Genomic DNA, 72,089 nt, shown 5'->3' with positions numbered 1-72,089 from the left:
AGAAGTTACTCTAGTAACTTTTTCTATTTAATTTTTTTATTTGCCGTACTGTTTTATTATAATCATAAGTTGCCACAATTTTTATTTTTTATTTAGTAAGAATAACGGTTTCATGGCAGCTATGTAACTAATAGCTTGCAACTTTATTGCTTCTGCAGAGTCTAATTATTTAGGCATATAACAACATTGTTAAATTTGTACTCTTACTTCTCTATTTCTTAAATAGCAATCTTTGGTCATTCTTGATTCAATTTCTGTTTGTACTTGAATTTTTTACATGCAGTTTTTATTTATGTTTTGACTGTTCTGATTTACCAAACTCCATACGCTTCATACTCAGATTGCTTCTAAAATGTTATTTGTAAGATAAGCTTGTTTACATTTTTGAACTTTCCCAGAAATCTCTGCATTTAATTATTAATTGTGTATCTTGCATTATAAAATGGCTATATAAATAAATTGACTGAATTGTATTAAATATTATTGTGTCTTGTTATACTTAAGCATAAGACATATTATAGAACCATTAAACATTCTTCTCCAATTATTTTATATACATACATAAATATTCAGCTGTTCCATTTTTGGGTGAGCAATGTTTCTTCAGAACCCCACAGTCTCCAGGAACTGAGCTAGACTTGACCGTCTCTGTTCTAAAGATATAACTGGGTATCATCAGCATATTGATAATAACCAATTTCTGAACTTCTAGTGTTTTAATGTAGAAGTTAAACAAGAGGGGAAAAGGTGTTGAACTATGTGACACTCCTCAAAAGGGGGGGGGGCAAACTTCCCATCAACACTAATTAGAACCAGCCACAAAGTAAGAAAGAGAACCACCATAAAACAGTGCTCAAATTTCCAACCCCCATGGCTGGTCCAGAAGAATGCAGTATCAAAAGCTGTTGATAAACCAAACAGCACAAGGATGAATGCAACACATCTGCCTCAGCTCTGCCTAAATCATCAACAAGCATGACCAATTCTGTGCCCATACTGAATTCCAGTCTGTGCGTATTTTTTATTTATCTGTTTGTTTATTCAATTTATATGACCACCCACCTCAAATTTATGATTCTGGTGGCTAAGCATTGTTTAAAACATACCATAAAAACTTAAAAAACAAAAAACAACAACAATATACATAATCTGCAGCTGGGTTAAAAAAACAGCATTTGTCATTAGTGACAAATGGGAGTGAGTCTAATCTCTGGAACAGGGGTCACCAACCTTTCGGACCTCAGGGACCACTAAATTCATAATTTTAAATCCTGCGGACCACTAATATGATCTGTCTAATGACCGGCCGGGTGTGCGTGTCTAGGTGGTCATGTGACTGGGTGGGCATGGCCAACTCAATGTCACTCATTTAGGGGTGCCTCGCCGGCCTCTACTTGCCCCTCACCTCCCAGCCCCTCTTCGCCTGCTCGATTAGGTGTCTTAGGGCCCCAACAGGAAGCAGCTACCATGAGAAAGAGTTGGCAAAACAGCTCAGTTCAAATTGGACCTGGCTGAGAAAGAGGCTCAGCAGACGCACCTCACTGAGGACTAGGATCATAGGCTTTCCAAGCAGAGGGAAGACCTGCGGGAGTGCAAGGCCAGGTACTGGCACCTGGAAGCTCAGCAGGGTGAGGGGGGTCAGCTAGTTTCAGGCCATGATGCAGTTCTACTGGAACAAGGCCCACCGGCTCTTCACCACCAGTGGCGCTTCCCTCCAGCCTTCGCCCTACATCAGGAGGCTGAAGTAGACCCCAAGTTGGAGTTTCTGTCCCCCTTCAACCCACAGAAAAGGACCCCAAAGGGGGAGACTCTCCGCAACAACTCAAACGTTCATTACACGTATCCGTCCCAGGGGCCATAGTTTGAGAACCCCGATTAAGTGCAATATAAAAAATGCAAATAATTTTTCCACGGACCACCAAAATGTTCCATGGACCACCAGTTAGTGACTGCTGCTCTGGAAGACTTCCAAAGGATTAGTGCAATAATAGAAAAGGCTCTCTTCCTAGAGAGATCTTCCTTATAGATGAGATTGGAAGCATGCTTCTTCTGCTGGACCTAATGGGAAGGTTGATGTAATGGGTAAGAGGCAGATCCTTCAAATTCCTCATGCTATGTCATGAAGGGTTTTATCAATTACAATCAGCACCATGAATTGAGCCTAAAGCATACTGGCAACTCATGGAACTTGTGAAGCAGAGGTATGGCATACAGTGGTGGGTTGTTACCGGTTCGCCCTGGTTCGGGTGAACCAGTAGTAGCGGTCATCAAATGCCCTCTGCACATGCGCAGAAGCTTCTGAGCATGCACAGAAATGGCATGCATGTGAGGGGACCAGTAGCAAAGGTAAGTGAAACTCACCACTGATGGCATATATTGACTGAGGAGCACACTCACATCACTGCATTCTGTTCCAGCTTCCAGACCCAGATGCAGAGATCAACTTTAAGACTATTCAATGTCATTTCAATCCCAGGTCTGAATCCTGATTATAACAACACAAATAATCAGTTTCCATCAGGATTTTCTGGAGCTGCTGCATGACCACTTTCTCCATGCTGTTCCCCAAAAGGGAAAGATTGTAAACTGGACAGAAATTGTCCAGTGCAGTAAAATCCAGCAATAGCTTCTTGAGTTAGGGATGAACCACTCTCTTTTTAAGAGACAGTGAAATGACCCTGTCTCTTAATGAAATATTCACTAAAGGTAGGACCCCAGCACATGTTAACTCCTAGGACGCCTTAGGAAATTGAGAAGGACAGGGCCACAGATCTAATACATAGGTGGTTAAGCTAACAGTTGTGATAATTGTATATGTCAGGATCAGCAGGATCTCTAGACCGGGGTGTCAAACTTGCGACTTGTGGGCCAGATGTGTCATGCACTGGTCACGCCCACGTCTGGTTTAGCATAGGGGAAAAAAGTCATGATACATCACATGAAGCCACCATGATGACACAGGTTTGACACCCCTGCTCTAGACTATAACAGTACCAGTTATACCTGCCAGGCTGGCACTCTTATCAATGAGAAGAGACTGAATGAATGAGAAATACTTTATTAGTAATCAACCTGGCATTTAAAGCTGCAGCTGAAACCCAGGACTTCTGAAGATTCAATAACAAAGCACTGAGGGTGAAAAGTGACAGACAGATTTCTTTCAGGATGCAGGCCAATTATTATATGGGGATTATTAGAATGTAATACCCATTTCTGCTATCCAGATAGGGTTGCCAGCCTTTCTGGCAATATGGCAACCAGGCCAGTGTGGAAAAACTCAAACTGAGATTCAGGCTATGGAATGAGCTATGGTTGTATAAAAAGAGAGGTGCTGATAGAATTATGGAAAAAGGGACTAGCTATAACAAAGAAAAAAGAAAGAAAGAAATTGAGTTTTAAGAAACTGATCCAGGAACATTTTTCTCTCTCTTTAATAGAAGTGATGGAAAAGCAACTCATGAATAAACAAACTGCAGAAACTGAGCAGAAAATATTTTATTCTCTACTAAAGTTGGAAAAGGGCAAACATAGGAATGCAAGGCAGTAAGGTTGGCAGGGAATAGTTACTCCAAATTGCTTGCTATTGTTGAGTCCAACAAGGAGTTCTTAAGGATTTTTCTACTAATCTTGACAGCCATGTTTTCACCTCTCATGGGTATATGTATATATGTATGCAGGTTTTGGTATGTTCGGGTCTTTTCCCGTGTTGAGAGTATCTTGGTGACATTTTGACAAGGTCTCACTCATCATCTTCAGGCTGGTGTCTTCGGCTTCGTGCTTCTCGAGCAAAAGTGGTTGGAGCTGCCGTCTCTCTATAAATACTGGTGGGGAGGTGGGGAGTGTTGCTGTGAGCGGGTTGGTTGGCTGTGTGGTTGCATCTTGATTGGTAGATGGAGTGGGTGTTTGCAGATTGGTTGATTGTTTCGTAGCATCCTGTGTGGGTGTGGTCCTGGTCTTTTGTTCCTGAGCTTTGGTGTTGTGGCCTCTGAAGTTCTGTGATGTGATGTCTTGAGCAGATGGCTGTGATTCAGCATCCCGGGCCCTGGTTTGGCTCCGAATCCGAGGTCCTGTCATGTATTCCTGGTGTGTGTCAGCCTGCTTTATGTGGGGATTGGAGGGGGGGCGCAGCAGCCAGTGGTGTCAGCATGGTCTGGCTTCTGGATGGTGGTTGTGTTTTGTCTGTGGGATGGGTTTGGGTTTGAATCTGGTGAGGATGATTGGTGGTGACGTTGTGTGTTGTCCTCGGTCTGGGGTCAATTTTCATGGCTGGGACTCGTTTGTTGACCAAGGCTGGTTTCCAGATGTCTGGTAGGCGGGAGGTGTCATCCCGTTTGTTCATATTGTGGGAGTGTTTCTCTATTTCAATGGCTTCCATAATTATTCTCTTGTTATAGTGTTCAGTTTTGGAGATTAATTTGGTTCCTTCAAAATCAATTTTGTGTCCTGTGGTTTTAAGGTGCTGGAAAAGGGAGGAGGTTTTTTCTTCTTTTCTGACTGCATTTTTCTGTTCTGCGATGCGTGCATTTATTCTCCTATTAGTTTGTCCAATGTATGTGGCTGGTCAGATTTTGCATGGTATTTCATAGACTCCTTGGTTTTCTAGATGGATCTTGTCTTTGGGGTTTCTTAAGATGTTGGCTATTTTTTGGTCTGTGCAGAAGGCTGTCTTGATGTTGTGTTTGTGGAGAATTTTGCTGATTTTATCTGTGTCTCCCAGGGAGACCTTGGGCGGTGTCTCCCAGGAAAAGACCCGAAAATGCCAAGACCTACATACCTATACCCGTGAAAACCTACGAAAACAAATATTATATATATATATATATATAATCTTTTTCACCTTTTATTATTTTTATAAATAACTCAAGGTGATGAATGTATCTAATACATTCCAATCTCCTATTTTCCCCACAACAACAGCTTTGTGAAACGAATGGGGCTGAAAGAGAGAGACCAAAAGAAAATGAGTAGATAATTCATTTCTGGATAAGTTTCTGTTAGGATTCAGGCTTGGGTATAGCTCTCAGATGGCTTTTTTCATATTTGCTGGTGACATAAGATAGTAGCAATGCATTGAATTGGCACATTGATTTCAGAAAGCTTCAATACAAATGATCAATGTATCTTCTTGGACTGGTTCAAAGGGTTGAAGTGGAAGATAAAATGTTACTTTGATTATGGATTCATTTGGGGTTGGTTTTATGTAGCAGGGGAAGAGATCTAACCCTAAGTTCCTACTGTGCACAGGATGATGCATAGGATGCATAAGGCTCTCCTTTTTCCCTGCTCCTCTTTATCTTCTACAGGAAGCTTTTAGTTGATATTACTGTATCAGATGTATGAGATGAAGTATCATCTATATGCTGATAATATCCCGTTATACACCTGTACCTTCTATTCTTCAAGGTTCTTTCTCAATGCCTGGAGGCCATGGGATCTCTATGGGGAAAATCAGGGTCTAGTTCAACTCTGGCAAGACTGAATGGCTCTTGGTTTTGAGACTCACTGTTATGGGGACTTATCATGTTTGGTTTTGAATGGGTAGACCTTTGTGAAGCTTTTTGTTGCATGGTATTGGTGCCTGTTCCTAAACAAGAAGGTCAAGCATGGTTGCTCATGTGTTGGTCATATCCATTTTGAATTACTACAAAGCATAGGGCAGCCCCTGAAAAACAGTCAGAAGCTACAGTTGACGTAGAAGGTAATGTGCTGGGAGTTATTGACCTATCTCAATATTCCCATGTTACATCTCTACTTCATGAACTGCACTGCCTCCAAATCAGCTTCTGGGTGCAGTTCAGGGTTATGGTTACCACTGATAAAGCCCTTTATGCAGTGGTGAAATTCAGCCAGTTCTATCTGGCTTGGGCAAACCAGTTGCGCCAGCGGTGGGAGGCTCCACCCACCCGCCCCCATTTTTGAGTTTTAAATTTGTTTTTATTGTTGTTGCTTTTAATGAATATGAACTGCTCCGAATTAGACATGAGTTGTTTATACATTCATATAAATTGAATGAATGAATGAATGAATGATGAATTGGCAGATGGAGACTCAGTTTAGGATTAGAGTTAAATAGAGACAGAGTGAAAAAAACTGTTCCACTAGACTGCAAACCTAACTGTTATGGGTACTCAACAAAAAAGGAATGGCTGAGTTAGTGTGGTTCTTTTGTACTACGTAGTACATTTTTAAAAACGACTTTAAAACCACGTCCTTGTAAAAGAACTATTCAATTCAGTAGCTTTGTTTACAGGATATGAATTTAACCTTTGTTGTTATTCAACAATTATTAGCAATGAATTTCTTACTGTATCACAATCAAAGAGGAGATCTATTAGTATCTTCCTAATGGATACTCCTTGGTGCTAAAGTGTAAAGAAGTTGTGGAACTTCACTGGAAGATCAGCTCTTAATCTCAGGACAAGACTCCGATTTAACAGAGAGGCAATAGTAGGCAGCACAAATTTATAATAAACCTTATTTAAAGTTGCATCACTTCTTTTATGACAACTAATTCAAATATTAATAAAATGGTTTAAAGTATTTCACTCTTTCGTAGTATCAATCCTATGTGGTTAAAATATTTTTATTTGTATTCAATAACAAGATTATGCGTAAGGGATTTCTCAAGATTGTCTTTATATAAAGCTTCAGTATTCAAAATGAAAAAGTGATAAGTGCTGTTTAGTAATCTTGTTTGGCAATGAGATTTAATTTTGGATCCTGTCTCAGGACTTATCAGCAAGTTGTACTTCTCAAATATATGATTACTCAATGTTTCTGTTTTCATGTAAAGCATAGAGGAAAAGCAATTATTTCCATCAGTCATATTGACACTGCAATCTAACTATTTGTTCCTTCCATTTTCTTTCCCCAGAGACACATTATGTTATTCAAAAATACCACTTTTATGCTGAAGACAAATCAGTATTATACAGAGATACTGTATCTCTATTTTTCAGAGGACTCTATTCGATAGGCCTTTACATTTGAGGTTATTTTCCCCCTGAATGTTGACTTTGTTCTTAACATGAGACATTGACTTCCAGTATATTTTGTACTTTCCCCCTCCCCATCCTTCAGAATGGTTACAGGATCTGAATAGATACTTAATTTCAAACAACAATAGACCAATTACTGATTGTGTTTTCTTAATCTATTTATATATTTTGCCAGTTATGGTTGTTTGTTTCCTAACTTGATGTGAAAAATGAGCTGAGTTTTTAACTGAACAGGATGATGTTGTCTTTGATCACACATAGACTTTGTATTAATGAATAGAATAGAATAGAATAGAATAGAATAGAATAGAATAGAATAGAATAGAATAGAATAGAATAGAATAGAATTCTTTATTGGTCAAGTGTGATTGGACACACAAGAAATTTGTCTTAGGTGTATATGCTCTCAGTGTACATAAGGAGAATAAAATACATTCATCAAGAATAGAAAGATACAACACTTAGTGATAGTCAAGGTTACTAATAGGCTAATAATTGTACTAGAAAACAAATAAAAACAATATAATTGAAAGATAAAAGCAACATGGTTATAGTAATAAGTGGGAAGAGATAGATACTAGTAAGGAAGAGAATAATAATAATAGTAACATAGTCTTAGTAAATTATTTGACAGTGTTGTGGGAATTAGTTGTTAAGCAGAGTAATGGGTTCGGGGGAAAAACGTCCTTGTGTCTAGTTGTTTTAGTGTGCAGTGCCCTATAGCGTCGTTTTGAGGGTAGAAGCTGAAACAATTTATGTCCAGGATGTGAGGGGTCTGTAGATTATTTTCACAGCCCTTTTCCAATCATTTCACAATTTATAATTGTATTATATCTCCTTTGACATATTTATCTCCTTTGAAATATTTCTTGATAATTGCATTAAATAATTCACATATTAATTGCCTTTCAATACTTTTTGGGGGAATCTCAGAGTTCAATAATTATGAAGTGCAAATACACCAGCAACTAAAACAGAAACTGAGTGAATCAAAGAACTATCACATATAAAAGGCCTTAATAATAGTCACCCATAGTGAATCACTACCTTGACATGGTTGTGGGGTTTTCATGCTCTGAGAAAAATGTGAACTATGCCAGAGGTTCAACCATACTGGATAGATCTCATCAGAGGAGCCAGCTGAAGAATATTTCCCATAAACAGTATAGTGAAGTATAGAAACCCATACCAGATAGGTTGTTAGATTTCCTGGACTTCTAGTGACAAATGGTCTACAGGACTCAAGACTGTTGGATGAGCAACCAGGGTCATCAGCTGCAGAACTACTGGAAGAGAAGTTGCTTACATGTCACAAATATACAAGGACTGGAAAAAAAAGAGACAAAGAAATAATGGTTGCAAAAGGCAGTTTACTTGGAACAGCTTACATGCTGTGATGATATCTTTAATATTATTAAAGAAAATATCTTATCTCAACTCCCTGGGAAGGCTTGATAGGTCGACAAAAATGACTACATTTTTAGATGCTACCTTAATAATTATTATGTTTTGTTTTGAATTTAAATTATTAATTTTCCACTTATTAAGTGTGTGTATGCATGTGTGTATGTATATACAGTACATATACATACACTCATATATATTATAGAAAAGGAAATACACAGACACACATATATATATTATAAAAGGAAAATTGGAGATAGGCTGATCAATAGCATTGATTGTAGTATCAATTCTGGATCATTTCAGGAGATTAAGCATGGGAGATTAAGCATGGGAGATAAACACTGGGTCCCGCCCCCTTGGAGTTGGTTCCAGACAATGAGAGTAGGAAGGGTTGCTCAGGGCTCCCCCTATCTTCTGCTTCTATTGAAGACCTATGTGAAGGCACAGGTAAAGCCAGAAGTGCTGAATAAAGAGGTCCTTACCAATGGAAATTCTACCTTTGAAGAGCATTTAGAAGCTGCAGCAGGTCAAGAATCTGGGCAGTTTTCAGTGTTTCATGATTTGCACATATAACACCATTACTCCAAGAGCTTCATTGCCTTTCAGTCAGCTTCCAGGTTCAATTCAAGGTGCTAGTTATCACTTACTGTATACACGCAATGTACTGATTATTGTAACTTCTGTTTTAAATTACTTGTGGTTGTTTTGCTGTTCTTTTGGTCTTAATTTAATATTGGCTGCCCAGAGTTGAAGCAGTAAGAGGAGCAGCAGCATAATTTGTTTAATAAATAGAAAATAATTATTCTCCACATCCCAAAGTAGTCACAGCTGTCCTGCTGATGGTGAATATGCTCTCAAGTTCTGTTATGGGAAGCAGATGTTTAAACTTCTCAGCTCCGTTAATCATGCAGTCTATAAAAATGTCTCCTAACAACTCACAATCCCAACTCCCATGTTAATATAATCACAATAGCCTACAGTTTATTGCTAAATCTAAATTCCCTAACTCCACTGGAAGCAAGGACACATTCCGACTTTCTATCTATTTAGAGTCATTTCATTTTCCCTTGTATCATTAGCACTACCTTCTTTCATGCTCACTACCATCCCTTCTTTATTAACTAATTAAAACAGATTCTATATACGATTAGATGTATAGTATGCCTGTAATTCTGTTTTGTTTTTTGGGATTGGGGCCTTTCTAATGGCTCGCACTTTGCTCTCAGTTGGGTGGATGCCTTCCTTATCTATCCGGTAACCCAAGAATTCTACAGATTCAACTCCTATCTGGCATTTGTTGAGTTTAACCTTAAGCCCCGCAGACCTGAAAATGCCCAAAACCTTCCATAATTTGACCCCTGATTCTTCCAAGTTTTCTGCTGATACCAGTACATCATCGAAATATGGAACTACTCCCGGTAGACCTTGTAGGAGTCGTTCCATTAAGTTTTGGAATAACCCGGGGGCTACACTAACTCCGAACTGAAGTCGAGTGCATTTAAAAGCACCCCGATGTGTGACAATCGTCTGCGCTTTGGCCGTTTCGCCTTCAACTGGTAATTGTTGGTAGGCTTGGGCCAGATCGAGTTTGGCAAAAACCTGTCCCTGTCCTAACGAGTACAACAGATGTTGCACTACGGGAACGGGGTAAGCACTCTTTTGCAATGCTTTGTTAAGCGTTGCCTTATAGTCAGCACAAATCCGGACTGATCCGTCCGATTTGTCTGGGGTCACTATGGTGTCTCCCATTTTGCATGGTCGACGGGGACTAGTATTCCCTGGCTTACTAATTTGTCTAGTTCCCTGTCAATCTTGGGTTTTAGGGCGAACGGGACCCTCCTAGCTTTTAATCTAATGGGAGCCACCTGGGGGTTCAAATTGAATGAAATGGGGGTCCCCACGTACTTGCCCAGGCAGTCCTGGAAAACGTCCTCGAACTCCCTCAACAGTTCGTCCTTCAGGTTGACTCCGCTTCTGTGAAACCCGGTTACTTCCATGCCCAAGGCTCTGAACCAGTCCAGACCTAGCAAACTGGGCAGGTTTCCATCTACGATGGTGATCGGCAGGGTTTTCTTGAATTGTCCATATTTCACTCTGACGGACGTGACCCCTCGAACAGGGATTCGGTTCCACCTGGTAGTCTTGCACTCTCAGCTTTTGGGGTTGCAGCTGGCGTTTCGCGACGTCTGGTAGGTCCCTTGCGATTGTGTCCCAAGACATAATCGTGATTGATGAGCCGGTATCCACCTCCATTTTACACTGCACTCCTTCGATGTGTGTCTTGGTGAATATTTTCTTCTCTAGCCGTGTCGATGCGTGTCGATTGTAAAATTATCAGGAGGGAAATTCTTATTTGAGGCTTTTTCAGACCAAGAAATGTGGGCAGAAAAATTGTTATTAAAGTATGATGAAAACGTGACAGAAAACAGGATCAATTTCTACCACCTTCATAAACTTTATTTTTCTTTTCTCTCCTGCAAGTGCAAAATCCACTTTTTGGGATCAACCGTAATGTAGCACTTTAGCCACCAGAGGTCAGCCTAAATACACTAAGTAGAAAGGATAAATAACTAGGGCAAGGATAGATGAAATGGTTCATTTCAATTTTGTTCAGCTTCCTGTTTTTCTACCTTGTTTTAGAACTGTTTGGGTCTATTTTTGAATCAGTTTGTGGTTTCTCTTACAATATCTGTGTGAAAATCCATATTTGTAATTAAAAATTAAAATGGTATCAGCTTTTCTTAATATATCAATTTTTACTTAGCTGTGTCCCTTTATAATACACTTCGGAATCATTTTTTTTTTGCTTTCTATAATTTAGATTCTGCAGTTACAGGAGAAGATAATAATGCCTGTATATAAGGAAAACTACATTAAATAGTTCTTGTAAACAGAGTTTTTGAGATAAGCTATTATAAAAGATAGTTAAGTAATGCAAAAAATGAACTTTGGAAGAAAAATTTGTGGCTCAGGATTGAATGCTGATATTTAATTACTGGATTTGTGATTCGTCTATCCCACACCGATGTAAACAAAAATGCAGTAATCCAGAATCAAATGGAAATCACTTTGAGGCAAATATGAATGCAATCTCCCTTATTCAGTGATGCTTTTCCTGTGGCAGCAGTTCATTTTTCAAGAGTCATTCACAGCTAATAATGGTGGGGACATTTTTCATGTTTGTTGATAAAAGGATTTTAAAATACAGTTTAGGTTTCCACCCCAAATATCTATGTTCTTTTCTTCTCAATTTTTGAGGATTTCTTGGTAACATTTCACTCTGACAAATAGGGTAGATGCAACATTCTTTGCTAATTCTATGATCCTTCTTGTTTATAAGCATGCTATTTGTCTAGAGAAAAAGAGTTCCTGGCTGCCAGCTGAAGGGTTCAGATTCTAAGACAAAATACTTTTGTTTTAATACATAAAATGCTGCATTTCAGTAATAGAAAAACCTGTAACTGAATAACTTAGTGAGCAGATGCTAGAATCTTCCTTATCTAACTAAAATAAAACTTTATTCTACTCCAGAAGGTGGCAGTGCTAGCTAACAGATTGACATAAATAAAATTCATGGCATAGTTTAGCAACAAATCAATTATCCTTGTATACATTATTAATATACAAACCAGTTACTATATCTTCAGAAAGACAAACCTTTAGAATAGTTCTATGCCAATGTATGTAAAGATAAAATAAAGAATATAGTGGAACTATTTCCAGCTACATGTGTGTAGCTGTGCATACTTACAACTATGAAATTAATTTTACGGTTATGTAAAGTCAAATCTTTCCATGATTAATATTTTAATATATGAGGAAGCAAAAGGGAGGTTATTTGTGGTATAATATTATATACATTTACTCAAGGGTAGGATTTACCAAGAGAGATGGATAAAATTGCAAATTTATCATATATTTCACATTAAAAGTTAAACAAATACAAAATGAATATGATCTATATCTTCAAGAATATACACATTGAGACAAATATTTGAAAATTAAATAATATCTGAGGCATTCATTGGCAGGAATTGAAGGGATCAATGACAAAATCATAATCATACCATCGAGATATAAGCTCCGCCCCTTGATTACACAATCACATTTGAAACAGGCAGAATTTACACTGAGAAAGTGCAGCACTGTTTTGATAATGAGACCCTGCAAATATCTCTGACAAACATTTGTCAGAAATTGTCTTCTTTTCAGTGAAATTATATTTGAATAACTTGCTCTGGAAGACTACAACCTAAGTTAGCTGTGTGTTATTATGTTTTGGCCTAATGAAGCTTATGTAGTTTTCAAACAGGAAAAGATAAAATGTCTCTAAGTTTATTTTTGGATTCTTATAACTCCTGTCATAGTTAGATCACAGACAAAGGCATCATTTAATTAAAATTTTAAAAGGACTTGAATGAAGTAATCATTGTAGACAAATAACTCCTTTGAGAAGCACTATCCTCCATGATGAGAAGTGAAATATCATGTCCTTTAAAAATACTTAAATATTGGTTTAAACATAAATAGAAACAATGAAAAATTTTCATAATGGAACTTCATCTTGGAACGTTAGGTGTAAGAAATTTGATTAATTTCTTTAAAAAGTTACTCTAATGTAACATGCTTGTCTATTTAGACAGAAGATACACAGAGTGAAGACACATGTATGAAGCCATCAATAGAAAAAATATGGAAGGTCTAAGGTTAGTGAATTACTTTGGTGAAAGGCATGGCTGTATAAATCTGAACAAACAGTGTTATAGAAATTTGAAAACAAATTTAATCAAAGGTAGGATTAAAGCAAATAAGCTTATACTTCTTAGCTTAGAGAAGATAGATGGATGAATGGGTGGGTGGATGAATAGATATAAAGATAGATTTTGGATACTGTTTCAAAATTTATTTCCTTGTACCAAGAGAACAGCAGTTCCCAGAATGGTTTTAATTCTTTCTTTCAACCATCTTCAAGTCTCAGTTTCAGGGTCTGCCATGGAACACAAAGCCGAAAAGACATTTATAGGAAAATACTGACCCCATACAGTTTAGAGCACTGTAATTTAGTCTAACCTGAGACATTGCAAATGCTGAGGTGAAAGTTGGCTCCAGAAGTAATTGATTTCTTTACACTGAGTTGTGGATACACTGCTTCTGTATTCAATTCAACATTAACTATATGAAATGAGTTATATGATGGTTAGGGTGAGGAACAACTGCTCATTTGAGCTTTGCTTTATTGCGCTCCTTTTACAATATAACCCTGTTATTTTCTTACAAGGCTTTACAGCTGAAATCTGTACTGTACTGTAAACACATAAACAGGGCAAACATTACTTGCTGGATTGTGACCTCTATTTCTGTAGCAACAAACTTACCAAAACTATTTCCAGAGTAATATATTAAAACTCTTACTGAATCCCAGTCTCACTCACTCAAATAATAACTATCCCTAGAGTAGAAATTCATTCAGAATAGTTTTTGATTCACCCTAGGCCAGAAATTGCAAGTTAATTATATTCTATTTAGTCTATTATATTCTAGACACCTGTAAATTTCAGGAGACCGCTATAGAGTATCTTTTTGGTAGCTGGGTCACTATTTAAATTTGTTAAATAAATGAATTTATAAATTAAATGCACTTATCTAATATATATCTAAGATTTTTAAATACATACTGTGGCCATAAAAAGAAGGAAGCAGTTCTCATCTTGATAAGTCTATTTCACTTCATGTCTCATTTATTTTGTAATGTCCCTATATATTACTTACTTATAATTAAAATTTGGTAACCTTTTAATATGCCTACAATAAATATTCAGTAATGTACATTAAATATGTTTGAGTATGTATTGGCATCAAAAATCTGGAACACACTGTTTAACTGAAGAAAACATATGATAGCAAGTAAGTAAATAACTAAATAATAACCTAAATAAATGGAGTTTTACACAGAACCACAATCAAATTGATATTAATACAAAGTAAAAGAAAAAGCTGTTGCTTGCGAAGGATTAAAATAAAATTAAAGCGCACAACTAAAAACATCGAAGCAATACCAACCCCACTTTTTTTTTTTTTTTTTTTTTTAAAAGAGTTTTTATTGGTCAAAAAAGATTTATGCAAATACATATCAGGTATGGTAAATTTTCATTTTTCTTATACATGATAAGAATTTTACTCAAAATTTTAAACACATACAACAGCCATATGGCAAGCAGGTGATACGAAGTAGCTAAGTTTCAATCTTACATACACAATAAGGAAGGGTCAAGAATAATCAGAATATCATACGAAAGAGAATAAGGAAAACCAACACAATACCAAATATCTTTGTCACTTCCTAGTTTTGGATCTCAGAACTCTGGGTTCAGCCTGACCCAACTCCAGGGCCGCAACAGCGGCAGCCGCCTCCGCCCCATGGTCTATAACCTCCCCTTCTTCAATTCCTGGGTCATCTAAATCCAGGAGGGCTTTGTGTTCCTCCACGAGGCCGCAGCCTCCGCAATTGTACTAATTTTTTCGTAATGCCCTCCCGGAAAATCATCAATCCCTCTGGCATCAGCCATCTGAAGCCCACTCCTTCTGGTACAATTTGCTTGATAAAAGTAATATTTCTTTCTCATTTCACGTACCTGTCTGGGAATCTGCCTCAGAATGGCTATCTCCTGCCCCTATAAGTCAGTGCCCCACTCCTATGTTTTCTAAGAATTTCATCTCTCGTCTCTCTTTTCACAAATTTGACATGAACCTCTCTAGGAACTGCATGCGTGCGTGCATATTGTGAATTAACTCTATAAACTCGATCCACATCCCAATTCATAAAATCAACACCTCTCCCAAGAAATTCTCCCAACAGTTTAGTCACAACATCTCTCAAGTCTTCTTGGTCCACTTCTTCCAAATTTTGAAACCTAAGGAAATAAGACATTTTATCCATCTGTAGTCCAAGCACAGCATTGCTTGTCGTCTCCCCTCTTTTCTGCACTGCCCGCATCTCACCCTCCAGACCTTCCACTTTCTGCTTATTTTCTGCTGAGACTTGTTGAGTATCCTTTAAATCCTTTTGGATAGTCACAATTTCTGCTCTTATTTCATCCAGTTTCTTGTCCATATTAGATAACTTTTCCAGAATTCTCTCCATTTCTCCAGCAGTTGGTCTCTGACCTTTTGCCATTTAAAAAAAAAATTTTCAAAATCCTCAGGCAAGCACAGTATCCTTATAATTTCCTCCGGATCCACCAGGGGGCACTCACAGGAGCAACGAGTCCAGAGTACAGTTAATCAACCAGGAAGCCGAAGGGAAGTGATGTCATCAAGATTCTCATAGTGAAGGCGGAAGCTGGGCGCCACCATTGTTCCCCAGAGGAGGGGGCCTCAAACCCTCCCTCCTAAATTTCTCCATCACCTCTTCTCTCCAGAGCTCCACAAAACCGTAATCTTGTTATTTTAAGTTCTCCTCTCTCCAAAGTGATTCGTACTCCTTCCAGTCGCAGGGGAGAAAACCCCCGCACTCGGAGTACTCCACCACGTTGCCGATATTCCCTTCCTTCTTCATTCCTCAATTCTTCTCCGTTCCTGTTCACCACCAGGCTGCTGCAATTATAAATCCAAAGCCCGGTGTCACGGGCACAGCGGCCCAGGCGACGACCAAAGTAATGGCGCGCCTGTGGCCTCGAAGAGCCGCGCCAGCATCGGTCCCCCAGTCCTGTATATCGGCTGGGAGACCCGAGCCGTCAGGTGTCCCGACCACCTGGCCCCTAAGGGCCTCGGCGGCGGCCGGATTCGGACACTGGAGGCAGGAGAAGCCTTCCAGACGTCCGTTGCCACCGGACACCGGAAGTCGTCTCCCACCAACCCCACTTTTTATCTGATACCAAAGGACCTCAAAGTAAAAAAAAAATTAAGTAATGGAAACTCTTACTTTAGTATATTACTTTAGCTCTTCTTTAATGAAGTTTCTATAACTCCATGAAAAAAGAGAGGAAGGAAGGAAGATAATTAAACTGTCTACTCTTTAACTGGTATTTTCCTTCACATATTAATAAATATTTTATTAGCATCAGTTATGTCATTTACGAATACTTTATTGATGTTATTTGTATGCATCTGCTTGTGCCATCACAAAATCATGATGAAATATACTATATAATTTATTTTCAAATTACAACATACAGAGAGGACATATTCCATGGTTTAACATACACTCTAACTCCATGTTGAGCACATTTAAATGGGAAAGAAAGATAATAGTCTTTTTAATAAACCAGTTGGCATCATTGTTAATAAAGTAATGGCAATTGGTAGAAAAAAAAGCACACCCTAAACATAATAGTTTAGGGTGTGCTTTTTTTTTTTCTACCAAAAAAAAAAATTTTCATAATGGAACTTCATCTTGAACGTTAGGTGTAAGAAATTTGATTAATTTCTTTAAAAGTTACTCTAATGTAACATGCTTGTCTATTTAGACAGAAGATACACAGAGTGAAGACACATGTATGAAGCCATCAATAGAAAAATATGGAAGGTCTAAGGTTAGTGAATTACTTTGGTGAAAGGCATGGCTGTATAAATCTGAACAAACAGTGTTATAGAAATTTTGAAAACAAATTTAATCAAAGGTAGGATTAAAATAAAATTAAAGCACAACTAAAACATCAAGCAATACCAACCCCACTTTTTATCTGATACCAAAGGACCTCAAAGTAAAAAAAAAATTAAGTAATGGAAACTCTTACTTTAGTATATTACTTTAGCTCTTCTTTAATGAAGTTTCTATAACTCCATGAAAAAAGAGAGGAAGGAAGGAAGATAATTAAACTGTCTACTCTTTAACTGGTATTTTCCTTCACATATTAATAAATATTTTATTAGCATCAGTTATGTCATTTACGAATACTTTATTGATGTTATTTGTATGCATCTGCTTGTGCCATCACAAAATCATGATGAAATATACTATATAATTTATTTTCAAATTACAACATACAGAGAGGACATATTCCATGGTTTAACATACACTCTAACTCCATGTTGAGCACATTTAAATGGGAAAGAAAGATAATAGTCTTTTTAATAAACCAGTTGGCATCATTGTTAATAAAGTAATGGCAATTGGTAGAAAAAAAAGCACACCCTAAACATAATAGTTTAGTGTGCTTTTCTACCAAAAAAAAAAATTTTCATAATGGAACTTCATCTTGGAACGTTAGGTGTAAGAAATTTGATTAATTTCTTTAAAAAGTTACTCTAATGTAACATGCTTGTCTATTTAGACAGAAGATACACAGAGTGAAGACACATGTATGAAGCCATCAATAGAAAAAATATGGAAGGTCTAAGGTTAGTGAATTACTTTGGTGAAAGGCATGGCTGTATAAATCTGAACAAACAGTGTTATAGAAATTTGAAAACAAATTTAATCAAAGGTAGGATTAAAGCAAATAAGCTTATACTTCTTAGCTTAGAGAAGATAGATGGATGAATGGGTGGGTGGATGAATAGATATAAAGATAGATTTTGGATACTGTTTCAAAATTTATTTCCTTGTACCAAGAGAACAGCAGTTCCCAGAATGGTTTTAATTCTTTCTTTCAACCATCTTCAAGTCTCAGTTTCAGGGTCTGCCATGGAACACAAAGCCGAAAAGACATTTATAGGAAAATACTGACCCCATACAGTTTAGGGCACTGTAATTTAGTCTAACCTGAGACATTGCAAATGCTGAGGTGAAAGTTGGCTCCAGAAGTAATTGATTTCTTTACACTGAGTTGTGGATACACTGCTTCTGTATTCAATTCAACATTAACTATATGAAATGAGTTATATGATGGTTAGGGTGAGGAACAACTGCTCATTTGAGCTTTGCTTTATTGCGCTCCTTTTACAATATAACCCTGTTATTTTCTTACAAGGCTTTACAGCTGAAATCTGTACTGTACTGTAAACACATAAACAGGGCAAACATTACTTGCTGGATTGTGACCTCTATTTCTGTAGCAACAAACTTACCAAAACTATTTCCAGAGTAATATATTAAAACTCTTACTGAATCCCAGTCTCACTCACTCAAATAATAACTATCCCTAGAGTAGAAATTCATTCAGAATAGTTTTGATTCACCCTAGGCCAGAAATTGCAAGTTAATTATATTCTATTTAGTCTATTATATTCTAGACACCTGTAAATTTCAGGAGACCGCTATAGAGTATCTTTTGGTAGCTGGGTCACTATTTAAATTTGTTAATAAATGAATTTATAAATTAAATGCACTTATCTAATATATATCTAAGATTTTTAAATACATACTGTGGCCATAAAAAGAAGGAAGCAGTTCTCATCTTGATAAGTCTATTTCACTTCATGTCTCATTTATTTTGTAATGTCCCTATATATTACTTACTTATAATTAAAATTTGGTAACCTTTTAATATGCCTACAATAAATATTCAGTAATGTACATTAAATATGTTTGAGTATGTATTGGCATCAAAAATCTGGAATACACTGTTTAACTGAAGAAAACATATGATAGCAAGTAAGTAAATAACTAAATAATAACCTAAATAAATGGAGTTTTACACAGAACCACAATCAAATTGATATTAATACAAAGTAAAAGAAAAAGCTGTTGCTTGCGAAGGATTAAAATAAAATTAAAGCGCACAACTAAAAACATCGAAGCAATACCAACCCCACTTTTTATCTGATACCAAAGGACCTCAAAGTAAAAAAAAAATTAAGTAATGGAAACTCTTACTTTAGTATATTACTTTAGCTCTTCTTTAATGAAGTTTCTATAACTCCATGAAAAAAGAGAGGAAGGAAGGAAGATAATTAAACTGTCTACTCTTTAACTGGTATTTTCCTTCACATATTAATAAATATTTTATTAGCATCAGTTATGTCATTTACGAATACTTTATTAATGTTATTTGTATGCATCTGCTTGTGCCATCACAAAATCATGATGAAATATACTATATAATTTATTTTCAAATTACAACATACAGAGAGGACATATTCCATGGTTTAACATACACTCTAACTCCATGTTGAGCACATTTAAATGGGAAAGAAAGATAATAGTCTTTTTAATAAACCAGTTGGCATCATTGTTAATAAAGTAATGGCAATTGGTAGAAAAAAAAGCACACCCTAAACATAATAGTTTAGGGTGTGCTTTTTTTTTTTCTACCAAAAAAAAAACAAAAACCACACCAGTGTTCCGTGCACCTTTGGCATTGAGTCATGCCGGTCACATGACCACGGAGACGTCTTCGGACAGCACTGGCTCTTTGGCTTTGAAACGGAAATGAGCACCGCCCCCTAGAGTCGGGAACGACTAGCACGTATGTGCGAGAAGAACTTTTATCTTTTTAAACATAATAGTAGGGGACAAACATAAAACTCTCATAAATTAAATATCTAGGAACAACACTATTGCTGAAGATGAAAAAAATGGATGAAGAGATCAACATGCAATGCAATAAGGCTAACCAACTATTGGGACAGCTAGCCCCACTCCTACAACACACAGCAGTACCAATGAGCACAAAGATTATCTCATACAAAGCATATTCACCCCTCACCCTATGTTACCAGCACCAAACATGGATGCTTGCAATAAAGCATAAGGGAAGTTAGTCACCGTGGAAATGAGATGTTTGAGGAAAACTGCTGGAGTGACCAGAAAGATAAAATAAAAAATGAGATCATAAGAGAAAGAATTGGAATCGAACCAATCTTAAATTACATTCAAAGACAGCAAGTGAAGTGATTTGTTCACCTGGAGAGAATGTCTTAGAATTCTATACCCTACAAAAAGAGGAGAAGGCCAAAGAACATGAGGAAGACCCAGAAGAAGCTGGAAAGACAACATCAAAGACACACTACAACAGGCTCAAACAACAACTTGTGGCCACCAGAAGTGCAAGAACCAAAACTTCGTATCTCCCTTAACACTTGAAGTGGTAAAAGAAGAAGTTAAGAAGAAGAAGACATCATTGCATTTATGACCATTCATGTAACTGTATCCAGTTGCAAAATATCAATAGTCAGTTCTGCTTGAAACAGAGTATTACAGTTTAATTACTGCTATTAGTAATTAAAAAATACAGACAAGAATAGAGAATATTACACCTGTCCTAGATCATCCTGTTCATTGGTTTCTGAAGCAATCAATGATCTTAGGAATTATTTAGTAATAACATAATGGAAAAATTACAAAGCGAACAATTTGTTGTCATTGTAAATAAGATATTGAAGAGTGGTTAATCAAATTAAATGAATGTCAATGATCAGGTTTATTATCAACACATTTTATGGATGTTGTTTGTTTTTGTTTTGCAGGGTTTTTGTTTGTTTTTGTTTTGCTGTTGTTCCCAACCAGGTGTTTGTAGAATGCTCACCTATAGAAGACAGAGTCATATCACCATCCCTCAATAGTTCACTTTATTTGGGCATATTGCCTCCAATCCAAAGGTAATATTGAGCTTTTAAAAATAATTATTTTTGTCAGATTTGAGGTTCATGAATTATTTTATTATTTTATTTATTTATTTTATTCGATTTTTATACCACCCTTCTCCCGAAGGACTCAGGGCGGTGTACAGCCGAGTAAAAAATCCACGATATACATATTAAAACAAGATTAAAACAAACATATTACAGGGTGGCTGAAATTTAAAACAATTTAACAAACCTTAAAATATAAATAACCCCAATTAAAATTTAAGCCAGTCCCGCTTGAATAAATAGGTGCGTTTTCAGCTCACGGCGAAAAGTCCGAAGAGCAGGCACTTGACGTAAACCAGGGGGAAGTTCATTCCAGAGCGTAGGAGCTCCAACAGAGAAGGCCCTGCCCCTAGGGGCCGCCAGCCGACATTGTTTGGCGGATGGCACCCTGAGAAGGCCCTCTCTGTGTGAGCGTACGGTCGGTGGGAGACATAAGGTAACAGCAGGCGGTCCCGTAAGTACCTGGGCCCTAAGCCATGGAGCGCTTTAAAGGTGGTAACCAAAATCTTAAAGCGCACCCGAAAGACCACAGGGAGCCAGTGCAAACTGCGCAGGAGTGGTGTTACATGGGAGCAACGAGTTGCTCCCACTATTACCCGCGCAGCTGCATTCTGGACTAGCTGTAGCCTCCGGGTGCACTTCAAGGGCAGCCCCATGTAGAGAGCATTGCAATAATCCAAACAGGATGTGACAAGAGCATGAGTGACCGTGCATAAGGCATCCCGGTCAAGGAAGGGGCGCAACTGGCGAACCAAGCGTACTTGGTGAAAGGCCCTCTTGGAGACGGCCGCCAAATGATCGTCAAACAACAGCCGCCCATCCAAGAGGACACCCAAGTTGCGCACCCTTTCCATTGGGGCCAATAACTTGCCCACTACAGTCAGCCGTGGCTGCAGCTGACTGTACCGGGGTGCCAGCATCCACAGCCACTCTGTCTTGGAGGGATTGAGCTTGAGTCTGTTTCTCCCCATCCAGACCCGTACGGCTTCCAGACACCGGGATAGCACTTCGACAGCTTCATTGGGGTCGTCCGGGGTGGAAAAGTACAGCTGCGTATCATCAGCGTACAGATGATAACTCACCCCGAAACCACTGATGACCTCACCCAGCGGCTTCATATAGATGTTGAACAGGAGGGGCGAGAGAATTGACCCCTGAGGCACCCCACAAGTAAGGCGCCTCGCAGTCAACCTCTGCCCCCCTGTCAACACCGTCTGTGACCGGTCGGAGAGATAGGAGGAGAACCACCGATAAACGGTGCCTCCCACTCCCAAACTCTCCAACCGGTGCAGCAAGATACCATGGTCGATGGTATCGAAAGCCGCTGAGAGGTCTAATAGGACCAGGGCAGAGGAACAACCCCTATCTCTGGCCCTCCAGAGGTCATCCACCAACGCGACCAAAGCTGTCTCTGTACTATGTCCGGACCGGAAGCCGGACTGGAACGGGTCTAGATAGACGCCTTCATCCAGGTACCGGGGAAGCTGCCATGCAACCACACTCTCTACAACCTTCGCCACAAAGCGAAGGTTGGAGACTGGACGGTAATTTCCCAAAATAGCTGGGTCCAGGGAAGGCTTCTTGAGGAGGGGTCTCACCACCACCTCTTTCAAGGCAGCGGGGAAAACCCCTTCCAACAATGAAGCATTTATAATTCCCCGGAGCCAGCCTCGTGTCACTTCCTGAGTAGCCAGCACCAGCCAGGAAGGACACGGGTCCAGTAAAAATGTGGTTGCATGTAACCTCCCCAGTAACCTGTCCACGTCCTCGAGAGCCACAGACTCAAACTCATCCCAAACAACCTCAACAAGACGTGCCTCCGTCATCCCACTTGGATCATCGCAATTTTGGTCTAAACTATCCCGAAGCTGAACGATTTTATCGTATAGATAACCGTTAAACTCCTCAGCACGTCCCTGTAAGGGGTCATCCCGCCCCTCCTGGTGAAGGAGGGAGCGAGTCACCCGAAACAGGGCAGCCGGGCGGTTATCTGCCGATGCAATGAGAGTGGAAACGTAAGAACGTTTCGCCTCCCTCATTGCCACTAGGTAGGTCTTAGTAAAAGATCTCACTAGTGTCCGATCAGCCTCGGAACGGCTAGACCTCCAGGTACTCTCTAGGCGTCTTCTCCGGCGTTTCATCTCCCTCAGCTCCTCAGAGAACCAAGGAGCCAATTGAGATCTATGCCAGGTCAGAGGCCGCAAAGGCACGACACGGTCCAAAGCCCCAGCCGTGGCCTGTTCCCAGGCTGCAACTAGTTCTTCAGTCGTGCCGTGGGCAAGATCCTCAGGGAATGGCCGAAGCTCCGTCCGGAACCTCTCAGGGTCCATCAGGCACCTGGGACGGAACCAACGCATTGGCTCCGTCTCCCTGCGGTGGTGAGCGGCGGTCCGAAAGTCCAGGCGAAGGAGAAAATGATCTGACCATGACACCGGTTCCGTCACTAAATCTCCTAATTCCAGATCATTAATCCACTGTCCAGAGATAAAAATCAGATTTAGTGTGCCACCCCCCGTGTGTGTAGGGCCATCAGTTACTTGAATCAGGTCCATGGCCGTCATGGAAGCCTGGAACTCCTGAGCTACCGTTGATGACAAGCCAGCTGATGGCAAGTTGAAATCCCCCATGACCAAAAGTCTGGGAATCTCAACTGCCACCCCGGCAAGCACCTCCAGCAGCTCAGGTAGGGCTGTAGTCACGCAGCAAGGAGCCAGGTACGCAATCAACAGACCCATCTGATTCCTATGGCCCCACTTCACAAGGAGGGATTCACAACCAGCTATCTGAGGCACAGTGGACTCCCTCGGCTCTAGGCTTTCTTTAATCACAACCGCAATCTCATTTAAATATATCAGAGTCAGTAGCCATTAATACACTTTATAATACTTAATTTCATAGATTAATGATGGGAAGTATTTCTTTCTATCTATTTTTAATCTTTCAGTCAGTTTCACTGGATGATCCTAGTTTCTAGCATTTCAAGAGAGAAATAAAAAACTCTTGATGCTTGCTTTCTGTATTCCCTGCATGATTTCATGCCTTCAGTCAAGTCTTGACTGTCTTTTCCCAAACTAAAGCTAACACATTTTAGCCTTTTCTTGAAGGTAATATATTTGTATCACCTGATAACACAGGTTACCCTCTTTATCCAGCTTTATTAGACCTTTCTTTAATGTGGTAACAAGAAATGTACACAATATTCCATTTGTAGTCATATCATAGCTATAGGCATTCACTGTGACACTTTTATTAATCCTTTTCTTAAAAGTTCATAGCAGGGAATGAACTTTGTTTTTTTTTACATCTGTGACACACTGAATTAACACTTTCATTGAGCAAGCCACTATGAACCCAATATCTTTTTTGATGTTACACCAATCCATCAATGATTATGTGAAATTAAAGGTTCCCCTTCCCCATCTATTTCTCCTAATATTTCTCACTTTGTACTTATTTAAATTAAATTGCATTTGCCATTTGGTTAACCATTCATCCAGTTCAGGAGATAATTTTTCTGAGATTTTTACAATCATTTTTATTTTTTACTATTCTGAATTTGATGTCATCCATGGACTTGGTTAGCTCATTACTTATGTAGAAGTAAAGATTTCTGAACGAACTGAAAACCATTGTTTATAAAACCAATATTGAAGATAATTCACTTCTTAGACTTGATTCCCAATTCTAAAGCCAATGTTTTAAAACCTGAACTTGAATTTACCTGGAATACTTGAAGGCTCTTAGTATTGCCAGTATTTGCCTTTAAATGCTTTTTTTCCCTATTGCAATCACCATTGGTTAATTGATTAAGTAGTGGATGGCATAGTTCTAGGTGCATTTAGCATTGGGGCAGATATTGTCATCCACTCACTGGAGAAGACCCTAATGCAGGGAAAGATTGAGGGCAAAAAAAGAATGGGACAACAGAGAATGAGGTGGCTGGATGGAGTCACTGAAGCGATAGGTGTGAGCCTCTGGACTCCAGAGGGTGATAGAGGATAGGAAGGCCTCGAGGAACGTTGTCCATGGGGTTGCGATGGGTCAGACACGACTTCACAACTAGCAACAACATTGTCATTCACTGTTATTCTGTTAAGGAATCGAATCCTCTAATGTTTTCTATTATGTTATATCATATATTATACATAATTATAAGTTGGAAGAGTCCATTTAGACCATCAGATTCAACCCCTCTCCAAGTTCAGAAATCCAAATTCAAGCATCCAAATTCAAGCAACATCCCTTGCTGTCTAGTTTCTGCTTGAATGTATCTAATGAAAAGGAGTCCACCATCTTTTTGGACAATTGATTCCACTGTTGAACTGCTCTGATTATAAGGAAGTTTTTGCCAACATTCAGTATGAACCTGCTTTCAGTAACTTAAATCCATTATTCCATGTTCTGAAATCTGTAATAAAAAATAACAAAGCCTGATATTCTTCTAAGTGACATCCCTTGTGTTCGAAGAATATTATCATCTTCTCTCATAACTATCATCTACCTTCTATCATATTTTAAGGCCTTGAGAAGATAAATCCTCTATCTTCTCATATCCTCCAATTTTTCTTCATAAGATGTAATTTCTGGCCCTTCTTGGTCGTCCTTCTCTCAACCTTTTTTAATTTGTCTGAATCCTTTTTAACGTTTGGCACCCAGAATTGGAGATGCAGTCTTGCCAAAGCAGAAATAGAGTGGAACCATTGCTTCCAGTAATTTGGAAATTATACTTTTCTTGATAGAGCTCAAATTATATTTTTCTTTTTTCTATCATATAATCCTGTAGGTTCATATTCAGTTTGCAATCAATTTCTGTTCTAAGATCTATTTCACAAGTACAATTATGAAGTCAAGTATCCTTCAACTTATATCTATGCGTTTGATTTTTGCTCACTTTGTTAGATATTATCCTGTTACTTTCATTCCATTTCACCAATCTATCAAGATTGTTTTAATTTTACTTAGGTTATTAATTTCATGTCATCTGGAGATTTGATAGACATTTCCTCCACCTCATTATCCAGATTTAATTTTATCTTTTAAGATACAGGTTTTATGTCATCTGCAAATTTGATAGACATTTTCTTCACTTCATTATCCAGATCGTTAAAGTGTTGAAGATGTTAAAGAACTGATTTCCACTTTTCTCCAAACTGATAAGCAACCTTTTAAAGCTTGAACAAATTTATCAACTGCTAAGATGAAGAGCAATGAGGTAGGGACTGACTCCCCATTACATTTCTGTTCTCATGGAATTTAGAAAATAATACATTTGTAATCTCTTATATAACGTGTATATCTTTGATTCTCTCTGTGGTCTTATAATTGTACTTTGCTCAGAAAAGCAGTCATAACAGCAAGCAAATGTTCTGCTCTGATTGTCATATATTCATCATAACTTTGTCTTGGCAATCCATTTTAGCATTTTACATAGGATATTCAAACAAGGTTTTCATTACAAAAATCATTTTTTTTTTCTATTTGCAATATTTTACATGAATTCTAGGCATCATGGTAGTCAATCCATGTTTTCCTTCTGCTATTTTTAATTTTTACTTTTACTTTTCAATTTTTACATATGTATGGAGAAAAAGTTTTTTGTTTTTATCAATAAGTTGGTAGGGACCTTGGAAGTCTTCTAGTCCAACCCCCTGTCAAGCAGGAAACTCAGTCTATACCAATGCAGATAAATGATTGTCCAATTTCTTCTTAAAAATTCCAGTGTTGAAGCACTGACAACATCTGGAGGTTATGGAGTTTGCTAGATAGTGGAAAGGTATGAAGGAATTATAAAAAACGGTTAAAAAAAGGTGTCTCTATTTCTTTCAGATCTGTTTCCAGCTAGCAAATATATTTCTTGAAATACTGTATTATTTTACATGGCATTGGGACATCCCATTAGCAAGATACATTCTACATTCATGAGTAGAGACCTGTAGAATCCATTTCAAATAAATATTCCAGAGTTGTTGTCCCTAACTATAGGATTTCATATACCTTTTGATTGATATATTTCCATTTTAAAAAAAATCCCTATAACACTTGCTGTTAATAAATTGGTAGTATTGCAGCATATTTCTTTTAAATTTAATGAACATTTCTTTTTTTAGTAAGATTTTATAGGATTTGTTGCATAATGGATGAATTATCTAGATGAAGATTTCTGGAGGAGCAGTAAAGGGAAGAATTTCATGAAATGTTCCTTATGTATTGGAATTTTGTACATTGTTTTGTTGCTTACAGCTTACAACTAATTCTTTGTCTTTAGATGTAACTAAGGCATATTTTTAATTTTTTTTCCTAATCTAGTTCCAGACAATTCCATAAGGGGTTATCAATAGATGATATGTAATGTCTCAACTATTCAGACTTGATTATATTAAAATGATGAAACGAAATCAAATGTTGGTAAAATACATTATCCTTATGCTAATAACTTTCCTTAAAAAGCTGGAAGATACCACAGGGCCTCTGTGGAGTGGTGCAAGTTTTTCTACCATGTTATAAATTACAAATATTTTATTCCATTTCTTTGTGCTTTAACATAGGGGGTGGGCAGTCCTTAGGGGACTGGGTCCTGATTTAGTAATGCTTACTATAAACTAGCTGAGATTAATGGGACCTAATTTAATGTAATTTAAACCAACTTCCCCCATTATTTTTAGAACATTACACTGTAAATAATGTATATGATTGATCCAATTTATAGGAAAGAGTGGTGTAGCCGCATATTGTGCTAAGTCATAATGTGGTTTATTTGGCTTTATCTTACTACATTTTATGAGTATGGTCATTTTAATGTATGTGAAACCAGTAACTTAGCCAATAAATAATTGCTAAAAATAAAAAGCAATTTGTACAATTTATGAATTTTGCTTTATTTACAAGTATCTTTTTACCCTAAACTAAGCATAATCTTAGTGATTCCCCTTTTCTCTGGCACTGCCATAAGGCAAGATGCAAAATCCATAATACCTTTTGATATTACATAAATTGTTTCTCATAATTTAACCACTTGTTGAAACTGGAGTACAAATATTTGATTCAAAATCACATAAGAAAGTTAGATAATATGAAAACATCAAAAAGCTCTAAAGATTCTCAGACATTATTCCAATGTTTTTAAAGGGATTAATGAGATAAATGTGAATGGACAGTTGCAAAATCTATGTGGTTAGATGAGTCCATGAAGACACATGGAAGTAATAAATGCAAGCATCAATAAAGCTTCGTATTGTTAATGCCAGAAAAAAAGTTATTTATTTCCTGTATATTTAAAATTATTGCAGTTATCCTACAAACATAGCAATTTCAAAACTCATTAATTTGAAAAAAAATAACATCATATTCAATCATTCTTGTTCCATGTATTACACAATAATTCCTTGTCCTTGCCTTCACTTTCTCAGTGCAATGATCTATATGTTTTACTTCTGGAAGACAGCTGCAGATGAAAGAAAAGTGAATTTAATGTCCAAGGAGTGTGGTATGCTTATGACTTGGATTATTGAAATTAAATGAAGACCTAAGAAGGGAGAGAGTTTATTTGTCACATAATTGAAAAATTATTATTACTGCGAGTTTTGTCAGGTTTTTTTTACAAAGGAAAATGATCAATGCAGCTAATATAACATATGATATATAATTTCCTCGTGTTTCATGGCAAGAAGGATTTTGTTTCTTCAATTCTTGCAGACTTCTCTTTCTATAAAAAGAATTCATATGGTTTTTTTCTATCCCTAGTTTCATAGGGCTCTATCATTATGGTTACTTGTTTTTAGATATTTTTAGCAAAAGCAATTTTTGCTACATTATAAGCTACAATTCAAAGGACAGTGCTGCATTTTTACATTTTTCAAACAACTTCATGTGATAAAGGTTGAAATGACATGTGAAAACTTTATTGCTGAAAGTGAAGGTAAATGCATGAGTAGTAGCATACACCTTCTAGAACAGATTCACTGTCCCTGTAAATGCAAGCTTATCAGGTTTGTCAGATTTGTACCTAAATATTATACATTATTTAATATGTTATACTGAAATTGACAGGAAGCAGCAACAGCCTTTGCGGCATATTATATTACAGAGTCAAAGAAAATGAAGATTTCATTTAGCAAAAGGGTATTTTATTTCTGTTTAAAACTTCTAATAATAAAACATTTCAAATAGGACAACAACACTAAAGATGTCTTAAATCATCAAGCAGTTCAATTTGAAATAAAAATGAGGCGACCATCATGTGAAAGTGAGATGCTGTCCCCTCTCCATGTGAGCTGCCTAAAATGTCATTATAAGAAAACATTCACAGCAAGTTGAATTGACCATGAGTGGTGACAAGGAGAAATATCAGGCAGAAACCTGTGGCCTAGCAAATGAAATTATACATATTTATTGACCATATGTCAGAGATGATATGGTTAGCAGCAGGAACGGATAAATAAAAATAAGGTAGCATGGATAGATTTATTTTTTTAATGTCACATTATGGAATTCACTGTCTTTCTCCGAAAATAAGACCAGGTCTTATATTTCTGGGGGCTCCAAAATAAGTACTACGGCTTATTTTCAGGGAACATGAATTCAGGGTGATTAGCCCGGCTGGGTGCTCTGACCCCTGGTGTGCACACAAGAGGCAGCAAGCATACGGGGACTGACAGTATCTGGCAGCAGCTGCAGCCCAGTGGTCCCTTGGTTGGTGCATTCTGGGGCTGTGCAGTTCACACAGCAGGTAGATTGATTCCCTGTCCAAGCAGCATCCGGAGATAAAGGTGTGGAGTTGAGTGGGGGGAAGCAGACAATCCGGATACTGCATGTGCTACAGGAAAGCCGAGAGTCGGTGGGCCAGAATGGGAGGCTTGTCATCCTGCAGTGGAACTGGCAGCGGACAGAGGCAGAAGCACGGGTCAGAAAGCAGGCAATCCCTGCCTTCTGGAGGAGGCAAAGATGAAGGCAAAGGCACAGGGCAAAGGCAGGCAATCCGGATGTGCTCTGCAGGCCGCAGTAAAGCCAAGAGACATGGAGCAGGCAGGCTCCCATAGCTGCTTATCTGCTCCACTGACTCTTGGCTTTCCTGTGGTTGCCCAGCGTGTCTAGATCGCCTGCCTTCTCCCTGTGCATTTACCTCCATCTACTGCCAGAGCCGCCATGCCAAGACAAGCCTCCTGCAGCCACCTGCCGCTCTGGCCCACTAACTCTCAGCTTTCCCACAGTCCACTTGGTGCATCCAGATCATGTGCCTTCCCCCGCCTCCGCCTCTGCCTCCTGCTTGGACAGGTAATCAACTCACCTATCCTATGCTGGCTGCGGCTGCTGCCATAAATTGTTAGTATGTGCACACTAGCCACCTCCTGTGTTAGTCTTGCACATCCCCTTCACTAGGGCTTATTTTCGGGGTAGGTCTTATTTTTGGAGAAACACACACACACACACACACACACACGAAGAAAAAAAGAGAGAAAGGTGAGTACTCACAGATATATACAAATACATATATGTGACTAAATGCATACATACACATACTGTTTAATGATTGTATATATAAATAAAACATAAAATAAAATTATGTTCTGTACTTGAATTGAGTAGGTTGCTTAAGTGAGGCTAAAAAACAGATTTCCAATTTAATCTCCCCCCAGACTTTAAACTCCTGCTGGAATAGCCTACATGTTGCCCACCTACATTATTGACAGTTTTCTTCTTCTTCTTCTTCTTCTTCTTCTTCTTCTTCTTATTATTATTATTATTATTATTATTATTATTATTATTATTATTATTATTATTATTATTATTATTATTATTATTATTATTCAGGAGGTTAGTTTGATTGACAATACATATCTGAGCTTCAGATCAAACTTTTCCAGCAAGTCACAATATCTGTTCAAGAATTGTAAGTACTAAATATTATCACCCACTGACATTTCTTAAGAATATTTCTATTGGAGGCTAGCCCTTAGGAAAATTCACTTATCTAATATATGAAGCTGTTACAAATTGCTAGATATGTTTTTAGTAAATCAGATTCAGTGCAATGGTTTCCAGAATGGGAAGGGGAGGCAAAAAAGTCAGCATTTTACCATCTGCTTTCAGACAGAGAATTTCTCTTTCAATTACATCAGAATCCAATTTTAGAATAAAGTACTGAAATATCTCCCTGCTAGGACTTTCTAATCCCCTTAATAACTGAAATTCTCTTTGTGGATTACAAAGGTACTTCAAATATTAATAATTCTAAAAACATTTTAATAGAAAAATATGGAAGATCTTGAAAAGATTGAAATAGTATTATTTCACAGATAAGATATAAATCACCTGAATCACAAGATGGGCAATAAGTAAACAAACAAATAAAAAATTAACAATCTACTACAAGGACAAAATAGGTGGGGTACAGAAGAATAAAAAATGCTTTAGAAAAGAGAATCTGCCTGATGTAGAAGGCATATAATATAATCAGGTTTCTAGCTTGGCAGGAACATCTATTGAAGGGTCTCCAAAGGTGACCAAACAAGGCAAGCAAATGAATTAGGGAGGAGCCATTCATTCCTTGATATTTACACCTTGACATGGCATCACAGTTTCTGCCCCTATTTTAGATTCTTCAAGATTTATCAGCCTTGAAGATGTCATCTACCTGCACCCAGTTGCTGGCAGAAGTTAGTTTTGGTCTCTTTAGAAGAAAATCAGTGTGAATCAGACATGAAATAAGGAATGATTTTTTCCTGTAAGTTTGATCATCATCTGCGCATTTATTCCCGTGTTTTAGAATATGAATTGAAATAATATACTAGAGTCGTACACCTACCAAACTTAGATGTTTTTAGTTTTCCCTCTTGGTTATTTATAGTCTTCCATTTGCTTAGGAATTCTGAGAGTAGGATTCTGAAATCCTATGCAATTGTCCAGAAGATTCTAATTATGTTGAATCCATGTTGTGGTTGTGTCTAAATTTTGGAACTGTTGTGAAGAATATCCACTGTACAACTTTACTAATGGCTTTTGGAAAGTTGATGAAATCTTCTTTTTTAGTATAAATTACTGTTGCTGTTTTTTAATCAAAACTATTTTCATGACATAAACAATTTAAATAAAAATTAATTCACTCTGCCCAGTTGCGGTCTCTCTTTATTCATGTATAAAGTAAGGTGATACTGGTAGAGTTGATGAAACAGAATATTATGCAGGAGACAAAATCTGAATTCCATTCAGGAGTAGAAGAAAGGTTACCTATCTGAATTGATTGGTCACACCCAGACTTCTTTCTTCCTGATCAACAGGACCAATATTGCAGATGCAATCAGAAATAGCATTCTTTTTTTACATATCCATGTGCAATATTTGTTAAAAAGGATGGGGTTTCAATCTTTCACTTGTGCCTGCTACTTAGACTGCTACTTGTTGATTACCCTCTGAAGATGTCCTTGAGAAGAATAATACCATTTATTTGTTACAGTTCAGTTCTTAGTTTCCCCAAGATGCAATTTAAACCTCTTATCTATGTCTTGATCTGTGTATAACTACTCAGGAACCAACAGAGCACCAAAATAAATAACATAATATACTCATTACATGTGTTTACAATAAAATAAATAAAATGATGTATTGCATGTATCAAAACATGATCAATGCTTTATTTAAATATACTAAATGTATTACTTAGTTTACATTTATTTAAATAGTGAAATACTGCTATTCTAAGCAAGTAGCTTCTAAGTTTTATTAATAACATGCAGATTAAATTATTTATAACTAAATCCCTTTCATATTAATGAGATTAAATTAGTTGTTATGACTAATTTTCTCATTAGTTTAAGTGGTGTTTCTCATGAGTAATTTTAGTCTGAATGCCATGCTATAAAACAGTAAGAACCATTTTGAAATGTAGCATTGAAATAAAGCAGCACAACTGGATGATAATAAAATCTTTAAGAATATATACAGATGGCAGATTAAATTACATTTGTCTTTTCCGCTAATGGCCCTTATCTTCCAAGGCCAAAAAGAAGCAAATTACATTCTTTTTAATTTGGAATGGAATGCTAATTTTAATGCTAAATAACATGTGGCATCACTAATCCAGTCTGCCCAGACTTGTGATCAAATGCAGGTAAATCTGGGCTTTTAGGGGGAAAAGAGGAAGTGAAATCATATCCTCATTGCCATGGATCTTGTGACATTTGTGGGGGAAAAAATCTCCAGTGTTCCAATTGTTGATAACTTCTGATTTGGCAGAGTGTTTCGGATAAAATATATCAGTCATGACAGAATGACTGAGACATAGGTCACTGTACACCTAAGCCAGGAAAAGAAACTAAGCCTCCAGAAGCAATAGCCAGCTGAATAGTAGGGCTAATTTAGAGACAATAAAAGAAATCTTTTATTGTGAGGAAGAACTATTAAATTGTACTTGAAGAGCCCATCAAATGTGTCAGCTAGAGACCTGATAGATCATGCTTTTTACTGAGTTTTTGGCTCAGCATGATACTGAAACTGTCTTAGCCATTATGATGGATAACTTATGTCACAAACTGGAGGAGATGGGTGGCTTTTCTAAAGGGTCCAGAAACTTGCTGTTTATTGTTATCCTATAGTGTTTGTTTGATTTTATGATTTCAACTAGTCATGAACTCTGATTGATTGCTGTACTTTTCTATATAACTTGGTGAGAATGCAGGCTGCCAATTAATGAAATGAAATATTGTCTTTTAAAATTAGAAAAATATAGTTCATATTTTATCACTAAAAAGCTGAGTGTTTTTAAAAAAAGAAATAAATTAATGGAAGGGACCCTTTCACTATATTACTGCTATCTTTGACTTATTGTCAAATATCTCCTTAGTTTTATCTTTCTGAATAACAGAATTCAAACATAGATCAATTCATTATATAAAAGCTGACTGATATTTATTAATAAGGCACTTATTCTTCTGACTGGCACTGAGAAAAAGATATATAATGCCTCATGGTTCGTGCTATTGCTTTAAAAAGTTATATATGGTGCTTCCATAAATAAATTACTGTACAATAGTTATTTCAATCATCTTTATCTGTTTCTAGTTTTTTTAAAGAAAAGAATGGGGCACAGGGAGAAACCTGACTTTTTGAAACCACTTACCTGATTAGTTGTTTACACTGCCCAGGGCAATCCTATTGATACTAAAGATCCTTTTAAAAATATACATTATATTGTCAGCATAAAGAAAGAAATTCATGCAGTTTCCCATTGAGTTTCTTTGCATATAGAATCTTTAAACTGCATAGTATAGAATAATGGCCACATCAATATTTTATTTTTGGGTGGGGTCCATATTTCATACATCAAAACAAGATATTGTATATGCAGTATTCAAAGGAGGATCTGTTGGGAATGACAGTTCATTGCAAATCCATCTGCTTTGAAGGCAGAGAGTCCTAGGCTCCATCATTGGATGACTTAGTAGTGGTAAAAAAGATTTCAGTATAAAGCTAATTTTTCTTAATGGGGTGAAAGTCATGGTGTCTTCAACAGGCTAAGGATGGAAGAGTATCCAATGTTCTATCTATCTATATAAAAAAGGACGTATGAATGTATGTATGTATGTATGTATGTATGTATGTATGTATGTATGTATATACGATCCAGCATAACTCGGGAATGGCTCAAGCAATTTCAACCAAACTTGATACACAGATGACTTACTCTCTGGAAACAAGTACTGTGGGGGTAAGACACCCCTGGTGTGTGTGTGTGTCTGTATGTGTGCCTGTGGGTATGTCTGTGGGTGTTCCACCATAACTCTGGAATGGCTCTACCAATTTCAACCAAACTTGGTACACAGATGACTTACTCTCTGGAAACAAATTCTGTGGGGGTAACACACCCATAACACCCCTCAGTGTGTGTTTGTGTGTCTGTGTGTGTTTCTGTGTTTCAACCAAACTTGGTACACAGATGACTTACTCTTTGGAAACAAATACTGTGGGGTAAGACACCCCTGATGTGTGTGTGTGTGTGTGTTGGTGTGTGTATGTATGTTCCACCATAACTCTGGAACGGCTCGAGCAATTTCAACCAAACTTGGTACACAGATGACTTAACCTCTGGAAACAAATACTGTGGGTAAGACACCCCTGGTGTGTGGTGTGTATGTTTGTGTGTGTGTGTTCCAGCATAACTCTGGAATGGCTCAAGCAATTTCAACTAAACTTGATACACAGATGACTTACTTTCTGGGAAAAAAATACCATAAGGGTAACACACCCCTAACACCCCTCTGTGTATGTGTTCCAGCATAATTCTGGAACAGCTCAAGCAATTTCAACCAAATTTGGTACATAGATGACTTATTCTCTAGAAAAAAAAATTGAAAAATTTTTGAAAAAAAATTGAGACTTGCATTCTCAATCACGATCAACAAGTCACAGGGTCAGTCTATTAAATATTGTGGAGTGGATTTGAGATCACCATGTTTCTCCCCCAGATAACTTTATTTTGTTTGTTCAAGGGTGGGTTTATCACAGAATTTATTTATTCTTGCTCCTGGAAGTGAAACTAAAAATGTTGTTTATAATCAAGTTTTGTCCTAAATTAATATTATTCTTAATTTGAATAATATTTTACTTTATAATTTGTATACTGTGCTTATACTTTTAAAACCCTGTGAATAAAATTGCTTTGATTTGACACTAAAGATATAATTCATTCCTTTTCCTGTCTAATACAAGATTGGGATAAATAAATACCTGGGCAATGCTGGGTAATCATCATTAATTAGTTCCTAATAATCTGATTCTTAACACTTTATTTACTAAATATTAATATTCCTTCTTATGACTGCAGAATTCTTTTAAACTATATGATGATATATGATCACATTTGGTAGATCAAAACTACTTTGGTAAGGCCACATTTGGAATACTGCATTCAGTTTTGGTCGCCACGATGTAAAAAAGATGTTGAGCCTCTAGAAAGAGTGCAGAGAAGAGCAACAAAGATGATTAGGGGATTGGAGGCTAAAACATATAAAGAATGGTTGCTGGAACTGGGTATGTCTAGTCTGATAAAAAGAAGGACTAGGGGAGACATGATAGCAGTGATCCAATATCTCAAGGGCTGCCACAAAGAAGAGGGTATCAAACTATTCTCCAAAGCACCTGAGGGTAGAACAAGAAGCAATGGGTGGAAACTAATCAAGGAGAGAAGCAACTTAGAACTAAGGAGAAATTTCCTGACAGAACAATTAATCAGTGGAACAACTTGCTTCCAGAAGTTGTGAATGCTCCAACACTGGAAGTTTTTAAGAAGATGTTGGATAACCATTTGTCTGAAGTGGTATAGGGTTTCCTGCCTAAGCAGGGGGTTGGACTAGAAGATCTCCAAGGTCCCTTCCAAGTCTGTTATTCTATGCTATTTTATGCTATTCTCTGCTATTCTATTCTATTCTATTCTATTCTAAAACAATCAAGGCCTACATTAGTCTGAAAAACCTTGGGACTGCATTTGTAATTTTTGTTTTCTTTCTAAACGAACATTACTATGTTATTATTAATTTAATTATTTTATTGTTTCTTTTTTCCCCTTCCTCCCTCATTAAAATATTTTATACTGTACAGTTTTATGTACAGTTACATGAGGAAAGGAAATAAAGGTGTTATGTATTAACAGTTGTGCCTTTAAATATTTGAGCGGGAAATCAGCACGTTGCTGATTGGACGAAGCCTCCAGCAGAACTGTATAAAAGGAGAGGTTTTGGCCCCAGCCTGTTGCTGGGTTCACCCTATATTAAAGAGCTGTTGTCACTACCCTGGACTCCAGCCTCGTTACTTCCCGAACTTAACATTGGCGACGAAGGTGGGATTTCGAGGCTAAAAGAGAACCAGAACCGAGCTGAAGCACGCTAGTTTCGAACCCAGCAAACTCAGGGCAGAAACGCGGAAATGGCAAACACGCCACCCGCACCGCATAACCCGGCAAGGAGAAATGGGGAACATATATGACCCGTTTGAAAGCTTTCTAGAAGCCAACGAACTACAGGATCCTGATACCCGCAAGCGGGCTTACTTCCTAAGCCATTGCGGGCCGGAGGTAATCGAGATTGCGGAACCCCTGGCAGAGCCAACGCCGATACAATCGGTATCGTGGCCGACTCTGCAGACTTTGCTGAAGAACCATTTCGCACCGACGCCGTCCAAATACGTGCAGCGGTTTGAATTGGAGAACGAGACAGATGGAGGCGAGTCCATCGGTGACTACATGGCCGCTAAGAAGAGCGCCCAAGGACTGCGGATACCGAGACTTAGACGAGGTGCTACTCGAGCAACTCATCCGAGGGGTCAAGGACATCCGCCACGGCGACGACTGCTAGCCAGGAGCAACCTGACACTAGCCACCGCCTGGACGAGGCCAGAGCACACGAAATGTCTACTAAAGCAGCAGAGACTCTGCAAAAGCCTCTTCAATCCAAGGCGAGCGCAAAGCCAACGCCAGTACACCAGGAGGAGATTCAGTCCGAATCCGAAGGTGAGGCGAGGATGAGGAAGGGTCTGCCGGACCGAGAAACGCGACACTGAGGACCGTGACGAGTGCGGAAGCTGTGGAGGGCAGCATCAGCGCCAACGCTGCAGGTTTAAAGACGCAACATGCCGGCGGTGTGGGAAGAAAGGACACTTAGCTCAGGTTTGCAGAGCGCCCAACCTTCCCGCCGAAAATTCAAATCGGCCAATCAAAACGCTGAACCGGAAAGGCGGCCCGCGATTGGTTCAAACAAGAAAGGCGCAAGTCTAACCAAACGACTGTCATTATAGGCGCGCCTCAACCAAAGTGGAAAAGAAGATTTTCACAAAGCCCAAGATCGAGGGAGTACGGTGCAGGCTTGAAGTGGACACGGATCAGCGATCACCATCATGTCCTGGGACACCCTGGCGGTCGCTGCCGTCCGTCAAGCGCCATCTGCAAGCACAGCGGCTACGAGTGCACGACTACCAGGGAATCGCATCCCTGTTCGAGGGACCACCTCCGTCCGAGTCGAGTACGGCCCTCATAAAAGACCCTGCCCATCACGATCGTCGAAGGAACTCTGCCCAGTCTGTTGGGACTAGACTGGTTTCGTGCCCTGGGCATGGGAGTGACTGGCATCTACAGAAGTGACTGCAATTTGAAAGACATTCTCTTTAACGAGTTCAAGATGTCTTCAAGGACTGCCTGGGCAAGTACAAGGGGACCCCTATTTCCTTCAACTTAGACCCCAGGTAGCCCCCATTAGGCTTAAGGCGAGGAGAGTCCTTTGCCCTAAAACCAAAATTGATAAGGAGCTGGACAAGCTCATAAATCAGGGGTTTTGGTGCCAGTCGATCACGCAAAGTGGGAGACGCCAATCGTCACCCCATCAAATCGGACGGGTCAATTAGAATTTGCGCTGACTACAAGGCGACGCTTAACAAAGCCTTACAGAAAAGCGCACCGGTTCCCGTAGTGCAACATTTATTGCACTCCTTGGGGCAAGGGCAAGTCTTTGCAAAGTTAGACTTGGCCCAAGCCTACCAACAACTGCCAGTAGACGCCCGCACAGCCAAGCCCAAACGATTGTGACGCACAGGGGGCATTCAAGTGCACCCGATTGCAATTTGGGGTTAGTGTGGCACCAGGGCTGTTCCAAAACCTGATGGAACGACTACTGCAAGGGCTCCCAGGGTAGTTCCTACTGATGATGTCCTAATTTCAGGGGAAAACATGGAGGAATTGGGGGAGCGGTTAAGAAAGGTCTTGAGCATTTTCCGGACAGCCGGATTAAAAGTCAAGACAAATAAATGTCAGATAGGGGTCGAATCGGTCGATTTCTTGGGCTACCGGATAGACAAGAAAGGAATTCACCCTACTGAGAGCAAAGTTAAGGCAATTAGGAAGGCTCCAGCGCCCAAAAACAAAGCAGAGCTGCAGGCATTCCTGGATTGGTTAATTTTACGGTCTTTTAAAGAACAAAGCAACTGCTATGGAACCGCTGCATAGGCTCTTAGGAAAAATACTGTTTGGTCTTGGGGAAAGTCAGAAAATAGGGCTTTTGAAGCAGTAAAGAACCTGCTCTCAAGTGATAGCCTGCTCATCCAATATCACGACTCACTACCCCTAGTGCTGGTTTCATGGCGCGCCCCTTATGGGGTGGGGCTGTACTCAGCCATAGACTTCCAAACGGCACAGAAGCCCCTATAGCGTTCTACTCTAGAACGATGTCCTCCCAGAGAGGAACTACAGCCAATTAGACAAAGAAGCATTAGCCATTGTATCAGGGGTCAAAAATTCCATGAGTATGTCTTTGGGCGGAATTTTGAAATCGTGACTGACCACAGACCGTTACTGGGATTACTGGCTGGCGATCGCCAACGCCTGTGGCACTTTCGCCACGCTTGACTCGATGGACTATATTTTTAGCCGCTTACTCATACAAGCTGCAGCATCGACCGGGAAAGAAGTGGGCATGCAGACGCATTGAGCCGATGCCCACTGCCAGGGGCGATCAAGACCCCACTCCGGGACACCCATCCTCCTTATTGACTCGTTGACTCTGGCCCAGTCACATCAAAGGAAGTGGCTCGGCATCATACCGACATTGTGTTAAGGACTGTACTCGGTTGGGTACAGAGAGGGTGGCCGCTGCGCCGGGCTTAACGGTTCAAAGAATTTGTTAAGAAACGTGATGAGCTCTCGGCTCAAGGGGTGCCTGTTATGGGGTGATCGTGTAATAATTCCTGTTAAGTTAAGGGCAAGGTATTGGACCTCCTCCACGAGGGTCACCCAGGCATCGTAAGGATGAAGGGGTTAGCTAGAAGCTATGTATGGTGGCCACTCATGGACGAGAGATTGCTGAGAGGGTAGGGAAATGCCAAGCTTGCCAAGAGTCCAGACCGCTACCCCAACAGCCCCAGTCAGAGAATGGGAAAAGCCCCAAGGGCCTTGGTCAAGAATCCACATTGACTTTGCTGGCCCTTTCACGCCAAACGTTCCTAGTGGTGGTGGACGCATTTTCCAAATGGTTAGAGATCATACTTATGAAGTCCACCACAGCCAAGCAGTAATCGCAACCCCGCGCCACCTATTCGCAACTCACGGGTTGCCGGACACTCTGGTGTCCGACAATGGGCCCCACCACGGCAGCCCAGTTTGAAGAGTACCTGGCAGAGGAAGGCATCCGACATGCCCTCTCTGCACCTTTCCACCCCGCGCCGAATGGCCTTGCAGAGCGTTCCGTCCGGAGCGCTAAGGAGGCATTGTCCAGGCTCAAGCCAGGGGACTGGCAAACAAAAATAGACTTTTTCCTAGCCGTCCAGCACAGAACCCCAAGCACAGCCACTGGAAAAGCCCAGCCGAATTGCTAATGGGACGAAACTCCGTGCCCACTTGACTGCTTGAACCCCATTACACACCCGAGGGTTACAAGGGGAGCTAGAAAAACAAGGAAATGAGCATAGGCGACCGGGTGTGGGCCCGAAACTATGGGGACGGCCCGAGTTGGGTCGCAGGACAAGTAATAAAGTAACAGGGCCAAAATCGTACGTGGTAGAGCTACCAGACAACCGAGTGTGGCGGCGCCACATAGATCAGTTAAGGAAACGAATAACTGACCAAACCAAACCAACAGAGACAGGTAATGACCAATACCACTTTGAATCCACAGCTGACAATGACCCGGGGGAGGCGCAAGACTTAGCTGAGGTCCCAGAGTTCCAGCGACGCCATCAGGTCCCCGAGGGAAACAGCAAGGAAAATTCAAAATTAATCCAAGGCCGGATGGCCAAGAAAAGAGTCGGCTAATAATCCAGAGCCCGATGGCCCAGAGAAAGAGCTGGGAGGAGAAACAGCCCTCCGACCAGCTCAAAACACCACCCAGAACTGAACCGCGCAGGTCAGAAAGAACTAGGAGACGCCCAGGTTATTTGCGTGACTACGTCGAAAAATAACATGTAAATAAATATGTAAATAAGACCAAGTGTTTTCTGGGAGGGGAGGAGTGTTATGTATTAACAGTTGTGCCTTTAAATATTTGAGCGGGAAATCAGCACGTTGCTGATTGGACGAAGCCTCCAGCAGAACTGTATAAAAGGAGAGGTTTTGGCCCCAGCCTGTTGCTGGGTTCACCCTATATTAAAGAGCTGTTGTCACTACCCTGGACTCCAGCCTCGTTACTTCCCGAACTTAACAAAAGGCATGCCACCTTTGCTCTTTTAGCATCATTTTCTGGAAAAAAATAACAATATTTTGTGTGATACTTCCCTATGCAATATGAAACCTTTAAAAATTATGTGAAGAATCTCCATGAATACAGAAGGATCCACAGAACAGATATGCATCACTTTCAAAAAAGGGACCTGGGGGCAGTTGTGAGGATATAATCCTACAACAGAACCATTTCAGTGCAGATTCCTTAAAGGATTTTAATTAAATTTTGTGCAATTCTTCATTGTCTTCTCATCCCTTCACCATGAAGACAATTCTTAGCCTTTAAAAATGTGGCATTTTAAATGTATTTAATAAATATTTCTGTATGCATAATAGTTGAATGCATAATTCAATATATTCCTTGTATTTTTTTAAAAAAAACCTTTCAGCCATTTTTTTGGTATTTTTTAAAAAAGCAACCACCAATAGCTCCATATCAGTTTCATTTTCAAGAAAAAAATTTAAAGCAATTTCCCACCCTATAGTTTATACTCTTGTAGTTTTCTCAGGAGGATTCAGACATTTACTGAATTTTGGACCTGGTATTTTGGCCTGGACAAGAACTTGCCTTCTGGTTATTTTTAGAAAAATAGGACAATTACAATTACACAAGGAAATCAGACTTATATGTGTCATTTCTTTTTCATTGTACAACTTTGTTACTCAAACCTAGTCTTATAATTTTCATATAGTAATGAAAATGTTAGCTTGAGACCATGTACCTATACACATAGAAACAAAGCAATCATTTATACTGATATAACAGTGGACTTCTTCATTTAGTAATGTAGAATAATATAAACATAATAAACAATGCTGCTATAAGCCATAAAAATAGGGTGCTGTATTGAATTATGATTTACTGAAATACAAATCTCATTAAATGCACATTTAGGCAGACAGTACATTGGTATCAGTTTCAATAAACTATGATAATGAATGTTATGTGGAGATAATATACCTGTCTAACTTAGTAAACGTTCTGTTGGAGAGAAAAGTCAAAATCTGGCAAGGTAACAGAAATCTGTATGGAAAAGGGCCTATTCCATTTCAATTTTAATAGGTTTAATTATTTTGTATGATTAAGAAGCCCATCCAGTAAGGGGAGAAAATATTAAACCGCCTTGATACTTGGAGTTAGCCAATAATGTTTCACTTCAAGAAGCTTTGGAAAATCAGAAGAAGGTAATTAGCATTACTGACAACTGGAATGTATAAGTGGTTCTTAAATTTAAATTTCTTGAAGAAATTAAATTTTACAATTGTAACAGTTGAATTCTTTTTGAGGAAATTTCAAACATTCTAGTTGAAAGTCAGAGAGTTTCCTTCTTTTCTTGAATAAAAATATGAAGAATAATTATTTTTTATTTTAAAAATACACATATAATCACATAAAGAAGGGCTACCAATTTATGCAGTGCACTCTCCAATGATTTATTATGTAGGGATTTACCACACTTGTATATAAAAAGTTTGTGCACCATGCCCCCTATGCAAAGCTCATGTGAGGCTCTTAAAAAGTTCTTGGTATATAAAATCATTGGTAGATGTTACTATGAAAGCCTATGTGAGGTCTACAATGAGATATTTACTTTTTTACTACACTAGTATGCACAACAATTAGGACATTATGTTGTATCACAGCATATAGTGGAATGCAAGTTAAAAAACACCCAGATGAAAAGAAAGCTTTCGTCTTTGTAACCTCAATAAAATGATATTATCAGGCAATTACCAGGATTCATAGAACCAGAAGTGGTAGATTTAATCTGCAAACAACAAACAATTATTTTGGAATCAATTTGGCAGCCAGACATGGAATATGAAAGTTAACCATATCTTTGCTGAAATTAGTTATAATAATAATAACAACAACAACAACAACAACAACAACAACAACAGAGTTGGAAGGGACCTTGGAGGCCTTCTATTCCAACCCCCTGCCCAGGCAGGAAACCCTGCACCATCTCAGACAGATGGCTATCCAACATTTTCTTAAAAATTTCCAGTGTTGGAGCATTCACAACTTCTACAGGCAAATTATTCCACTTATTAATTGTTCTGTCAGGAAATTTCTCCTTAGTTCTAAGTTGCTTCTTTCCTTGATCAGTTTCCACCCATTGCTTCTTGTTCTACCATAAGGTGCTTTGGAGAACAGCCCGACTCCCTCTTCTTTGTGGCAACCCCTGAGATATTGGAACTGCTATCATGTCTCCCCTAGTCCTTCTTTTTATTAAACTAGACATACCCAGTTCCTGCAACCATTCTTCATATGTTTTAGCCTCCAGTCCCCTCATCATCTTTGTTGCTCTTCTCTGCACTCTTTCTAGAGTCTCAGCATCTTTTTTACATTGCGGCGACCAAAACTGGATGCAATATTCCAAGTGTGGCCTTACCAAGGCATTATAAAGTGGTACTAACACTTCACGTGATCTTGATTCTATCCCTCTGTTTATGCAGCCCAGAACTGTGTTGGCTTTTTTAGCAGCTGCTGCACACTGCTGGCTCATATCTAAATGGTTGTCCACTAGGACTCCAAGAGCTCTCTCGCAGGTACTACTATTGAGCAAGGTACCACATATACGGTACCTGTGCATTTTGGTTTTTTTGCCTAAATGTAGTACCTTACTTTTTTCACTGTAGAATTTCATTTTGTTAGATAGCGCCCAATGTTCAAGTTTCTTAGGAAAAAAAGGCTTATACACCAAAACAACCTATGAAACAACTTGTGTCTTGATAGTTGTAGACAATGTACTGATAAGTTATTATCAACAGATGAGATCACCCAAAAACTAAGTGAAAATTTTGAAATCAAAGCCCTGGAATAAATCATGCACTATTTTAGTATCTAAATAGAGAAAGAGAGGGAAGAATGGAAGTTTCCTAGTCAGCCAGAGAAGAAATATCACTGAGTTATATCCAAATGGAAGAAACTACAGAAGAAAGACACCAATGACCAGAATACACTGATAAACAACCATTAGTATCAACAGGCCATGAGAAATCTATTGTCTACAGTAACAAACAAAACTAGGCAGCTCAACAGCAGGTAGAATTTGGTGCTGAAATGTCACCACATCAATCCAGGATGAGTATAGCACAGTGGAACCAACACTGAACCTGCCTATGTCAAGTATGAAGTACATGCCACTCCTGTCTCTTCCCCACTTCCTTTCCCCTGAAGTAGAACAAGAGCAGAGAGACTAGTAGAAAAGATTACTACTCTTTTCTAGCAAGTGAATATGGTATGCATACAGTTACAATATGCTTTGTGAACAACCTTTAGTGGAGTCTTCCCAGCAAAGAACCTTCCTTAATGACTTCTATCACTCTTCACCAAAATAGCCATTTTCATGACATTAGAGAAGGTTGCTAACTGGCATTTGTTGCCAGTTTGTGGAAACAGCATATCATTTGTTTAATTGGCATGTCAGTGGAAAATAACTCTGAAGGGAGGCTTTGTTTAAAAGAGCAATGAATTTATCATTGGGCCCCAGCACATAAAGCTCTAATTATACGTAGGAGGCTATACTTCTCCTGACTATCCATCTAACCTCCAAATATGTAGGATTCAGAAGGCAGTTCTCCTGGTTTATTGCTTGCAGAGGTAGATGTGCTCTGTGGTTTCTCTTGTTTTATTAATAATCAGTTAATAAAAATAATATTGGATATGTCGTCCTGCTTGCTGCTTTTTGTGCTTCCCTTGGACAAAAACGATAAAACAAGTCATTGCCTAGGGAGTTGGTACTGAACTGAACAATGCAACTGTTCTCTTTAGTAGTATTTTGTAATGAGCCACATTCATAGGTGATTTTTTCCCCCATCACTATCATGCTGTAGGGTTGTGTGCTTTTCGAAGCGGAACTGCAACTATCTCATTTGGCTAAAAATGAAAGAAAATCTGACAAAAAGGCAAAAGGGCACCTCTTAGTTTTCCTGATTCTTTTTTACCCACCACAATGGCAAATAAATATACTCTCCAAAGAGGAATTTCAATTTGCTAATCTGTAACATTTCCACCCCCCCAATCAGTTAGCAATTATACCTAATCATTGACCATTCACAAATGAATATATGGGAAGAAAAAGAAAATTTAGGGAGATAAAAGCTTTAATCTATGCAACAAATATAAGGATAAGAAGGGAAAAGTGGGATATCTCTCTTTATCGTATATAAATAATTGTAAAATATTTTAATTTAGATAGAAGTATTTATGTACTATGAAGTAAGACTAACCTCCCAGTAATCAATAATAACAGAATAACAGTGTTGGAAGGGACGGTGGGGGTCTTCTAGTCCAAACTCCTGCTCAAGCAGGAAACCCTGTATCATTTCAGAAAAATTGTTTTCAATCTAATCCATCACTAATGAATGGAACAACAAATTTAATAAATAAATCTAGATGAGTGATTGTTGTTTCTCAATGTACGCTAAACTTAGAAATCAATATATTCCAGTTCCTCTAATCTTAAATTATGAGTTCTGCTTCCTCCAAGATATTCTGATGCTGTTGCACAACCATATTCATCACCTTCCCCAAGAAAAGGTGTGATGTACTGGATGAAAAATTTCCAGTTTGAGGAGTCCAGTGATAGCTTCTTTAGATAGGGGTAAACCAAGTCCTCATTAACAGGCAATGGAACCAAGTCCTCATTAACAGGCAGTGGGTAAGACACCGAGCTTGTCGACTGAAAGGTCGGCAGTTAAGCAGTTCGAATCCCTAGTGCCGCATAATAGGGTGAGCTCCCATTCCTTGTCCCAGTTTCTGCCAACCTAGCAGTTTGAAAGCACATAAAAAATGCAAGTAGAAAAATAGGGACCACCTTTGGTGGGAAGGTAACAGCATTCCGTGTGCCTTTGGCATTGAGTCATGCCGGCCATATGACCATGGAGACATCTTTGGACAGCGTTGGCTCTTCGGCTTTGAAACGAAGATGAGCACCACTCCCTAGAGTCAGGAACGACTGGCACGTATGTGCGAGGAGAACCTTTACCTTTACCTTAAACCAAGTCTTCATTAACAGGTAATGGAACAACCCCCTTACTCATAAAAGAATAAGCCACTGCCAGAACCCACTCACACAACATCTGGTCTGTTTGAAAGCCAGAAAGGAATGGGTCTGAAGTGTAGGTTTCTCATGTTCTCAGGCCAACAGGTTCAAACCATTTCCAGATAACTGGATACGATATCTTACCAGGCATCTCCTCTAAACCTACAAGGCCAATGTCCAGGTGGCAACAAATCTGAACAACTTTATCCAATTGATGCTGCACAAATTCCTCCCTGGTAAGAGGTTCTGCATGCCCCCTTTACCCAAGAGAGCATGTGTTAGCTGAAACGACTGCAGGGCAGCAATATGTGGATGAAATAAGAAAGGAGAGTATTGGCTTTTTGCCACTCTTACTACCATAAGGTAGACCTTAACAGCAGCCTTAACAGGTGATCAATCAAGTTTGTGCTTGGCCACCAGCAATGCTCTGTACTTGTCTTCTCATATTTCATCCCCCATTCATTTCTTTAAGATATATTTAAATCTATCTCCCCCCTCCATTTGTCAAGGTCAAAAATTCTCTACTTGACCTCATTCCATGTTGAATTGATATTGGCCTATCAGTTCAAGTTGGTCTAGAGACTCCATAGATTTAATTAGAAGAACCTCAAATAGGCTATGGCATATCCAAGCCCTAACCAAAAGAATACATTTGTGACAGAGCAAGGAACAAAAATGGGAAATCCAGACTAAATTGTTTCTAGTACAAAGATATCTTTAGGCAGACAGTACTGTATGCCACATAGCAAAAGTACTTCAGCTTTGAAAAGTTTGATTGCTGCAGGCTTGTATAGCTGGTATATCTGATCATTTTGTTACAAGCTTTTTGTGCATGGTGTTTCAGCCTCACTTAGGATACAGAAATGATAGCAATCGTGTCAGCATATAAAACATGGAAATTGGATTGTGAGCTGGGAATGTAGAGTGGAATTCACCATGTTAGAGTTTATATGATATCATTAGCACAGAAAGTGCTGGTATTAACCTCTGAATGATTTGAGCCAGTTTACCCAAAAGACCATGTTTTCTAATCCTATTAGAAAATAAAGCTGTTAATTGCTTTATTTAGGAGCCCTTGCTCCTAAATAAGAAAACATAGTAAGACAACATAGGTGGACTATAGTTACAGAAAAGGGGCTTTTTAGCATTGGAATACTCTTGGCCAAGAAAGTCTCATAGAATCTACATGAAAATCCTTTAGGTCTCAGATGAGGCTATTTTGTTTTTCTAGACATTTTAAGAAACAGTTTAGAAAGCCCAGTTTTATTGAAATAGCAGTACTGATGCTGTCATTCTTGTTTGGTTTTGTTTGTTTTATATTGCACTTGAATCAGATTTATCTTTTGTCAAGGCAATAAAAATTGCTGAGTGATTTAGAGATGTAAAACACACACATATAGATACACACACTCATATATATTTAATTACATTAAAATTCTGGGTGATACCTAGACAGTAGTTGCAATACTGGCTTGGTTTTCCTATCACCTGTCCCCATTGAATTGAGTGCATATGATAAAAGGCATTCCACAGTGTTCTTCAGGCCAATGTCTTCATGCAACCATTCTCTGAAGACCTCTGATGTTAGCACAGTGTAATGCTTTCCTAACAGCTATCCTGGAAGGCAAATATTTAAAAAAATTCCATAGAAGCTAAAACTGTGCCCTTGTAGCAAATAATCCATTGTATTATGTTCTGTTATATTGTACTTTTTATAAGGACACGAGGGCCTGTTTTATATTTCTCCATTTCGTGATATGTACAGCTACTCCTAAAGACCAGTGCAATTCAATTTAAATATATATGTATAATTTTATGCAGATCAGTATCCTTTGTTCTCTTAGTTGATGCTGAATGTTAGCAAAAGTAGATATATCACATGTATAGTAATTTTGGATATCTAGATGTTATTAATTAAAAGAAAAGTATACAATTGTTTAAATACTTTTATATTCAAGTTTTATTGTTCAAAGTATGTGTATTTTACAGATTGTTAATGATATAATTTGTGAAATTAAGTGCTCCTTTAACTATGTTCCCTTTGAATTTTAATTCCTTATAAAAGATCAATACCATATAAGACTGCAGAGTAATGGGCATACTCTGCACTTTTTTTAGAATGTTGATCTTGCATATAAAATCTTGTTTTTCTACTTATTGTCCATAAAAATATATACCAGTAGGTTTTTTTTTATGACAGATGTATACAATGTGATAATTTTCAGATAGTTTTTAGTGTTTTTTAATATCTAGCAAGACCATGGCAACGGACTCTGAGAATTATTATTCAGAGAATTTCAAGTTGCATATAATCTAAATTTTAGAAAATGTCAACACCACATTTGTTTTCATTTTATACTTGGTAAGTAAAGGATATATAAATGTTACATATCTTCTTTCATGTTTTTCATAGCAAATTCAAAAATTCTCAGGTCAGGTAATAAGGCAATAGAAGCAAAGCATAATAGACATGGCTGTCTGCTTGATAAAAATAAAAACCCCAAACTATTTCCATGTCCATACAGGGCATGATGCATCTTGGATACTATTTGGTATATCGGTACTTTAAGTATCTGATAATATATTGCAGGGTGACCACATATTTCAAATAACTCTTTAATCAATGGAAAAACAGCAGCAGGAGATTCAGGATAGGCTCAGGAGGCATTTCACACAGAGGAAATGAAATGAGCTGCCACAAAAAGTGGAAGTTAAAAGGATCAAGATGAATTTGTAGAAGTAAAAACCATCAGTGGCTGCTGATTGTGATGGCTGCAGGCTACTTTGTGTTTGTGGGTAACAATCTATTCTCAATGGTTTCGCCATCTCAAAAACAAGCATATATTTTTCCTTTAAAAAAAAATCACTAGATGTCACTGTTGCACATTCTATACTTTGATCAAAATTTAACAATATGTCTAAGATACTTATACAATTCTTATACAAACTGAAAACAGCATTCAAAGGGCAAATATGCTAGTCTTGAAATTGCATCACGTTTGGTTCAACAACTTTGTTGTGATAGGAACTCCTATTCTGAGTAGTGTGAGCACTGCTTATTTTATTCAAGCATGCAAAGTGGTATTTCCTTATTTATAAACGTTGACTTTTGAAAGTATCTTCTTTTATCTCTGAAATTTTGTGCATACATCCTTGCAAAGATTTGGAGGCTCTTTTTTTTTTTTTTACAACAGAAAAGCCTTTGAGTTTGTAACTCTCAATGCTAAATCAACATTAAGACGGTATCTTTAGGAGGATAACAGGAATGCTATACAGATAGACCTCAACTTACAACCATTTATTTAGAGATTGTTCAAAGTTACAACAGCACTGAAAAACCAGTTTTCACACTTATGACAGCATTGCAGCAACCCCATGGTCATGTGATCAAAATTCTGGTGCTTGGCAAGCAGAATGTATTTATGACAGTTGTACAATCATTTGGTCATATGATCACCATTTGTAATCTTACAGATGGCTTCCAGATGGCTTCTGACAAGCAAATGGGGGAAGTCAGATTCTCTTAATGACCACCTGATTCACTTAACAACTGCAGTGATTCACTTAACAACTATGGCAAAAAGATCATAAAATGGGGCAAAACTCACTTAACAAGTGCCTTCTTGAGCAATGAAAATTTTGGACTCAATTGTGGTCTTAAGTTGAAGACTACCTGTAAAATGGTGAACAAACTTTGAAATTTTCAAGAATTCTTTATCAGAAAGTATGAATACTCCAATAAAAAAAGGAGAGGAGCATAGGACTGATGTTAACATCAGATTTGGTAATGATCTGACCCAGCCAACAGGTAAGAAGAAACCTATAAATAATAATTAGTCCTCAATTTTTGGAATATAAAATAAAAAAGCAGTGAATTAAGATTTTTTTGGCAAGGGGAAAGGGGAAAAAAATAAGATGGATTAGACTTATATTGTATTTTCAGTAGACCACCATAAAACCCCAGGTTTGTAAATTAGACTGTGAAATTAAAATAATGCCCTAGAAGAGAACAATAGCAAATTATTTCCCTAAGGTTGTCAATAAAATTAACTCATCAGGAGTTGAGTTTCATATAATAATATAGTCGTCAGGTACTCAGTTTGAACTTGAAGAAAACCACATAGTATGTAACTTATGTTACCAGTATGGTAATAAATTAAAGAAATAGTCCTAATGAAAATATTCTACTATCAGTCAGAGCACCCAAAAACCAATATTGGAATCAGTACCTTGCAGAGATGGCAGGCTGGTCTTGGGTGGGTACATTCAAACAGAAGTTAGGCAGCCATCTGTTAAGGATGCTTTCATTCAGAGTCTTTCACCAAAGAAGATTGCTGCATTCCACTGGAAGAGTATGAATTTGTGAAAGTCAATTAATTATCACTGTATTAAGGAGAATATCACAGTAGTGGGGAAAAAATCAAAATATATTAAGTGTATTGCTTCCTAGAAATAAGATTTTGTGTGTGATAATTACAGTGATATTAATTTTAATCATTTTATTATTAAAACTGAGTCTGGAAATAACATATTCAGCTCTAAAGACTTAACATTTAACCCTTAAGAAGTTATTGAGAAAGAATGGTGACCAGAAGACAATATTTCATATATTCAAATATTTTATCCCTTAATATTAATTTATAGCAATATTTTAATTCAAAGCATGCTAGGTAAATCTTCATTAATGCCATTGGTTTCAGGCATGCCAGACAGTAAATAAAGAAGCACTGCTTCTGTTTCTGCAAGTTGAATTTTTTATATAGAAAAAGAATAATCATCTTTTTTCCAAATGTAAATCCTTATATAGCTAAAATAGCAGCCTTTACTGATATTAGGTTGTCATAATCAGATTTAGGGAAACATGTCTTGTAAAATACAAGTAAAAATAGATCATTAAGATTTTCTCCTTCCCTCCCTCCCTCCCTCCCTCCCTCCCTCCCTCCCTCCCTCCCTCCCTCCATATCTACAAAATCAATACAGACAAAATGCATTTCCAATGCACCTGAAAGCCAGACAAGGAATAATGGATGGAAGCTGAACGACAGAGTCAGCCTGGAAATAAGGAGAAATTTTCTGACAGTGAGAACAATCAACCAATGGAACAGCTTGGCTTCAGAAGTTGTGGGAGCTTCATCACTGGAAGCTTCCAAGAAGAAACTGGACTGCCATCTGTCAGAAATGGTGTAGCAACTCCTGCTTGGGCAGGGGATTGGACTAGATGACCTACAAGATCCCTTCCAACTCTGTTAAATTGTTAATTATGTTTTTTTTCTATATTATCCTTTCTTCTTTAAAAAGAATTTTAAACTAATATATATGGGGAAGCCAATGGCATATTCCATTCTTTTGTAGGTCCTTTCCTGATCCATCACAAGAAGGAAAATGCTAATATGATTTCAAGAAAATGTGTAGTTTTTCACTGATTTTTTTTTAACCTTCCAATGCATCTTCCAAATCTGCTATGAATTCCCGTATGTATGTATGTGTGTGTATATTATGTTATGTCATGTTTTATGTTATATTATATTATGTTACGTTATATGTAACTTGCATTACAGACATTACTAAACCACATCTGCCATCACTTATTTGAATGTTTGTGGTTGTATTAAAGATTATTTGCTGATGGCAATGTCGTTAAATATGCGTATGTATATGAAAATAAATCATGCACCACAATAACCAACATAACTAATAATACAGCTTTGACTTCAAATCATATTATTAATATTAACACACCTGAAAAAATAATTAAGAAATGTACACTTCTAAAAGGCAGCTTTTTTTGAGAAGCATAAAAGTTTGGTGTGGTAGCAATGAAAATGCTCAAACAAATTATTCTGAATCATTTTATGTGTTGTATTTTTATCCCACTTCTCCTTCAATGACTTCAAGATGGTAGGCATACAGTATATTAAATTAATGTTCATGTGCTGTCCTTCTACAAGGGAAACAGTGCTCAAGGCATTTCACAACAGATGAGATAAATAATGTTTTGGCAGCAATTTGCAATAAATCAGCCTTTTAGAAATAACCTAATAATATTTCAAGAATCTTTGTTACAATCTTAAAATACACTGTTGAAAAAAAAACCACAGTCACCAAGTTTCTAATAGTACAATGCACCATCAATTACTTGATGGTGATATATGAGTAACTCAAACTCTAATTCCTTGTAACATTTTTCTTAGGTATGTTATCTCCTCCAACTGTGACTTGATTAACGTTATACATCATGCTTATTCCTCCCACAGGGAGCATCTTCAAACTATTGTAATTATTATATTAGCAATGCCTCCAAATGGTAGAATAGAATAGAATAGAATAGAATAGAATAGAATAGAATTTTATTGGCCAAGTGTGATTGGACACACAAGGAATTTGTCTTGGTGCATATGTTCTCAGTTTACATAAAAGAAAAGATACGTTCATCAAGGTACAACATTTACAACACAATTGATGGTCAATATATCAATATAAATCATAAGGATTGCCAGCAACAAGTTATAGTCATACAGTCATAAGTGGAAAGAGATTGGTGATGAGAACTATGAAACGATTAATAGTAGTGCAGATTCAGTAAATAGTCTGACAGTGTTGATGGAATTATTTGTTTAGCAGAGTGATGGCCTTCGGGAAAAAACTGTTCTTGTGTCTAGTTGTTCTGGTGTGCAGTGCTCTATAGCGTCGTTTTGAGGGTAGGAGTTGAAACAGTTTATGTCCAGGATGCGAGTGATCTGCAAATATTTTCACGGCCCTCTTCTTGATTCGTGCAGTATACAGGTCCTCAATGGAAGGCAGGTTGGTAGCAATTATTTTTTCTGCAGTTCTAATTATCCTCTGAAGCCTGTGTTTCTTGTTGGGTTGCAGAACCGAACCAGACAGTTATAGAGGTGCAAATGACAGACTCAATAATTCCTCTGTAGAATTGGATCAGCAGCTCCTTGGGCAGTTTGAGCTTACTGAGTTGGCGCAGAAAGAACATTCTTTATTGTCCTTTTTTAATGATGTTTTTGATGTTAACTGTCCATTTGAGATCTTGCGATATGATAGAACCTAGAAATTTGAAGGTTTCTACTGTTGATACTGTGTTGTCAAGTATTGTGAGAGGTGGAAGTATGGAAGGGTTTCTCCTAAAGTCTACCACCATTTCTACGGTTTTGAGTGTGTTCAGTTCCAGATTGTTTTGGTTGCACCTCTCGTCTATATGCAGATTCGTCATTGTCTCGAATGAGACCAATCACTGTTGTGTCATCCGCGAACTTCAGTAGCTTAACAGATGGGTCATTGGAGATGCAGTCATTGGTATATAGAGAGAAGAGAAGTGGGGAGAGCACACAGCCTTGGGGGGCCCCTGTGCTAATTGTACAGGTATTTGATGTGATCTTGCTTAGCTTCACCTGCTGCTTCCTGTTTGTTAGGAAGCTTGTGATCCACTTACAAGTCTGTTCCGGTACCTGTAGCTGGTTTAGCTTAGTTAGAAGAATGTCTGGAATGATGGTATTGAATGCTGAACTAAAGTCTACAAAAAGGACCCTTGCATAGGTCTTTGGAGACTCAAGATGTTGTAGGATGTAGTGCAGGTGATGTTGCTTCATGTTTCAGGCCAACATTCTATGCTTTTTTTTCTTTTTCTTTTTGTCATGGAAGCATTAATGAACAGATTTATGTTGCACATCTGTGCTACTAGTTTAATGTGGAGATTTCTACTGAAGTATGTTCTTCTAAGCAAGCAATGCAATATTAACCAATTAACCTTTCCTTCCCAGAACATAGTGACATATCTCCTTCACCATCTGTTTTATGACAGCACAAATATCTCTTTCAGAAACTGTGTCTTCTAGTAGATTTCTAGAAATGAGCAATAGGTAAAGTAGGTGGGATGTTTTTTCCCCAAAGCATGCTATGACCTACTGCTGTAAGAAGCTTTCCTTAGCCTGTGTACCTCACCTTCTAGCTATTTTCTCCTTTAAACTGCCACCTGTGAAACACAGAATAGGTAGAAATACAACAAAACATAGCAACCCTATCCAACTAACTCAGGGCTGTCAAACTCGCGGCCCATGGGTTGGATGCATCATGCGCTGGCCATGCCCACACCTGGTTTAACGAAGGGGAAAAAAGTCATGATATGTCACGTGATATTGCCATGACACTGTGAGTTTGACATCCCTGCATTAACTGAACAGAAGGCCAGGGCAAATAATATTTCGCCTAGTGCACCATCCCAATCTATTGCAGATCCTAAGGCTATAATCCCCACATCCATGAAAAAGGGAAGAAAGATAAGCATATGTGCCAAATAGTTGTTAATACACACTGTATTTATTTGCTAGGCCAATTACATACAGTATGTTTTACTAAGCAATTGGTTGCATATGCTTATTTTTCTTCCTTCTTCTTCATGGATTTGGTGTTGTATCTTGAATTGACCAAGAAACAAACCAATAGCTAATGCAGAGTGTGTAACAGAGGTGTTATATTTGCCATCCTAGAAGTGCTAAAACTCTACCACATTCTGTACCAACTATGGTTTCCAAATACTTTTCAAGGGTAGCCCCATGTAGAGCACATTGCAGTAGCCCAAATAGTTTTATAAACTATCAGGCCCTCATGTATTTTTCCACTTTATGAACGTAACAATTGAATTCAGTGTCAATTGAAACCTAGGAAGAAAACAGAAGAAAGAGTTTCTCAATGATAAATCAGATTGCCCAGGGCTTTAAACTTACTAATGGGAAAAAGGTTTTTTCCCCCCTTGGCTTTGGTTACACTGCAGTTGAGCTGAAAATAAATTAGCTCAGAATTAGAATTCAGGTATGTGCTAGTATCTGCACTTTTACAAATCTCTGATGCCAGGTTCTATGTGGGGCATAATTAAAGATTTTCATATCTTCCAGATGGAACTGTGAAGCCTGAACCCAATGGAACCTCATTGAAGTTCCAATTTTGATTTATCTGCTTCTTTGCATTTCTGTGATTTGTGAAGGGCACGTTTATGGCAAACTAACAAGCAAGAAGGTAAACAAACAAACAAACAAACACTTGTGTATTTTATAAAAGAAACCTGGCTGGAAAATAAAATAAAGTGTTGGATTTCAGGAATTCCTTTTAAAGCAGCAGATTCTCTTAAAGCCATCACTGCTAAGCTTTTTGCAAAATGGCAGATTTTTATTTCTCTGTTTGGTAGCTCCTGTTCCAGAGTTATTTGAAATTTGTATTCCTTTATTCTGGGGGAAAAAAAATCTGTATTAGATAGTGTTTTTTTTTTAAATGAAAGAATAGATTTCTATTTTATTTTCCTTTAAACATTCCACTCCAAGCATAAAACAGGACAAGGCACTCTTTCACAATTGATAGAAATTTTTGAAATTTTGGGATTAAATACCAAAAGATTCAGAAAGAAGTCCTAAAATGGTAATACATTATAAAATAAAACACATACACACACACACACAAACCTGATATATATTTTCATGCAACCTCTTTCCTTTAAATGACAGCCCAGAGGAAAATAACCTTTAAGCTGGGGGGAAAAAAAGAAGAAGAAGAAATGAGCAAAATCCAGCTTGGCAGGTTTGGCCATCCTAGGGCACGTGATGGTTGCTACTCTAAATGAAGCTTTACAAGGATTTCTACTATGTGAGGCAAAAAGGACAAAGGTCCTATCATTCAGTGAACCTTTTGTGTAAGTCCTGTCTCAGATTATTTACTTTCCTTAAGCTAGAGTGATTGCTGCCTTTGAAGACATCTGCTCTCTGCTTGGGCGTTCAGAAGGGAACATGTACAGCAGCAAAGGAACAGCAGACAAAGCAAAGAATTTGCTCTGTCCCACAACCTGCTTTAAAGGATTGGGTTAAGAGGCACCCCTCAGAGGTCTTCATCCTTTTATAGTTTTTCCGTACTACAACCCACATCTTAGTACAGTTGCTACTATAATAAATCTGGTGTGTTTTCTGTCTGTCACTTTCATGTTTATTTGTCCTCCTGATAAATGGGCAGCAGTAGCAGTTCTATTATTACTAGCCAAAGGAAGAAACAGGCTTACAGACCTTGGTATATGTATATTTTTCTTATTACTACCCTCTCAGAGAAATAATGCTTTAGCCTGACAAGATCAGAGTGAGTGTCATCCTTTCTAATTTAAATTTAATTTGCGCAAAATAATTCTCGTCTTGCTCCATTTCTTCAAATCCCTTTCCTTCCTTTGCTGCTCATTTTTCTTTATCACTTCAGAGTTGCTTTCCTTATTATGTCACTCCTACCTGTGCCAACATATTTCATTTCACTCTTATACAGTGTCTTGTGTCCCTAGTGTCTTCTTCCAGCCCCTTCAAGTGTTGTAAGGAATAATTGTTTCAGGTTCAAATGTCGGATTCTCTAAGGAAAATAAAATAGCATATTTATATGTATAGCTAATTTCAGGATCATCAGTTCTTGCTCACTAAAGAATTAATAACTGTGTATCAGAGATGCCCAAACTTTTTGATATCTGGGTGTTGCTCACCATACCATCTGGAGAAGGAAATCAATGAATAACGTAATGAAGCATTAAGCATGCTTGTGGACAGAGCCAGAATTGTGCTCTCTGTGAGGGTTTTTTTTAAGGGTGGAGTCTTGGATTCTTTTAAATTTTAGAATTTGTATTACAGCTATAACATATTTCCCAACTCAGGGTGAAATAAATTGTCAGAGGCCAGAAAGAGTTTTAAGGGTCCTATGGTAATAAAAGAAAGTGTAAATTACTTATCAGATGAACTGATTCATAACTGCATCTTCCCCATGTACAAGTTGGTTGTAAATGACAAGGTTTGTCTGTACACTTTTACTCTCTGGTTACTTCCCTTATTATCAGTGTTTATTCTCTCTAAAGGCAAATACCTTAGTTCTAGGAATAAACAGCCTGTATTTCAGTTCTCATAAACCTCAACATGCATGGCAAGTAACATGTGATCGTGAGAATAGTCCAGGCGTATCATTGTTTGATTTTTTTGCTCACACATACAAAGTATTGTGGTTTGAATAATGAAGGTAGAATGGTTAATATTTAATTATCAGTTTTTATAACAAATAGGCACTCAAAAATACTGGAATAGCAATGGCAGGAAAAGTCATAAACAATGGACTCATATATTAGCCATACAGAAATACAATGCAAAATGTGTAGGTGAGTTTCTCTATACATTGATTTCTCCTTCAAGAAGGGGTAGACAAATGGCCCCATGTATAAGTACTAAACAGCACTTGAAGCTGTTTAGCCATGCATAGATTTTTCAAAGCTCTGGAAAGCAATTGTATATTAACTGGCTCTATGAATATTATTTTAGCAGCTGTGTTTTATGAGGAATCTACATAAAGTGAGACTAAAGTGCGTTTTATCGCTAGTCATGATATGAAAGGTTGGGTAAATTGAGCAGACCATCCTGGTGGATTTTTGCTGTAAATTCATGGATTTTGTATTAGGTAGCAAGATGACAGCTGATGTATATTATTTCATCTGTGCAATTTGCTGCAAAGAGCCATCAGCTGCAGCAATCACTAATGAATCTGCTGTACAATTTTCCAGGGTTCATCAGTTTTTATATCAATTGACAAGCTTAGTAAGCAAACCTTCATCAAGGCAGTAGCATGGGGAAAAACGATGATAGCAAAAAAAATAAAAAGCTATAATGTATCTTGCATTGGGAGGAAAAATCTATCTTTTGTCCTTTTGGATTAGTTAATGTGCCACATATAGGTGAATACAAAATGTTGTACATAGAGTATATTATCATTAACTTGCAAAATACCTTTTGAACCACATATTACAATGCCCAATGCTAGTAAAAGAGAAATCTTGGTTTTTTTTTCATATATACTTAAGCATATCTAAAGTGGATTCTGTTTCTTCTTTATATTATTGCTGAGAGTGAAACAGCACTGATTCTAATGCACAACAAAATATGTACTAGAAAGGTCTTTGTTTAAGAATGTTCTGCTGCATGAGTTTACTGGGTGACTTGTGACCAAACACAATCTCTCAGCCAACCTAACAGGATTGCTAGTATGTAGAAAAATTGGAATAGTGCTTGAGCTCCTGGGAAAGAGGAAGATAATCTCTAAATATAAATTCATTGAATATAAATTCAATAAATATGTATCAGTCAGTTGGGATGCTATAGCTGAACCTACATAGAAAATCTATCGTCAAAACTTTCTATCATACTGGCAGTAGTCATATAGTACAGAATATTTTTAAAAGAATTCTAATATACCTACCATCATTATTCTTCAGTTTCCCCTTTAACAGTCTGCTAACAGTCAACATTCCATGCCTATTAAAATACATATTTGTGACGTATTTTTTTTTAATTTGCAATTTTACAAAAGTTGCCATTTTTCCAGTCTGGTTGGTACCTTTTTTTGTATTTAGTGGTATTATTTATGGAAAGCATTTTTTTCTCTGCTTCTTGGTAAAATACAAAATGTGAGATAGACAGCATTGCCACAGAATGATTTGCAATTGGCTGACCAACTACATTCAATGTGTAGTCCTCAGCAGATTAACATCTACATGAAGGGAATTTCTGTCTTAGCCCCATACTTATCAAATCTTCATAAATGATTTAGATGAGATAGAAGGGGAACTCATCAAATCTGCAGATAACACCAAGTTGTCAACATTTTATAACACAGATTCAAGATTCAGAAGGATCTAGACAGACTTACGCATTGGGTCCTTTCCAACAAGATAAAGTTCAGTGATGAAAAATGGCAATAAGTAAGATCCTGCACCTAGGCAGGAGAAATGTAATGCACAGATGTAGCTGGCTCAACAGTAATAACTTGAGAGGAATCTAGGAGACCTAATGGATCCCTTAAGTATGAGCTAGGAGTGTACTAGAGTTGCCAAAAAAGCCAATACAGCCCTAGGTTGTATCAACAGAGGGATAACATGAAGATCGTAAGACATGATAGTACTCGTTTACACTGCACTAATGAGTTCAAACTTGGAATACTGTGCCCAGTTCTGGTTGCCACAATTCAAAAATAATGTCAAGACCTTAGAAAGAGTGCAGAGAAAAGCAAAAGGATGATAAGAGATCTGGAAGTGAAAATGTATGATGAACAATGATGGGAACTAGGTAAGTTTAGCCCATAGAAGATACGGATTAAGGGTGATATGATAGCTGTCTTCCTGTACTTGAGGGGCTGTCATAGAGAAGAGGGGGTTGACTTTTTCAAAAGCACATGAGAGCAGGACAAGAAATAATAGGTGGATGATCATCAAAGAGAATCCCAACCTAGACTTAATAGAATAGAATTAGAATTAGAATAGAATTTTATTGGCCAAGTGTGATTGGACACACAAGGAATTTGTCTTGGTGCATATGCTTTTAGAACAACTTTTAATCAGTGGAACAGCTTGCCTCCAGAGGTTGTGGGCACTCTATCATTGGGGGTTTTCAAGAAGAGATTGGACAACCACTTGTCCATAATGGTGTAGGATTTCCTGCTTGAGCAGAGGGTTGGGTTAGAAGACCTCCAAGGTCTCGTTCCAATCCTGTTATACAATGTTCTATGTGCTAATAATATCTCTCAGAATTACAATACTGAAAACATTGCAGGCGGAAAAAACGCAAGGTACTGAAATATGAGTTATTATCTTGAAAGTTAAGCAGATAATAGTTGGCTTATAAACCATACTCAAAAAGGGCTTGTCAATGGTGCTTCATCAAGATGGGGAAAAATATCAAGAGGGAATATCTTGACCTTTGGTCCTAGGTCCTATATTCCTTAATATTTATATTACAGAACTGGATGAAAAAGAACGTGAGTGAATGCTCATGTAGAATGAAGATGACACAAAATTCAGTTTGAGCCGTCATATTCGAACAGAAAGAAATAACAAAAATATTCATTAGCTAGGGAAGAAGTTGCACAATATGATTTTAAACAGTTCAAGTGTTTTACTTAGAAAATAAAAACCACATAAAGATAGGAAATGCCTAGCTTTATAGTGATACATGTAAAAAGATCTTGGAACAGATCTTTCTGGGAACTGAACTTCAATGCTTTTCTTTTTTAATTTAACCCAGTACTTCTGGTTCTGCTCTCTGAGGCTATATAGAATAAATCCAGTCATTCATCTAATACTCCCTATATGCTTCTCCTGAATATTTTATAAAAACACACACACACACACACACACACACACACACACACACACTTTTACTGATGAAGTTCTCAAATCAATCTTGAAATCATCTTTGTAAGATGTGACATGGTCCAGAGAGAATTGTTTACTGAAGAGTCATAATGCTCATATTTGCTCTTTCTGGTTTTCCTGTGCTAGAAGCCACATTGTGTGATGCTAGGATATTACAGATACTGTGTGCGTAAGAGAGAGATCAGAAAAAAACCCCTAATAATCTCCTTTTCTATTGCCTTCATTCTCCTATGAAAAGAGCAAAAGCTAAAGAACTGCTGCATTAGCTCTTTGAAAAATCCAACTTTTGCCATGGTAACAAAGGTAATTCTTTTCCCCATTATATGCTCATATTAGGTTGTCAGAGTGGCATAAAGCAGTTCCATTTTCTGGGAGTCAGGCCATTGTTTAGAGCGAGCTATGGCTATTAGGATATAATGTAGTTTCCTTGCAAGTATTCCTTTCTGTAAGTTATACTTCATAGGTTTCCTCCTCTTCATTAATCAATTACCTTCCTAACAGAATTTACTGTGGATTTCAATATACTAAGCTCTAGCTTTGATGAAGCTGCCCAGTGCACTCTCGTATAGAAGCTTTTCTTTATTTGATGAATCTCTGTTCTGTAGTGTCTAATACATTACATAGCAGACTGAACTAAAAGCAAGTCAAGAGATGCTAGAAAAAAAATCATGTACATTACATAACATTAATGAAAATTTTACAGCTTTCCGTACCGACACAACATATTTTGCTTTGTAGTTCTCTATTCCATCATTTCTATTTACTACTCAATAGTAGGTTAGTAACCCTACTATAACGTAATGTTAACCCTAACCCTAACCCTAACATAACATAACACTACAGAGCCCCCGACTATGACATTACCCACGCAAATATGCTAACCTCAATGCTAACATGGACTACCTCTTGCCCATACCCTCTTATCTTCCTGGGTGACTTAAATCTACCTCTCATTAACTGGACAACCAATGAATGTTCAACTGACCCAATCCATACTACACTATACAACGCTGTTACAAACCTAGGTCTTGAACAACTTGTAACTAACAATACAAGACTCAACAACTGCCTTGACCTCATCTTCTGCAACAATCCAAACTCAATTTACGGACTACAAATTAAAGAACCTTTTTCAAACAGTGACCACTGCATGATTGATTTTCGTCTCAATATACGTCCATACTTAAATCATCATAACACCAGAACTCCCAACTACAACTTCAAGAAAGCCAATTACGACCTTATAAACAACGATCTTTCACTTCTGAACTGGCAAAATCTGTTTGCAACCTGCATAACCGCTGATGACCTCTATAGAATCTTCCTACTTGAAATCAATAGAGTCATTAAATTATATGTACCACGAATGACTACCATGTCCAAGAAAACAAACTTCCCATATCAATAAAAAAGCTTCAATCAAAAAAAAAATCCCTCTGGAAAAGAAACAAAAAAGGCTATGTTACAAACTTCAGAAACCGTTACAGAAACATATGCAACCAAATAAAAACTGAATGCACAAATTACCACACCAAGCAAGAAGAAAACCTTCTACGCACAAATTCCAATCGTGCCTTTTATAATTTTGTCAACAGTAAACTTAAAGATTCAAGATCCATCCCACCACTAAAAGATTCTAACAACAAAGAATGCAATGACGAAACAGTCAAAGCAAACCTCTTCAACATTTTCTTTGGCTCAGTTTTTGTTAACTCCGATAACACATATCCAACATTCCACAAACGAACCAGCAATGACTATGATGATTTAACTCATATAGATTTCACAGAAGACAACGTTGGTAAAGCTCTTCACAACTTAAAACCATCGCTTTCTATTGGACCTGATGGTCTATGTGCATATTTCTTAAAAAAACTTTCCATTAATATAGCTGAACCCCTAAGTATTATCTTTGATAAAGCTTTCACTACCAGTTCTCTTCCCAAACTTTGGTCACTAGCCACAGTCATCCCCATCTTCAAAAAAGGAGACCCCAGCTTAGTCGAAAACTACAGACCGATCTCCCTTTGCTGCGTCACCTGCAAAGTCATGGAATCTATCATCAACCAATCCATTACCTCACACTTAGAAACTAACAACCTACTCTACAACAAACAATTTGGTTTCAGGAAAAAGTTATCATGTAACTTACAACTTCTCCACTTCAAATCTAGGTCAAGGCAAATCAATAGATGCAATCTACATAGACTTCTGCAAAGCTTTTGACTCAGTAGTACACGATAAACTTCTCCTTAAACTAACATCCTATGGCATCTCAGGACCCCTCCACAAATGGATATCTGCTTTTCTGTCTAACAGACAACAAGTGGTCAAAATTGGCAATGCTTTATCAAATCCTGTTCCTGTCAAGAGTGGCATTCCTCAAGGCAGCGTCCTTGGACCAACACTCTTTATTCTATACATTAATGATCTTTGTGACCATATCTCAAGTAATTGTGTTCTCTTTGCTGACGATGTCAAACTATTTAACACCACAGACAACACTTCTATCATTCAAAACGACCTTGACCATCTAACCGCTTGGTCTAAAACTTGGCAGCTCCAAATTTCAACCAGCAAATGCTCAGTCTTACATATAGGAAAAAAGAACTCTAAAACTAAGTACATACTAGATGGACATTACCTTACAGACGACCCCCATCCCGTTAAAGACCTTGGAGTTTTCATGTCAAATGATCTAAGTGCCAAAGCCCACTGCAACTACATAGCAAAAAAAGCTCTAAGAGTTGTAAACCTAATTTTATGTAGCTTCTTTTCCAAAACACCACACTACTAACCAGAGCATATAAAACATTTGCTAGACCAATTCTAGAATACAGCTCACCTGTTTGGAACCCTCACCACATCTCTGACATCAATACAATTGAACGTGTCCAGAAATATTTTACAAGAAGAGTTCTCCATTCCTCTGAAAACAACAAAATACCTTATCCCACCAGACTTGAAATCCTAGGCTTAGAAAACTTGGAACTCCGTCGCCTTCGACAAGACCTAAGTTTAACTCACAGAATCATCTATTGTAATGTCCTTCCTGTCAAAGACTACTTCAGCTTTAATTGCAATAATACAAGGGCAACCAATAGATTTAAACTTAATGTAAACCGCTTTAATCTAGATTGCAGAAAATATGACTTCTGCAACAGAATCATCAGTGCTTGGAATACTTTACCTGACTCTGTGGTCTCTTCCCATAATCCTAATAGCTTTAACCAAAAACTTTCTACTAGTGACCTCACCCCATTCCTAAGAGGACCATAAGGGGCGTGCATAAGCGCACAAACGTGCCTACCGTTCCTGTCCTATTGTTTTTCTTTTCTTCTTCCTATATATGTTTATATGTGTATATACTATATAATCTTTTTGTATGATGTTGTGACAAAATAAATAAATAAATAAATAAATAATGTTCAATACGTTATGTCTTGACGTGTTTTGTTTTTATACATGTGTGATTATTTTTTGTATTGTTTTTAAAGACAAATTATTTAATTAAAATATTTTTTTTTAAAAAAAATAAAAAAATCATGTAAACTGCTTCCTTATTATCTTTATGCATTTTTTGTGGAAATATTTTTTCTTTGCATCGTGCAGTCTGGTGAATGCTTTTATATCAATATACTTCTAATATTCAATATTTATCCTACATATTCCCAGTGAAAATGTATGTTCCTCCTTAATATTGTTGAGTTCTATTAAGTTTTATTATACCCACTAAATAAGTCAAAGTGGTAAATACAGGTTATTGAAAAGGAGAACCTAACCTTCTAGTTAAACTATTTTAAAACTTCTAGTGAGTTCTTTTAATTATTTTGACATTGCCAAGCAGACATTTGGCATGCAATGTCATGGAGGGTGGATAAATACAGCTTAGAATAATATTATAAATACATAGACCAGTATTTTCAGACTGTCACACTTTACACAAACATACCCATTTAAATGTTACATCATCATTATTATTTTAGTATTGCTAATTATATGCATAACAATCCAGTGATTTTAATAGGCATTTCAAATGATAGCACAATTTGGTGAGACTGGAATTAAAGTTTATCAATGTGTTGATTGTGCTATTGTTTTCTAGCATTAATCTAATGACATAGAAGTCAACAATAAAATTATTTCTAACGTTCAAGATCTAAATGGAAAATAGCTTTGAAGTAGATGATTTGTATCAGCCTTAATATAACTCCTTTCACTATTAACTACATCTTTAGTGCGATTCCTGTAATCATTTTATTCAAGCTATGATCAAGCAGAGTAGCAAATGATTATCTGAAATAACGTGCGGATCTTATTTGAATATGAAACGCTCACTTAAGGGATTCAGCAGAAAAATTCTCCCAACTTAATCATACATTTCCCTTCATATAAGCTTGTATAGCTTTTTGCAATCTATGGGGTATTTCTGGCCTTCCATAGAATGCTAGAAACCACTTTTTAGAGAGTGAGTGAAGCCTCTCCCCTCCAAACTCCTTCATTTGATTTAACATTCATTTTCAGCTTAGTTTGCCTAGATGCTACCACCTGCCGTATTAAATACACTTAATATGCCTTTACTTGTAGCAGGTATTTAGTAATTTCTCTCTTCTGTCTCCCTCACACAAGCAGTTTTACCTAATCACTTTCAGAGAATATTGGAATGCATAAGTAGATGGAGAAATACAAAATGATAGAGCAGATTTCAAAAGGCAGAAAGATATGCGATCAGATAGCTATTATAAGATGGATAATGAAGAGAGTAAAAGAATTTAAGAAGGAAAATTTCCTTGCTTTTTACACCAACTTCTTTGATTTTGAAAAGACTACGATTTTAAGGAATGTATTAAAAATAAAGGGTGTGAAAGAATATCTGATTATTGTCCTGAGGAACATGCATAATAAACATAAAGCCACAATAAGAACTGATTGTTAAGAAACAGTTTGACATGCACAGATAATAGCACTTTGTTAGCTGAAAGTAAATGAATTTTACAAGATTTATTATGAAAGTAAAAATGTAAAAAAAAACCAAAAAACTTAATGATAAATATCAAGAACACAAGGGTAATGTCAACCAACAGGAACTGACATCTAGAGTTGAAGAACTGAAAGTGTTGAAGAACTGAAAGTGGTAGATAGTTTTGTATTTTCAGGGATCAAAAATAAAACTCAACAGTATGTTGAGAAGAAAAAGGATTAGTATCTAAGAAGTTAATGATAAACTTTGAAACTAAAATGAAGAATTAAAAATATTTTTGTGACAATAAATATCATAATTAAAGCAATGAGCTTTAGATAATAAAGGTAGTGTACATCTATGAAAGCTGGGCATTGAAAAAGAATAACAGAAAAATGATAAATATCTTTAAATTATAGATGTGCAGAAAGTCATTACAAATACTGTGGACTGCAAAAAGAATGGTCTAGTCAGTTTAGGACAAAATAATGCTGACTAAAAAATGCTTCTGATTTTTGCTCATTGGCAGCCATAGCTGCCAAAATTATTTACACAGAATAAGAAAGCATTGACAAAAAATAAAATATATAATTCAGGACATACAATATAAAACACCATAGCTAAGTGTTCAGATGCACTATTTTCTCTGTGATGGAATTTCTCAGCTTCTGTTTCATTTCTTACTAACCTCACTCTTTATCCAAGCACCATGTTGGACAGTTTCAGGTTTTATTATTGTCTCCTCTGTAGGTTAATCAACTAGCAGGCTCAGAGGAAGCAGAAGCAGTAAGTGTGCCAGGTGGTGTTGAAAGAGGAAGGTGGCATCAGATACTCTTTCCCTGCTATTACCTCTTTTTACCCCAAAACCGATGCTACTTCCTTTCTCTCAGTCCTGGTTTGTGCCTTCTTCTCCACAGATGAAGATTGTGCAGCAACGCTTTCTTCTCAATGACATTTCACATGCTACCACTTATTCCCCTTCAGCATTGGCCTGTCCACAGGATATGGGGGTGGGGGAGGATAAGAAGGCATAAGTTGCATGGAGACTTTGTAATAGCAGAGCAAATTTGCCTGAGACTTTAAAATTTAGGAGAAATTGTAAACCAGATGAACACATAAAGCATGACAGTCTCAAAACAATCCCAGAAATATAGTCATCCTAATCTTAGTTTGAATAAATTGGTAGTTTTAAAGGAAAGGAGGTAAAAGGAACTCAAGAAAACAAAGTCAACATGTGTGTAACATAGTGCAACTTGGTTTCCCTCATAGAGTGAAGATCAGTGACGATAGAGAAAAATATCAATTCCCCCATATATACTAAAGCCAGTGGTGGGATTCAAGTAATTTAACAACCGGTTCTCTGCCCTAATGATTTCTTCCAACAACCAGTTTGCCAAACTGCTCAGACAGTTAACAACTGGTTCTCCCAAAGTGGTGTGAACTGGCTGATTCCCACCACTGACTAAAGCTCTGAAACACTTTAAGGCAACCAGACATCATCACCACTACCACTGTGAAAACCCCATCACTATATAAACAAGAAAACAATATTAGTCACTCAAAATTATTTCAAGATTTGAAGATACTGGGATTAAAGATAGGAAGGTTCTTATGTTTCAAGTCTTTGTGGAATTGATTCCTGCCTTCGTGAATACAGATTTGGTCTTTGGGCAATAGATTCCCAATTTTGCTGTTGGCCACACATTATGTATTTTAGAACAGGCCATTGTAGTCAAATGTTGAACTGAACTACAAGAAATTTGGTGGATATATCGATATCACAGTTCTTGAGGTCATGATGGAAAACTTTATATTGATGGAAATTTTATTGTTCATGCAAACATAAGATGAGTATTCCTTTTACAATTTGAGAAGCTCAGAATATTGCACTCTTATTAGCAATAATCTATGTAATCTTGACTTTCTGCTGATACCAATAATTCCATTTCATTACTGTTAAATTGATACAGGAATCATATAGTATTATCTTTTAAAAAATGTCACTGGAAAAAAATTGAACAATTAATGTTTAAAATCTATATTGAAACAAGATATCTCTCAGCAATATATTTTTCATTAACTTTATGGAGACCCACTCGAACGTTTCCTACTTGGTAACTTGAGACAGGATCTTTTCAAATTGCCTTTAGCTGCTAAAGCCATTTTCAATGGTTAAATTAGACAGAATTTGCAGATTTTTCTTTTTTTAATATGATTAAAATGCCATTATGTCACTAGGCATTTCAATGAAATGTTATTTAACTTTCACACTTTTTTATATAATACTTTTAAAATCTTTTAAACCTGATCAGAATTGGGCCAAATGCATTTGAAAAAGGGGATATTGTGATAGATTGCATCGGACTTTCTGATAATCTTGAACATATTGCTCAATCTCAGAAACTTTAAGATATATAGACTTTGACTCTCAGATTATCCAATCAGAATATTAAAGGGCACCCCCAAGTGAATTTTTTTTTATTGTGCAGCTGTACTGCCTTAAATATGGAATTTTGCAAGAGATCCCAACATCATTTGTTGTTTCTGTGTTTTCCTTCTGTTTTATCTCTTATATCTTCTCATTATTTCTTTATTCCCTTTGTGGTCTCTTCACCAAACCATATATTAAAGAAAGGAAGTTGTATTTGTTATATAATGCCCTTTGACTGGAAGGATTGATCTTTTGATACTGTCCAGGACAATGGGACCCCAAGCAAGAAAGTTGTGAGATTTCACACTTGGCTCTTGGCTATACTAGTATCATTTTTTCTTCTTCGACTTGTCAATTTTCTCCCACAGTCCCTATGGGGTCTATGTAGGGGTGTCCGTTTCAGGGTGTTCTATGGAAAGACAATGTGGAAGATCATCCTGTTGAAAAGTTCTTTAAAAAGGTGCTAGTAGTTTGATCTTAGAACATATCCATTCTTAAACTGCTTTTGTGTTGATTTGATTCTCAGACAGCATGAGCAGATCTTGTCCAGACTGAGATATTTTTGCAACTGGTTGCAAAGTATCTGGTCTAGACTGTATGTTGCCTAATGTGCCCTGTCAGTTGCTCTACTTTCTGCATGGATCTTCCTGAATAAACATTTTTTTGCAATAGTGGCAAATATCTGTAGGGTGTAGGATGAAGGTGAAGGTTTGTTCTCTGAGCTTGTGGTTTGGTTTCCGAACGTTTCGTTAGGGTTAGGGTTAGGGTTAGGGTTAGGGAACCCTTCCGAATGAAACATTCAGAAACCAACTCACAAGCTTGGAGAATGAACCTTCACCCTCGAACATTTTTATTAGTATATGTGCATATGATGTGCATATGCATGTACACGCATGCCTCTACATCTGAGTATCTACATATATGTATATAGGATAGTAAAATTCAATTTTTGTTTACATCATATCACAATGCAAATAAAGCCCATGTCAGCAACAATATCACTCTAATTTATTATTTGGATTATCTGGAAATTTATCTCAACTGAATGGAAAACTAATAAAAGGGTGTATCCTTGGATTTTAAGGAACAAAAACACAAAGAAAAGTAAGAACCTGAGGGAAAATTGTAATTGAAGAAACTGGATTTTCATTTACCAATTTATACAGGTAGTCCTGTAAGCAGTTCATCTAGTGACCTTTCAAAGTTACAAGTGCACTGAAAAAAGTGACTTATGACCATTTTTTAGAATTATGGCCTTTGCTGCATCTCCATGGTCGCATGATCAAAATTCAGGTGCTTCTCAACTGGTTGATATTTATGATTGTCGCAGTGTCCCAGGGTCATGTGATCCGATTTTGTGACCCTCTGACAAGCAAAGTTAAAAGAGTAGCCAATTTCACTTAAAAACTGGGCTAGTAACTTATTAACTGCAGTGATTCACTTAACAACTGTGGCAAGACAGGTCATAAAATGAGGCAAAGCTCACTTAAATGTCTCACTTACCAACGTAAATGCTGGCTCAATTATGGTCGTACGCCAAGGACTATCTGTATTTACAAGGCAAAAATTATAGTCATTGTGAAAAGCACCAAATGGCACTAGAGGACCCATGACCTCGTTAGGACATAATTTCAGACTTTTTCCTGAAAGTTATTTCCTTACCTAAACTGAGAAACACAATGAAGAGGGAGTGTTTTTTGTTCAGCAGCCAAAGTAGGGTTTGGCCACTATACCCTGCTTTAGAATTTGAGGTGGCAGCACAGCAGTATTGAAGTACTACAAATTTGCCATATTTCAGTCCCATGGGTATCATGAGTACCATATTTGGGACACATTCTGTAAATTAGCCAATTTGATATACTTTGGTTCAAAAATTATTTTCCTATGATGAACTGTTACATCTAGTTGAAAGTGACAGACACAAGAGTTTAGTAGTACATAGATTAGAGAAAGTGGTAAGCACGGCTTCTGTTGAAAGCGTAAAAAGATATAGATGAAATACTTTATCCAAATCGGACAGAAATGCTCAAGGTGACATAACATGCAAAAGTGTACTTCAGAAATGGAGCAGAAAAAGCACACACTGAGGTTGTTTCAATGGTGTCTCGGGGATTAATAGAGGGTGACATTATCTGTTTTTGCCCTCAAGAAATGGTTGCCTTTCTGTGCTAACAATGAGGCAGCCAGGCAGGGTGAATGAACCCTTTCTGATTTTATTCAGCCTACGAATGAAATTTGAGGACAATTCATTCTTTTCCTTTGTGTGATCTGAGCACTGGCGGAATGCAGCAATAATAATGATAATAATAATAAAACTCTAATTTTAATCTCTTCTCTGAGCCGTATACTAATTCAACACTCATTAACATTTCTAGAGAAAAGCAGCTGAGTGGGTGGCAATTAATCTGACAATGTGAAAGTGCTGTTAGATAGTGAATCTGATCCAGGAAATGATATGTTACCATTTCTGAACTGTGCTGCCTCTCTCCATAAGGAACAAGTCTGTTGTACTGAAATAGATCCTTTGTTCACTTAAAGCCCAGTGACCTTGGAAGAGTCTAGCATTTTTCACTCTAAAACAGTTATGCCAATTACAGTTTTTTTCTAGACGGAGATGGCTTTGTTATAATAACAGGTTAACTTCATACTGTGGTTGCCTCCTGTTAGATTATTAAAATGTTTTGTATTTGAGGCTGTGCTCAAAGGTAACAAAAATAAATAAATATATACAATACTAAATAGGGCAGACTAATAATTAGCATCATGTTAATTAAACACTTCCCATCAGTCTTTGAAACATTGTTTATTCGGTACAGTTCAAGATACTGAAGACCTTTAGAATCTGAGCAGTGTATAGTAAAGATGCCATAGAGACTAGTTCCTTCTATGTAACTTTTTAATATTGGAAATGATTTTGTAATCTATTCATAATCTGTTCAAAGAAGCAGTGAGAAAAGACCAAACCTTCTTGTTAGGAAATTGTTATTTGTCGAACTAGTTGGTCAGGCAATATATAAACCCTTACAATCATAAATATGAACCAGGTGAGAAGCACCTGAATTTTGATCATGCGACCATGGAGATGCTGCAAAGGCCATAATTCTAAAAAATGGTCATAAGTCACTTTTTTCAGTGCACTTGTAACTTTGAATGGTCACTAAATGAACTGCTTACAGGACTACCTGTATAAATTGGTAGCTGAAAATCCAGTTTCTTCAATTACAATTTTCCCTTAGGTTCTTACTTTTCTTTGTGTTTTTGTTCCTTAAAATCCAAGGATACACCCTTTTATTAGTTTTCCATTCATTTGAGATAAATTTCCAGATAATCCAAATAACAAATTAGAGTGATATTGTTGCTGACATGGGCTTTGTTTGCATTGTGATATGATGTAAACAAAAATTGAATTTTACCATCTTATATACATATATGTAGATACTCAGATGTAGAGGCTTGCGTGTACATGCATATGCACGTCATATGCACATATACTAATAAAAAATGTTTAAGGGTGAATGTTCATTCTCCGAGCTTGTGAGTTGGTTTCTGAACGTTTCTGTTGCCTTGGCATCTTATCTCTGTATTCTCCTTTGGGGAGAGGCAAATAATTTTTTTTTAATACCACATAAAATAAATTTATTTCTAAAGATTAGTCTATGTTAAACTTTAATTGATTTTTTTTCTGTCTCTTTTTCTTTGTGCTGTTGCTCTTTTTCTATTTATTGAACTTTACCACAATTAAGCTTATTATTATGAAAATTGCTGACTAAGTTATCTTATTAGGGAGTTTGGGGGCATTGAAAATATAAACCATAGTAAAAGCTAATAGAAATTTTTTTTGGGGGTAGGGAGAGTAAAACCTATATATTAGGCCTTTCTGCTCAAATTTCAAGCTTTACAGCTGTATTTGATTAAAATAATATTTCAAAAACTCTACATGCAAAATATATAGCAAAATATATAGTCTGCTGTTTCAGACTTATTTTTATGATTGCCTAATGAGATCTAAGGCATAAACCAATATTTTAACCACTGTGTATTATTTGGAATGGATCTTATCGCACTTATCCATATATACCTTTCCTTTTCAAGTCAAGCTAGAGCATAGGGAACAAGCCTGTGGCTTTATAGCAGAGGTTGGCAGCAAAATTGATTGACACTTATAATATTCTGACTAAAGTTTCATATTCTGTGACTGGAGCAAAGTTACACCAGTTTACAAGACTATACAAACCTTGAGGAAAGATAAAATTTCCCATTTGGGAAATCAAGGTGGAATCAAGGTTTCTCCAGCTTCCTAAAAGCTGGAGAAGGAAATGGATTAATTTCATATTA

This window comes from Ahaetulla prasina, chromosome 5, assembly GCF_028640845.1.
Source record: "Ahaetulla prasina isolate Xishuangbanna chromosome 5, ASM2864084v1, whole genome shotgun sequence".
Lineage (NCBI taxonomy): Eukaryota > Metazoa > Chordata > Lepidosauria > Squamata > Colubridae > Ahaetulla > Ahaetulla prasina.
This window is presented reverse-complemented; position numbering follows the sequence as displayed.